The sequence below is a fragment of the Dermacentor albipictus genome, chromosome 2, assembly GCF_038994185.2.
Source record: "Dermacentor albipictus isolate Rhodes 1998 colony chromosome 2, USDA_Dalb.pri_finalv2, whole genome shotgun sequence".
NCBI classification, from domain to species: domain Eukaryota; kingdom Metazoa; phylum Arthropoda; class Arachnida; order Ixodida; family Ixodidae; genus Dermacentor; species Dermacentor albipictus.
The window spans coordinates 105,245,251-105,317,339 of NC_091822.1; the positions used below are offsets into that span (position 1 = coordinate 105,245,251).

Here is a 72,089-nt window from a genome sequence, read left to right on the forward strand (position 1 = left end):
GGCAGCCATTCCACTCTGAAGGTGCATGACCAGGGAAGCTGTACAGATAGTGTAATGTACAACACAGAGATACATAAATGTTTTGGTGTTATTCAGATCTGTAAAACCAGCCATGTAATAATTGTCATATTTTGCTGTTTAAAGGTTGAATCGCATGTCGCACTCCGATATCGTTCTTTCATATATGACGCACTATCTTCGGTTGCAAATGCGAGCAGTGTGAGAAGTCCAGTCTGTCTTTGTAATGTTGCTTCCTATGTGTGAAACCGAGTACTACTATAGTGCTGCACCTATCTTGTGCACTCAAAGAGAGCTGCAGTGCTACTGATTTCAAGATGCAGTGAATACTATAACACTGATATCAAAATTAAGATCCAAGTTTTGATTTCGCTTTGTTTATATAAAACCCACCTCTACAGTAGTCTGGCTGCCAAGTACAACACACAGAAACATTTTTTTTTATTGTGCGTATAAAGTTGTTTATTACTCGTGAATGAAAGTGCACTCGTTGCCCTGAAGCGGGCAGCCCTGCGGATGGTTCCGGTGGAACCAACAATGTTTCCGTTTTCCCCGTGGCTTTGTGGTGGAGTTCTTTTTTGAAGACCCCTCAAGCTCGGCTGCCGACTTGGGAACATTGAGGGATACCAGGCCCTTGTCAACTGAAATTATTCAAACCATCTTTCCTGTGCAACAACACCGACAGACATCAACTTTAAATTGCTCAAACGGAATATACGGTCCTGCTCAAATGGGTGACACTTTGCAATTCAACCCCTGTCGTATGGGCAGATTAGCATTGCTTCAAGCATGGGCAACAACAAACCAAACATTAAGAGGAAGCTTAAGCATGGGGGCTTCTATGTAAAGGTGAATTCGGCAAATAGCCCCGCTGTACACTAGGGTGCCGTTTCATCCAATCATTATGGTAGAAGGGCACGCCAGTGCCTAATGGTGTGATTTGTCGAATTTGTCATAAGTACTACACAGGAATGCAGAAGCCTTTTTACTTGGCAACCACTGCACCAAGTTTGACGATGTTTAATGCACTTAAAAGAAAAAGTTCAATCCTAGGGACTGTAGGAAGCAGAATCTTTATTTATGCAGTCGAGTTACTTCCATAGAAATTGTTGAGAACTGCAACATCTCGAAAAACCAAGCTGTTAAGTTTACCACTCAGTAACTAGGCAACAAAAACGATATTACAATTATGTGAACTGCACCCAATAGTGCATTTAAAAAGCTGACAAAATTGATGTATTTATTACACATGCCCCTCTGAAATATGTACAGTCACAAGCAAAAGTCTAGAAACCACAAATGCCACGAAAAGTTTTATTTCTTCGCAGCCTATGCACGCAGGCTGAAATCAAGTACAGCCTAGGTGCGACCGTTCTGTCAATGTAAAGCATCGAGATAATTCCACATTGCAAGAATTTTCTATAAAAATTTTTATGCTGCCGTCCTGGTCTCTTCTCCTCAGTTTACATACAGTACATGCTGTAACCACGGCTGCGATAATCTGCTGCACGCACGTAGCCAGGGGGCTCGTCTTTTGTAGCTAACCTTTTAATTATTCAACACTGGCTTTGACCAAGTCATGCTGCCATTATTGCAAGGATCGGACATTTAGCGTGACAAATAAAAAGAGTAGAAATAAAACGAACTGTTGCATATTATGGCCACTGCTGATACTTGCGGCAATCGCATGGCTTATCAACATTCCTTGAATGTGCCAGCGGTGTGCCACTCTCTGCTTAAATGCAAGGCCCGTCACCGGACGACAGCGTAAAGAGATGCTTCTTTAACGTTTCTAAGCATCCACTTGCATATGGCAACAAGCGTTTTACGAAATTGGAGGCCTGCAGCACTCCGCCGGCACACTCAAGAAACACTAAGGCCTGTTACACCGCTACTTGAGCATGCACAATGGTGGTGAAAATGCGTTACTGTTAACAGCTGCATTACAAAAAGCAATCTGCTCATTTTGTAGTCTTTCTCCGATTTATCCCTTCTCCGGTATGCAGCAGGCTTTTACGTCTGGTTACCTAGTGGTTACAAACGGTAACCCCCCTACCCCTTTCCATGGAAGCCAATGTCCACCATGAGGGCAGACTATCCTTACGGCGAAGTAATGGATACAACAAAGTGAAGCTTTTTCTTCAGCTTCACTATAGCAACGCATTATGGATTGAGTGTGTTGCAATACTGAAAATTAGGGGCTTGCGAATACCAAGGAGTGGATTTCGAATCGATCATTGAATCAAATGAAGAAAAATAAAATTGAATTGAACATTAGAAAATTTATCACGTTTAGTGCTCACAAATTTGTGGCATGAAAATGTACTGCTTCACAGAGGCTCGGGAATCTCCTAGCATTTCATAACAGGAATGCAGCAAGCAACCAGCAACTTAGGTGCACTGCTAATCAATTGAAATGTGATGCTCAGACAATATCGCAACTAGCGCTTATTAGCGCAGATCGGTATGAGACCTAATGCAGTCACAATGTGTGTACAAAGGCCCTCACTTTCATTATATAGCAGAACTAATCAGCGTGGTGTCCCGAACATTCCGAGTGTCAAGTTTCATTTGCTGGGCACTGTTTGTAGAAATTAAGGTACGCAGTACGGTTTATTCTTATTAAAGGGAACTACAAATTAGTATGCCAGCAGTGATTACAGTTCAGTTTCAGTATATGGTCTAGAAAATATTTTTTATCAATAGACTCGAAAAAGAACCAAGTGCTTTTCTTTCCCCTCAAGCTAAAGAGCTAGCGATATTATGTTATACTGAATACCAATGAGGTTCTCATTTTAATAGCACACTAGTGTTTTATGGCAATCTTTTACTGCAAAGAAAGTCTTGCTGTCCAGTTTTCCTCGCTAAAATACAGAAGGGCGTTTCCATCCTTATGGCACGTGGGTTATCATAAGGCCAACCTGTACGATAGATGGAAACAGACCGCATCTCTTGTGGCTCGATCACCGCTCTGCGCATAGCCATCATTGGTGCTGTGTGGCTCAACAGCGGTCGGTAATGGCAAACAAAGGAATGCACCTTTTCATTGTCAGGTTCGAAATGATTTGCCACCTGTCAAAGATTCTGAAATCGGGAGAATGGCGGCAAGTTTCGTGCTGTGCCTCCACCCTCTTCTTTGTCATCGTCCATCCGAGCTGATGTTGCAGCCGGGCAGTCAACACACTAGGCACATGACACTTTCGCACCCGCCACATAAATCCAAAGCTTGTCTTGTGATGGGGTGCTTGAAGCTATAAAATGAGACTGATGTGTGTCTACGAACGGAGTCAGGAATGAGAACATGCCATACGGTGTGTTGCAAAGATGGTGGCCATGAACAATTATCCCGCACATGCTGCTTGTGAGGCAGTTTGGCAGCTGTTCGAGTGTTGCGAGGCTGGTGCAAATAGATCTGCATCAATTTGGCACCAAAGCATAACATTAGCCACTGGGCACCCAATGAAGCAGCGCCAGTTAGTCCTAATGGCCGTGGCAAAGGTCTGCTGCTAGGCGTAGAGTTTCCAAGTAAAATTTGCCACTGGCCAATGTGGTAAGAGGCTGCAAGACGTTGCACAATGCTTGCTGCTAATACATTCGTACGGGTGGCTCATCAGTGAGTGGTTCCGAGATGATGCGTACTGGTTAAATTGATGGCTGCTGAAGTGGCATTAAGTTTGTCGCTGCGCATCCAACACAATCTGCATGCCTTCCGGCGGCCAATCGACCTGATGTACGCACGTGCTTTCACATTGCTTCTGTTGCCATTCCTTCTGTCCACATCGCATTATCGTTTCGCTCGGGCCCGTCAACCTGGACAAACCTTGTACTGACAGAGGCGGCCCTGGAAGAAGCGCTCGCAGAGACAAAGTTTGCTACTGTGTCAGTCGTAGTGGCCCGCCCGCGGTGCACTTGGTGTTCCTTTTGCACCCAAAACAGCACAATGGAGCGCTCGCTTGCATGGCATCAAGAACAAAGGGCTCCGCGGCATAGGTGATATGTGGCACTGCGCAGGTCTCTAGACTGAATATTCGAAAAATTAAGTATAGTAGATATTAGATTTGCGAATGAAATTACTATTTGCAATTTCACTATTTGATTTAATTTGGTGGTATTTGAGTATTCGCACACCCCTACTTGGCATGCATATGGCTGTCAAGGCTACTGGCGCTCTTCACACACGGGGCTCCTCGCAGTGCTGTGCTGCTAGCATTCAAACTGTGCAAGTTGTCTGCAGTAAAGGTTTCAGTTGCACGAGGTTACATTTGGAGAAATGTGGAAAGAATGGTAGTTGACCGAGCTGGGCATAGCCTGTCAACAACGGCATGACAGAGACGATGACAATAATGACAACAATCAAAGCCAATAATGGCAGCGAGCACTCCCAAAAAAGTGAAAGCAAAAGACCAGGCTCACAACAGCTCGTACATCACAGAAGCAAGATAGAATTCTTGATGGGCAACAAGCTTAGTTTTTCTTTTCTGGCAGCTTCTGCTAAGGAAACACGATGATGATTAAAAAAAGATGATGCTAGTACCTGCTACAGGCACCACTAAAGTTGGTTAGAGACCACACAGTGCCTGACAGGGTCAGTTCTAAAGTATGTAACACTAAATGAGTGCCACACCCTTGCTTTCACTCAGCGTACTGGTGCTAAGCACTAAATAAAATATGAAAATGCAAGCGCAAGGACTTGGGTCTTTTAGAGACCACAATATTGGCAAAAAAATTAGGGGTGTGCGAATATTCGAAAAGTTCGAATATTATCGAATATTATATTTTTAACATTTGTATTCTATTCAAAATATATATACTATTTGAAAACGCTCGAATATTCGGTTATTACGAACATTCGAATCAAATCGCGTATACTCCTGACTGTGTGAGAGCAAACACCGTTCTTGGCATTTGCTTCTATCTAATCTAAGAATATTGTGGCGATTCTGTGCTGAATTTTGTTATAATTTCGTACCGCGAGCAAATTGTGCCTGTAAAGCACACTTAGCCACTGAACCTGTAAACCTTGCGGGAAAGCCAGCCTCTCGGTAGCACGCGGCATGGGTTGGCGAACAACGAGGGTGCAGTTTTTTTTTTACAGCGAACCTGTATATGGCTAGGGTTCCGTGCATTTTTCGTGTGCGTCAATAAAAACTATCATCATCATCAATGCCTCATATCCCCGTAAGCACTCGCACACCCGTAAGCAAGCAAGTAATGCAATGGCTCATAGCCCTGTAAGGTTCATGGCTACAAAATGCATGTACAATTGTCCACTTGGCTCACAAGAGGGCAATGCCAGCAACAGTGATGATGGATGTCTGTGTCATACAAACAAGAGACGGAATCGTAATATCTACTGTGCATATATCTCCAGGCATACCCCAGTGTGATATTGAGTATTTCATGGCCACGCACTTCACATGGGTTAGCCGTGTTGACAGTAAGTACCCTTGTGATCATCGTTGGAGACTTCAATGTCGCCAATTTGGAACCAGACAAGAAATGGTTCACTCACTTTGTGCTAGAAAAGTTCGGTCTGAAGTGCCACACCGATACAAGTCACTCAACTGCTCAACAACAGTCATGTATAGATTTAACTTTAACCAAGATTCTGTCTTATGTTGTAACTGAACCAATCAGTGTATATCACAGTAATCACAAAGCTATCATCACTGCCATTATCAAATGGTCAAAATATATACATTTACCCTTGCCTAACCTGCTACAGCTTCGATGGTCATCCACCTTCGCAGAGTGGAATGGCTCATTTTCTCTCTCTCTCTCCCCTCCCTCCCTCCCTACCTTTCTCTTTTTTAAACACCACCCCCAATTTGGTGCTTATTGCTTGACAGCAAGTGCGATGAGTGACTGGCACAGGCTGGCAAGGACAGCTAGCAGGAATTACGAAATTTTCTAAAATAAGCCAAATAGACAATGTTTTAGTATAACGGCTTATTAGTCTAGTTTTTTAACGTTGACAATGTAATTGCAATGTTACAAAACAAAATAATTAACCCAACTTGCTAATAAGTGCATGTGCATATTGTTATTCAATATTCCAAGCTAAGTATTCGTATTTGATTCGTATTCGAAAATTTTGATATTCGCACACCTCTAGAAAAAAAAATGTAACATTTCATTAGAAATTTCAATTTAACAACAGCCAGACAACATGGAATAGTGCCAATGCCCTGCACTGATCAAACACCTAAATGTAAGCGGTATCAGTTAATGTCAGACTGGATGCCTTTGTTTACAACTTTTGTTTAGACCTTTGTTTACACTTTAGCTCCTGTTGGTGTGTTAAAAATACACTCTGCAAGCTCAAGGCAACACATTGTGCGCAATGTGCAACATGTGTTTCACCATCTTGCAGAGCATGTACGCTTCACAACGCACACTGAAGGTGAAGCACTCTCGCAATGTCGCACTTCGGCCACCATGCATCAGTGAGACAATGTGTCAATTTACCTCCATCCATGCCGGCCTAATTCTTAGTGTTATCTCTTCACTTGCACCATACCTGTCGCGTAACCGAGGGAAGAGAAGGACTACGTGGTCATAGAACAGATATTATTGAAGTATACAAAAAACCCGCTAGTCATTACAAGGCTGCAAACTAAGCTGGTCATTCAAGAGGTCACGAGCTCATGCCTGACAATGACAGCAATGATAGTGGACACTGCCCTGCTCGTACATCCACGCATGACAATACTTACCCCGAAAAATGTGCTTGTGGTTTCTGATTAGTGTCTGGAGGCCCCCACACTGACTCTTCAACATGTTTAGGTCATCTTTGCTTAGCGATTCCGCAAGCTCACTCAGATGGAGGCTGCCTGCAAAGTACATGTTGAGGAAGAACACGCCACTCGTTACAATAACCAGACCACCCTCTGACAGCAGCATGACAGTGGAACAGGGCGTTTCACATTCTGGGTTCCATGTCACTTCTGGAGCGCAACAATGGCAGAGCTTCTTTGAGTTTGGTGCAGGTGTCCCAATCGTTTACAACTGCATGTATTTCAAATGCCAAAAATTTTGCGCAGAGGCTGCTTTGTATCTGTACTGCCAGAAACAAGGCTTTCCAACGCAGTCCGAAATTTTGCTGCAGTTATTGAAACCATTTCACATCATTGAAGAGAGGACTTAACACTTAAAAAATGTACACTAAGAAAGGGCGAATATTTTTTTTAGTATTAAGTCTTTTCCACAGTTACACAAGACCAACCAGTTCAACAGTTCATTAAGTACATTTCACATCTACTGTGCCCCTCATCAGCTCATGCTGCTTTCTGGATGACAACGGGGACTCCAGTGAAACGCAATGGACTCCAGTAACCCAAAAACAAACAAACAAAAATAAACTGAAGTTCAACTTGCCACCCTTCAGCCAATGGTCTTGTCCTGGAGACTCAGGTGACCCACAGGGCGAGTCAGTACCCATTTGGAGGAGCTTCTGAGCCAAAAGGTCCACCGTGCAGTCCAGAAAATCCCTGTCCAGCTGAGTACAGTTGCGGACAGCCTCCGTCTTGGCTCTTGGCTCGAACTTTTCCGCGTGCGCCTCGTGCTCTTGCTTTAGTCGGGTCTCCTGCTGCAAGTCGATGCGGCTCGGAATGAAGCCCTCTATATCGTCAGCAGCAGCTTGTTGGTCTTTTCGCTCTCCTGGCTTGCATACCAAGCAAATCTGTGGGCAGCCAAGTAGAACGGTTATTATGACAATAAAGCTATAGCTTGTCAATAAGTTATAGCAAAAAATGTTGTACTTGAATTATCGGTTTAGGCAAAATTTCCCCCCCAGTCCCAACACAAACGCATTTACCTTAAACCAGATAACTTTAAGCATACCGACAGGCTGCTCCGCTTAGAGCTAACTAGCAAGGAGGGAGTGCACACTCATGGCGGCACTCAGTACCTCTCGTGCCGAGCAAGTAAATGATCCCCTCCGTCACCAGCTACAACATTGCAATGCCAGAGCACCCTTTTCCTCCATGCTGTGCTCGTGCGTCATTAGTGACAAGTGACCCTCTCCATTACCAGCTACCATCATCGCAATGCTTGCAAACCCTTTTCCACCATGTTGCGCCTGTGCGTTAGCAACGAGCATTGCCGCCATGGTGCCGTCGCAATGTGGAAGAAGTGTGCAACAAAACAGACAGATGTCAGAAGACATCTGTCAGAAACAGACAGAAGAATATTTTGCTCTAAAGTAAGCCACTTTCGTTTGGGGACTGGCAGTGCCGTTTCCAACTGCAGACCACAGAAGCACATGCAAGGCACGCGTACAGAAACAATCCACAAACCACGTGTTCACAAAGCTTGCAGCGAGCGATGCATGAACGCACACAAGCACAGAGGAAGTAGTGTGTCTTGATTCGTGCAGTTGGAGTGACCTTGGGCAACACGGTGCACTCTGGACAGCCTTCCGCATGCCCGGAATGCACCGCGTTGCCCAAGGTCACTCTAACTGCACGAATCAAGGCACACTACTTCCTCTGAATTGTGTGCGTTCACGCATCGCTCGCTGCAAGCTCTGTGAACACGTGGTTTGTGGATTGCTTCTGTACACGTGCCTTGCATGTGCTTCTGTGGTCTGCAGTTGGAAACGACACTGCCAGTCCCGATACAAAAGTGGCTCTGACTTTAGAGCGAAATATTCTTTTGATGCGGGAAATGGAAAGCAGCGACCGGCAGAAATGTGGAATCACAAAGCCCTGCACTAGACAGCCCAAGGTTCCTTGAAATCAATTGTTGGAGAAAGTGCAGCCGTGAACCGTGACACCACGAAGTGACGGTGTGAGCATCGGCTGAGCTCCCTACTTCAGCAACGTGAAGAGCAAGACCTAGACGAGGCTACATTCTACCTGGCAGACCCAGCTGACTGCATTTCTTGCACTGCAATAAAGATTTGCTTCGGTGAATATCCCACACCTTAACTTCCACAGAGTTGTGCTATTTCAGCTATAACTTTTAAAACATTCACAGAGTAGTTGCATTTATCAAATTATCGCTTATATCTATTTTTTCACCTTCCCATTCACTTTGTTACAATGAGGGTTTACTGTGTTACCCTTCGTGGAATATTGACTCCCGCATTCTCAAACGACCCTCGACTCGAAGCTTTTGCTCCGCTCCACCAAATCGAACACAGTGCTGCTCCTCGAATGATGAAGACATTCCACTTCTCAAGAATTGCCGTGGATGATCATGAAGCGCAGTGATTACGGCTACCAAGGGGAAGTACTGCCGTCTGCTTTCTTCAGTCGAGGTGGAAGACTGAGTGGAATAACACTCTAGAATACAAGGGTGAGTTGCCAAAAACGTTTGGGAGAACAGCCATGCTGGTGGTGCCATCTTGGGGCACAATCTCTAACCGGAGAGAACACAGACAGAACACGACAGTCTGCTTAACTGCGGTTGTGAAGCATTGGCAGTATCATGTGATAAACACACATGTGAAACAAATGTTTCAAACACAATGCGGTTGGGAAAAGTATAACAAAATGTCCCTACCAGTGCTGCTACTGCCATCCATGACTCTGATAACCTGGTAGTATTTCGTAAAAGGTACCACGTTTAAGGCAAGCTAAAGCTCTCTAATGTCACAGATGCTTGCTTGGTCATATGCCTCACAGGCTTTGAAATGAATGGCTGTGCACAAATATTCCATCTTCCCACCCCTGCGTGTTGAAGCTCCCTTCTCCACACGTTCATGGTTGCCCATTCTCCTTTTCTTTACAGGTTGCCATTTTGTGTTTAGTAGTCAGCTAAAATACACGAGGCGTTGGCAAATGCACACGCCACCCATTCTCGCGGCACTCCCTCAGTCTGCGGGAAGCGCTTCACGATGCGGTGGCGGGTCAAATCACCATTGGAATTTTTAGCTCGGTCTCGCTTGCGCTGTCACCGTTGCCTATGCAAGGGCTGCTCCGCCCGCACTTTCATCCGCTGTTGTGCGAGTGCTAGCTGCAAAATTATCCAATTCACGTCACACGTCACATGGCTGATCCGTCCACAATAATGCCGGTGTGTGAATCTGGCTTTGTCAGCATCGCCAAAGAATGGAGGAACCAAGCCGCTGGCCGAAGATATGACGTGGACGAGTCGAGCACCAGTAAATGGAGACTGCTTTTGCAACAATCTGAGCGTTTCTTTATGCAGTTAGTTACACGGACTGTATGCACAGATATTTCTTTTCTTTCCGGGCTGTTGTGAATGGAGGTGTGGGTTTTCCATGCAAAAATATGGTATTTCTGCAAAAAATGCACCATAAATGATTGCTGCTATGCATAGCATTCGGCCAGCCACTTTTCAGACTGCTGATTTCATACCATGGTCAACTGGGGTCTCTCCGGCCTCAGATGCCACGTTGTTCATCTCAAACTATTGATGAGCGCGCGCACACAGCAGAGTTTGTACACAGCAGTCAGAGTACACAGCAAAATTTCAAGTTTCCATAAGGAACTTCTGATGATGTTACGATCGTCCACTGGGGCAGTGACCTTCTAGCCTCTCCGGCTCCCCTGCGACAAATCACTTTGTGAAGCTAACAATGCATCCCCCTCGGAGAGACCTGCAGTACTAGCAAGGCAAGACACGCTTGGTGGATTGAGTGTTGTTTGTTGGTTCACTATTGCCATCATGGACCAATGGGAGCAAGAAACTAAAAAGGTGTTCTAAGGCGTTTCCTCATGGACTCCGCAAACCGCCACGGTAATTTGACAGACTCTCCAGCTAACTGCTGGGTCATCCCAGGAACCAAGACGTGCCAGCTTAAGTCAAGCGTGACAATCCCTGTCCACGAAGCTCCCCTCCTTTCTGTGTGTTCAGTGAACAAAGGTGTGGGAGTGATTGTGTGAACTGTTGCCATCAACACGGGTCCTTCGACCACTTTGGACATTCCAAATGGACAGAAGTGGGGCGGCAGATTTCCCTGGCCTAGGGATGTAGGCAGGACAGAGCAGACTTTTTCGCCTCCTCAGAGTGCTTCAATTAGTCATGCTAGAGTGACTCCTCACATAGATATCATATATAAACCCAGTACTCCTCGTTCTTTATGAGAACAGGTTCCTCCCTTCAACATTGTCCTTAGCATAAATGAGTCGGACGACGGCATGGGCCAGCTAGCCCTTTTAACATGCCCGGCCCCAACTCCTACAGCGGTGACACTGTCAACCATAATTCCTCACCCTCTTGGTGGAAGGGATGCGTAGTCTGTCCAAAGTGACATCAAAGCCAAGGTCGTGGCAGAGCCCTTGCAGGAAAAGCAGGTATGACTGGTACTGGCTCATGCCACCATGCTGCCGCTGGTACTTCCCATGAAAGGTGAAAGGGCAGCAGGGCAGCAGGAACACCCGTGCATCTGGTTTTGACCTGTTGACATTGGCAAAAGTATATTTTAGGAAAGCTTTCCTACTGCGCTTATCTTCAATTAGTCTTGCCAGCCTGCCAGCAATGATGTGCCACATTAATGACAGACAAAAGACACAAGCTGTAAAACAAAGGATGTTAACGTTTCATTTCCTCTGCACTTTGTTCCTGCTCAATAGCACAACTCAGATGAAAAAGGGTCGAGGCAACTAGCAACTTTCCTGCTACCACTACAGCATCTTGATGCTACAAAGATGCATACAAAAAATTAATTTGAATGTTTACGTAAGCAACCTGAAAAGCACAGCACCAACACAGTCACATGTTTGCATTGAGAAGGGAGGAAGAGGCAACATGAGGTGAAGACTGCTTAAACAGCTTAAACTGCAGGGATTGTGAAGCTACTCGGACACTTCAACCCGTTAAGCCTGTCACTTCTTTCCTCACACTGCTATATTATCTCATACACAACTTAGCGAAGTTTAAGCTAATAAAGATTGCACTTCATATATTCGTTATCTTAATCTGCAACACATTAGCAGAGTTTATTCAGCCTGGCCTGGCAACACGGCATTAGAACAGACGCTGGGCAGAAAATTTCAAACATTGTCACCTCGAGGCCAAGTACGGTATCCATGGGGTCAGCTCGTCTGAGTGGTTTCCAATCCACCAAGTGTATTCTGGGAAACGTGTTTCAGGCGTGATGGGCTGCTCCTAAAAGAACACCAGCATGGAGTCGATCGTTTTGTACTACTGCTATGCAATAGTTGTACAGGCACGAGATACCTATTACTTTAATTTCAAGTGGTGAACTGCATCAACGAGTTGGTATGTCAAGACTAACACTGACACTTAAAGTACAGGTGCTCACAGAAGTTTTTGGAACAAGGAAGCCACAAAACTTTGACCCCAAGCTATTACAAACGCCTGTCCACTGTGAAGAGAGCCAACCACACTTTTGTGTATTTATCTAAACTAAAATCTGAAACACCAACATAAGAAATGTTTGATAATTTGTATCATGTCTGGGGTTAGGGCAGTGAGTAGTATACAGTTATACTGCCACAGTTCAAGCACTATCTTTTGTTGTTTACTTTCAGTCACAAGACATTTTTGTGACTCACATCTGAAATGTAAAACAATTTTGTGGATGGTGAACATTTCAACCCTTACTCGCACACATCTCTCTTCTCTTCATTAGATGAACCCCAACTGTCAAGCATGCCAGAAAACAAATTTACCGGCCCAAGTAAAATGCATTCTAAAGCAGTGAGAAAATAAGCATAGTCTCACATTATGTTCAGAGCATGGTTCCAAGTATAACATGAGCTACCTTCTCGAGCTGGCAATTGTACAGAATAGAACAAAGGAAAGTGGACTACATGAGCAAGACTTGTAAGCATAGCTTAGTAGGTCAGTCAGGTCAGCAGTAGGAAATACGAGCTGGTATTTCTATTCACGCACTGGCTTCTGACACTATGGAAGGCCATTGTGATATTGGAGGTCCCTCTTGTTTGATCACGCCACCTGTCTCAACAGAGAATGGCACTGCTAGCAGAACCAAGTTTGAGGAAGCAGAAGATGCGGTCACCCCAGGATAACCTTGTCGGCATCAACACCTAACTTACCCTTGGCTCTCGCTTTCGTGTCTGGGAATTCGTGGCTTCAAATAAGCTTTCACTGCAGGTGATCGCTTTTTCATCAGTAATAAATTTTTTTAAATGTCTGATGCTTACTCACCAGTAATTTTGTGCTGCTTCCAAAGAGATCCCAGATTTTCCGTTTTCTCACATCCACACCAACACCATCGTACTGCATCAAAAAATGAATTTGTTTGCTCACCATGGCACCAGCAGCAGTGACAGTCGAATTATATGAGATTCATTACTTCACGCTGTGTTTTAACCGCAAGTTGTCATAGCAAAGAGCTCAAAGGCAGGTTTTCCAATAGCAGCGTTAGGGTATAATTGGCAAAGTGTGACAAAGGCTGCACAAACACTCAGAATCACTTAGCACTGATTGAGACATGGCATGACTTAATTGAAGCAGTGAATAAAACATCTGCATAGTGTTTATTCTTTGGTTACTTACGGAAGAGTTCCTGAAAGTCAAAATGGAAAACAATTACTTTGTAAAAATTCCTAGCAACAAAGCCGTTACAATTCTGCGTTTTTGTAGCTGAACACCGCATTACATCACCTCCAACATAAGCCTTACGGCATATTTATTAGAAAAACCAATTTCAGTGTTCGTTTTAGACAGAATACTACACACAAATGCCACATCCCTGCTCCAAGTGATGCCCCATTACAGATATTCCCAACTGATTCCACACAGGGAGGCCTACCAAAGATACCTTCAAGAAGAATGAAGTTTTTGCACGGTGAAATTCTTGGCATTTATGTAGTTGTATTGGTCAGTCATACAAATCCATCAAGGTAGCATGCACTTAGCATTTACTTTGCACCAAAGCATGCTATGGTGATGTCAAATGCACAAACATGCTTGTCACCACCACGCTAGACCTCAGTAAGACTCACCCCTTCAGCTGCGAGTAGGTAGACAAGGAGCCCATTGCCGCAGCCAACGTCGATGAAGGTGGGCGGCACGTCACAACCGTTTTGCTTCTCCTCATCCCAGACGGCCTGCCAAGGAAGATCATGAAAAGAATGCTGTCATGCCTTTGTTTTTACAGCAAGCGCTGCACAAGTCAAGGAAAGAAGAAGCACATGGTCAAGCGCAAGAAAAGAATAGGGACTGTTGAATACTAACAGGGCTTTACAGCCCAAGTGAGTGTTATTAAAATGGCTTTTGTTTAACCTATCGATGGGATCGAGTTTGTTTGCAACTACTAGTGCAGCCCTCTTGCACACCCTATAATACTAGCTATACATTCAGACATAAAAATTTGTAAAAGAAAGCAGGCTCGTGGTGAACATTCTGTAAAGTGGCAGTCGCACAGAACACACTCCCGACGTAGTACTATTTATTTTCAGGACGGCCGTTTCTGGTGTCAGCGTGTCCATTTTATGACCACAGTTTAACTGCAATCATGTTATATGTACGCGTGAACACCCAAAACGTTTATTTTTATGCAATGAAAGACTTAAAACATATGGAGAACTACATTTACAAGTTTGCTGTAAATGTTTCAACTTTTTACTACAAGCTTGCATGTCCTGAGCAGCGTACAAACAAAAATGTGTTTTTCTGTGATTAACACTACATCAGGCCCCCATTTTCAAGATCATTGCATCAGTAGAGCACTTCTTGAAGTACAGCATAGCCAGGAAATGTAAAATTTATTTCTCGTATGCACTATTTTGTTATGTCTGATAACACTCGGGTTCATGTGTGACATTATGGAATGCATTGTTTGAGTCCAGTTTTGAAGCTTCCACAGATTCACTGGAGGTAAGCATATAAGGATTCAGATTTTTCTTTGTGCTAATGGTACAAAACTTGCTTCCATTGCAGCTGCGGCAACATGCATGCAAGCCATATATAGGAACACTGCAGTAAATGCTTACCAACAGGTAGCTTGCAATGGCAATGTCTTCATACACATACTTAAAGGGATCAGTGGTTTCTGGCCAGATCTGGAGAAAAGTATTACATGTATTAGCAATCACAGGAGCAACTTCATGGAAAAAACTTGCAAAATACACTCTTGTTGAACTGTCTTTTTCCCTATTTTACAATCCTCATCGCCTTGTTTACAACAAGCTACGACTAGTCGACAAAATTTGCTAGCACATTCGTAACAGCATCCCTAACTTACAAGTTAAGACAAAAGGCACAGTTAAAATGGGCCTCTATAGCTGAGTACTAAAGTGGGATGCTGTTGGCTATAAGGCAATAAGCATAATATGGGGTTTTATTTTGTAATGGTCCAATTCATTTTCAACACAGCATTTATTACCCATCATGCCAATTAGCGAATCCTGATGACAACAGCAGAGCAATGTCCTTGTCAGTGACAAAAGGTAAAAAAATTACATGCAAGAAAAATAAAATAGATCACCATAAAAGATTGCCCCTCAATAGAAATTGGTTGCCAAGGTGCACACCCTTCCCGTCCTCTACCTGTCTGCAGTGTGTTATTGCAAATGGCAGCAAACATTGTTACGTCAGTGAAATAAAAAGTTAAAGGTGCCAAGGGGTCTTCGGTAACTTCTGATTTGCCGGTAAACTGAAATTGTTTCCCTGAGTAAGCTCTTACTTTGTTGTAGCAATTCCTGAAGTTCTTCTTGCACTTATTTCAGTGACATGTAGTGAGTGATCTTCAGACAAAATTGGTAGCATTGAAAAACATCAATGCAAGGCACATTTAAAGGCTGCACAATAGAAGGAAGTAGCATTAAATACCCATGTTTATTTTAATCAAAGCCAGTTCATTGTTACAAAATAGACACAAAACTCAGCGGTTGACTTAGGATGATGCTATTCAAAGATCTTACAATCTGCACGCATTGATGCTGCCTTTAGAAATCATTTAACGACTGTTGCTACGGTAGCAGCATCAGCATCGAGGAGGATGAGCAGAACTACGGCTGGCGAGGCACAGGCCATTGCCTAAAAAGCGAAGCGGGCGCGTGGCTCAGATCGCGTGCGACCGGCGCAAAGCCCCTTGGAGATTGATCTGCCGAGGCACATGACCGTCGGCTAGGATCTTATGTTCAGTAAAAATATACTCCTGTTTATTGTGGCTCATCGTCATCACTGATTTTGCACGCCACAAGATTGCCGACTATGGACAGCGGACATGGCTGACAACAGCCCCAATGCTTCCAATGATCAGCGCCGAACCACCATCACGGATGGGAGCGATCGAACAACCCCTACACCGCAGTAAGACGTGGCCACTCTTTTGCTGAGGTTACCCCAGTACTGGCCAGCGGACCCCCAACTCTAGGTCACTCAAGCAAACAAACAGCCAGTTCGTCATAGCACGAGTCACATCGCAGACTCAAAAATTCAATCATCTCCTGTTCTCATTGCCACCGAGCTTCCCTACCTGATCCTTCAACCCCTGGTAACAGACCCTTTCAACATCCTTACATACCAACAGCCCAATGGGGGTAGACTACTACACAGTTACACTAACTGTGCATGTATGCTGGGCCTGTATAATGCAAGGACCCCTTTTGCTCAATTCTATTCCTCTTTTCCTTTTTACAGTCTATCATTCATGACCAGACAATCCCCGCGATAATGTAGGTGGGGTGCTGCTTTGACCACTGACAAAGCAAGAAAAGGAATGTAATCGTTAGGTTATCTCGCCCCTGAATTTTAGAAACAAACACAGCTTCACTTGGTGCCTTGCTTACAAGGAGTATGCAACTCTAGACGCAGTAGTCACATTTCCTATTGTCCTTGGTTCAGGCTGCTCTCCTAACACTGGGATTTGTTGCAGCACCAATTAACATATTTGGTCCCCCGCCCACCATTCTTAGGCAGTGTTGAAAGTTGGCACCCCTTACAAGTCTGCAAAACCAAGCTTTACTGAGAACAAATCACTTACCTTGCAAAGATGTTTGCCGTATTTCTTCTTCAAGTTGAAGTACATTGTGTTGTACTTTTCAATGGGCACCTGGCTCAGTGAGGGCACCACCAGTTGCTTACCCTTTGGCATCGGTTCGCTGCAAGCCCACTTAGTGACTTTGGGCAGAACGTGGTCCTTGAGCCACGACGCCCCCGACACTTCATCTTCGCACTTGAACTTGAAGAATTCCAAATGAATTCTAGAACGAAATCAATGAACTGCATCTAATCAACTTCGAATAAGTTTAAACTTTTAATAATGCGTTCTACTTTTCGAGATCGTGATACAGTAGCACTTCCTCACTTCCTAGCTCACTGTGGCAGTACTGTAACAGATACAGAATGTGCCGTAACTCACCACCTAATTGATATCATTAACTTGCTGCTGCTCAATTAGTGATGCCATTTCTACAAATGTGACGACATTGGTGCTACGAGATATGAAGAAATTAAAAAACTGCGCACTTGCAATTTACCAAGCTTTGCACAGTTTGTTTGCGGGCAGTCATGACAGATCATGGGTCAACAACGCTACATAGCGTTGCCTAGCATTACCTCGAGTCATCACTCAGGCGTAGTCTGTAGGTGATGCTGGGAGTGACTGCGGATGTTTTGGAGGCATTGTAAAACACAGCACTGTCACTGAGCACTATCACCACCTCCCTAACGGAAGAAAACCGGTCAATTTGCTTCGGCACCAGGTCTCTTTCCAGGACATAGCCAACGATTTCAGAAGCATCCTTCCATGAGCATTCGGGATGATCGGTCAGGGGCTCCAGCACACTGCCAAGTCCATCTACGTCCACACTGCTCAGTTGTTCGGTGAGAGCGTTAAGCAAATCATCGGACTCCAGTACAGCTGCCTTGATCAGACGCTCACGGAGAGGTTTGACACCTGTCAATCGCCTGTTGATAGTGTGTGGTTTGTCGATCCAAACTCTCAAAGCAGTTTGGAAGGAATCCTTGCCTGGCACTTCCGCAGAACAGTCCGCGTTAAACCACATCTCAACGACTCTTTAGCAACATGTCAGTTGACAATCACGGCGCAGTCGTCCACGCTGACTTTAAACGAGAAGGCGTTGCTTTAAAACGCAGATCACCAACACAAATCGCACGTGCCAAACCAATGCAAATGCAACCCAGGCAAACGACGCCATACGACGCCATTGATTACGATGGCAATTTGTATTCCCCAGTTAGAGCGGAAATTCCTAAAGCCCTTCAGGAAGCCAAGGCAATGCGAGCGACGCCAGCGCCTCCACCCCTGTCGTGGTAACGCTCTTGTACGCCCATTTGGCCCGTGTAGACGTCGTTTATGAAATTGTTTTCCAATCTCCCACGCCTGAATCCTAGGAATGGCTAGAGAATACGACCATTTATTCAAATTACTAATAATCGGAGACAGCGGTAAGTAGCCTTTTCAAGTATGCTGTTGCCGTGACTGTCGCCGTTCCCAAGGCGAACAAAGTTCATGCCGATTTGTTCTCATGCTTGCAATGAGCGAAAGAAAAAGTGCACTTCTCTTTCGGTCTGCCCCAATTGAAGCACATCAGTGCTTCCTTAAACGTCACGGCCAAGTTCACTGATCTTTCGTGATCGTGCGGCACGCTGCCGAAAGGTTCGAGTAGTAATCGTACGTCTACTGGCCGCTCAGCGACATGAAAGCACTCTATCTGAATATTTTTATCTCCGTTGATGGAGTTCCTTCTGAATCATTAGACGCCACCGTGTTGCTCAGCTTCAGTGTCTAAAACAAGAATTTTCCTAGTGTCGTTTGTCATCTAACATTTGAACTGTCGTGAGCTGCTAAAGCGGTTGTTTCGCCGCGGTGGACTTGGGTCACCGTAGCGATTACGGACTGCGATCTGCCATCCTTCGAGCATGCAGCAACGCCGAGACACCTGCGTTTAGGGGGTGTTGCGTCTACTGCCGCGCTTTCATTGCCTGAAATCCGATCGCATACGATGACCGCGCGCATCATTTGGCATTCTGCACGCTCAATTAAGCATAGTGACTGGCGAAATTGGCGGTGTTGCGGGAGCGCCAAGCAAAAAGCGCGCTTGCGGAACGCGCGTGCCGTCGCATCTGTAGAAGAAAATAAAACAGCTCTCTGGTGGCCAGTTTTTGTGGTCGCTTGTTTCATCGGGTTGCCAGAAAAGCAAAGTTATGCGCCGCAGAGTTTGTTTGGGTAGCCGAGGTTAGTGGCCGCGGCCTGGCCTGCTGGGCGTGATCCACATGGGAGCGTGAACGCCTTGCACCGAGCCTCTGGCAGGTTCACTCTCCGCCCGTGCCGTGTGCCTGCTGCTTTCTGTGTGCCGCGCTGACGTCGTTTCAGAAAAGCACTGCACACGTACGATGAGCCGTCGTTGGGCGCCGTTAACCGAATTCGATCGGTCGTAGTCGTACTACCGCGGAGTCGGGTTGAGCTACCGGTTTAAAAACAGCAGCGTCGCTCAGCACATGACGCCTGTGTTGCACGAGATGGTTCGTTCGCATGAAGCGGTGAGGAAAGACGTCATTTTGGCCGCGGCGTGATGCAAGTGCGTGCATTTGCGGCACGCTTCCTTTCTCAGGGGACATGTGACTCAGAGCGGTTGTGCTGTGAACTCGGAAGTCGTAGCTATCGCGTAGCGCGCCGAGAACGCGTCAACAGACTTTTGCTCGACAGGGGCCAGGTTCGTACTGCCCACGTCTGCGTAACTAAACTCGCGCGCCCTCGGTTTCCCGGAATCACTCGAGCGTCCGGCGATGACAGCGGCGCCGCTTTTTTTTTTTTTTTTCGCCTTTTTAGAGGCGTGTTTAGTTTCTTTTTTTCTTTTTTAGCGTAAATTTATTCCGGGCCGCCGGCATTCTTCAGCGACGCGTTTCGTGCGTTCGACGTGCCCCACTTTCTATTGTGTGTGGTCCTGCGCACTTGGACAAGACAGGAATTCTTTGCCCGACGCAGCGTGCGAGTGCCGATGACACGCACTGAAAGAGACAAACCGTTTGCTTATGGAATCGTTCCCGTGCAGCTTGTTGCGCGCTCGTTAAGTTTACCTGATCGTGGTTTCAAGTCCTATTGTTGAAAGTGCAACAGGCCTCCAGCTACGCTTAGAGCTTTCATGCAATCCTTATCACTTTAACAAATGACCGGAAGGCATATATGCTCTATGTTGATATTCGTAGTAGTACACTAGGCATTCGAACAGAGCTAAAAGGGGTGATGTGACTATGGATAAAATTTGTAGTTTCTGCTGGTTCACTTGAGCAGGGCGCATTGAGATTCTGCAGCACTTAGATGCTTTTGCATGTTTGCTGTGCAATGATCTACTGCAAGGAATTAGCTCCGAGGAGAAGAAATGTTTCATAAAATGTTTTAGAACACCTCAATCTTTCTGTACTTCCCAAAACTGCTTCTTGAGATGATGCATTCGAAACATATTTCACTTCAAACGACTGCTGGTTGCATCTGACATTTACACAGAGTGGTGAGCCCTTAGACAAAGACACTAAAGACAAAAAAATAGTTGAGCTGCATTAATAAATTAGCTATCCATAATACCAAAAGAAGCCACTGTTGCCATGGCAGAAGGCTTGATAAGCGAGTAGGAACGAGGCAGGTGACACCACCACATTGGAAGTTTCCACTCCACCTAACAGACACATCATGGGTTATGATGGCATCTGGGGGGGGGGGGGGCGATTCTATAATTGTCCACCTAGTGGACATGTCCATTTCGTCTGCTGCTGAAGTGCTGATTAGCTGGAGGCACCTGTCTCCTTTTGACGCATACCCCAGCCCAGCCAATCGGAAGTCCATCAGCAGGCGAAATGGACATGTGCACTTGTAGAATAACCCCCCTACACACGCCTAGTTAATCCATAACATACCGTAGCTGTCATTCCCACATGAAAGATTTTTTTTTTAATTGAACGTTTGCCGTTATTTTCTCTTTTAATAAATGGCCTACTGTCACAAAATTAATGAAAATGAAGTTTTCAAAGAATACTTCATTGTTCTCAATTCTTAGTAGTTTTTTATCTTCAGTGTCCCTTTAATGCCATCCGTGCTGGTCTCATTTTGGAAGCAATGAAACCAATGCTGAACTACAATAAATTAGTTTTGTTTCTGTAGGTTAACCATACCAAAGGTTTCTTTTTTTTTTAATTCCATACCATAGCTTGCCATTGTTTTTACAAAGATCTCCCTTGCACCGCAAAGTGCAAGGGAGATCTTAGAATATATGATATTTCTATTAGTGGGCTTGAATGAAAAGCCAGCTGAATGGCACAGTTCTGCAGTGTTTACCAATGTGAAGTGCTGTGTAGCTTCATTGCTAATGTTGCTGTTGTTCAGAAACAGTTGGAAGTTTTGCACTTCATGGGGGATCTAAAGAGCATGCCATATTAGGAAATTGAGCCTATTTTCACTTATGCCAGCAGCCTCTTTTCAGGCTCTGTGCTTATGCTATGCAAGTCAAATCCTTCTGCTCACTACTGTTGTACAAGATAAGCCTTTAAACCTAAGGCCAATGACACACCTGCATTCTTTGTTGGTTCATATCAGTCGTAAGGGCACTCTGCTCTGGGCCTGTTATTACAGGGGACATATATCATTCACCGAAATATGTCTGATACCAAATATGTCAAACTGGCCATTTTTATTACTCTTGCAGTGTATAGGCACACATTGATTAGATTAATGTTGTAAGCCATCTTTTCTCATGAAAGCCTCATTTCATGTGTTCTGTGTCCAGTGTCTCATTTCCTTGTGAAATATTGCTCTGGCTCAGTTTGAGTGCTATAAATTTTTAAAAATTTAGAAAATTAAGCCACTTATCATGTGTAGCACTGTAAATCTCCTTTTTGCAACTTTCGTACAATTACAATGTGAAGCCAATAGGCTCTAAAGGCTGCGGAAAGCATGAGGGAAATGAGTCATTTCTTTTATTATTAACCTATCGAATTAAATATAAATTGCAGTTTGATCTGTCACTTTATGTTAAACTTCATATTCGAAATAACTGTTTGCCAATTGTTTGCAGTTGAACGGATGTCTGACATCCACAGCTGTAGCCACAGGTGGTGCTCGCTGACACTCCCAGTACTAGGCTTGAAATACATATACATTATCACACAAGAATGTTAATCAAAGTGCAGTCATTGCTGTAGCAGAGCACTCATTGTATGCATCATGTAAAGCTTTCTTGTTTCACTCTGACTCGTGGCAAAAGTTATACTTACTTACACTTTTATGTCCGTTTGTTAAGGCTATTAAACTTATTACATAATTTAACTCTAATCTGTATTTATTTTTATCATTGACAAAAAGAGAGCAGATAATTTCCCCTGGGCTTTCTTTGGCTTCATTATCTGTTGACTTTATTTGATTGGTTCCCCTGATTGTTTTTGCTCATTTCACATAAACACACCACTCGGAAATCGGCCAAAATGTTATGCCATCTTACAGTTCTCTTCTATGATTTGTTCCTCTTGACAACTCATTTAAAGCCTTTATGTTATAGTAAACACATTTCTTCAAACACTTCGCACCAGTTTAAGAGCTTAGCACCATGAAACATTTAAGATTTTCTATTTACATGTTTATGACAGGGCTGCCAAAGTACGTTTCATTCTGGCTCCTCAGTTTATAAGCTGAGTAGGATCGCATTATTGTATGCATTGTAGCTGGCAACACCTTGGCACTGACAGAAGTGATAAAGGGACGTGTTGCTGTTTGGTTCGTCCGATGTCTGTGCAGACGGTTGCATAAGGAAGCAGCAAGTGCAAGGGTCACATTATGTGCTCCTAATATACATATACATATAGCATAAATCATGGTGTACAGCATACTATGTTTCGACTGAGAGCATAAAATGGTGCACTGGGTGCGCCGGTTGCAGGAGCATGTCACTCAGCTCATTCAGTGGTAAACAGGTTCAGATCAGCAACATTTTCCATTAGTAATGACATCATATTTTGTGACATAAAAATACAAGACCTAATGTTACATGAAGTTACTTGGCTGACACCTTCATATTTCTTTCATGTGTGACGCACTATTTTCCGATCGTGAATGTGGGGAGCAGTGAACAAGTCGCCCTGGACTAGGGGCTCCGCCCACTCGCTTTCTGCATTTTTTTTTCTTTTAAATAAACGTTTTGATATATATATCTCTAGCATTCATAGCGTTACCTGTTATGTATGAAATGGTGTATGGTGTTTAGGTCCTTTTTATTTCCCTTGCTTATTAGCTTATTATGTAGTATGTGTAACCTGCCCTTGTTCTCCTTGCTTGAGATTTTTTATTTATTTTGAAATACTGTCAATCCCTCCCAGGGATAATTACAGGGGTGAGAGTGAATACATACAACAGACAACCAGAGGAAAAGCCAGTCAGCGACATGAGAAGCACCTGTGACATACGACGTCTTCCACGAATTCAATAAACAATTCTAGCATTGGCTGACCAACAATTAATTCATCCAAGAAATTCCAGTCTCTAAAGGCTTGTGGAAGAAAAGAGAAGCGAAACACTTTATTAGTACAATTAAATTTCTCTAGGGTAAATTTATGTTTGTTGCGTGTTTGCCTGAAAGCGTTGTGTGTAATGCATGACTTGGGATTTAGCTTGAAACTATGGTTTAGCAATAAATACAAGAATTTTAACCTGTGCACTTTGGCTCACCTAGACAAAGTTGAGAGGCCAGCGAGTCGCAGCATTTCAGTTGGGAAATCCGTTCGCCTGTAACGATTAAAAATAAATTGCACGGCTTTCCCTTGTACCCTTTCAGGCATGACAATGTTGTGCTTAGCGTACGGGAACCACGCAACGCTAGCATATTCCAGTATTGGTCAGGTGTTCAATTTGCTGGTACCGTCTCAATGCAGAACTGATCAGCTCCTGCCTGGTAGTGCACTCCCCTTAGTAAACTCATAAAAGGTTCGAGCCTTTGTCTCTCATCCCACCCCATTTGTCATTTCAGGAGTTGGAAAGAGCAGCTTATTGCTGAGGTTTGCTGACAACACTTTTACAGGTGCGTCCCAGTTGCGTAACATTTTCTGACACTCGGTTTAACTTGCCTCTTCTTTTCTTTCTTTTTCTCTTTCTTTCTTTTTTTCTTTTTCTTTTTGCTTACTAGCACATTTGGTGCAACATCAGTAAGTACTCAGTACCAGCTACATCTTTCGTACTTTTATTATGTCGTACCTGTTTAGCCACAGTTTCCATATTATAAAAGGGTTTCTTTCTGTTAAAGGCTGCATTACTTACTTCGTAATGGAGCCTTTTCAATACCAAACTCACTGTATTAGAAATGCTTACTTTGATGATTCTTCTCTACCATCATAGCACATATATTTGTCAAAATGTGAGCGATTTACCAACCCTGTTTTACTGGCTTAGTTGTAACAGTGTTTTAGATGTTTAGCTCTGAATGCTGAAAGACTGATAGATCCAACTCATCAAGCTTGGTATACCCTAACTCACTCCAAGCTTTGCTAGTCCATAGCATTTTGTTTAGACTGAGAGCTGTTGTTTGGTTCTTTAAAGCTTATATACCTTTTTTTTTTACATACTGGCATTGAGCAGTTTTGTTTGTGTTAGGTTTATTGTTTCGGCTAGTTAATTATTTAATTGCATTACAGGTTTTGATGGCACACTTTTTTTTTTATTTAGATAGCATTTGATCAATAAATTGCAACGTAGATAGCGTAGCTAGCATTGAACTATCCATATCAGCTATAATATTATTGTTTTGAACTTGTAGTATAAGCTTGCGATAATGTGTAATTTAAGAAGGCATGCAAGTCTTGGAACGAATGGTTCAGAAGGTTTGCAGTGTGAACATATGTGGAACAGCCCATTTAACATAGCAATAGTGTTGTCGCCTTTGCTATGTAAGCTTAACTTGCATGATCTTGTTTTTCAGCAAAGGCTGACATGGAATACAGTGCTGTCTTCTCTTACCTTTCTAGAAGCAGCATGCCTTTTGCTTTTGAACATGGATGGAAAGTTCGTCAGAGACTTATCAGTGGAGGTTTCTGGACTTAAAAACTAAAAACATTCTATAAAGCTGACAAGCGATGCAGAGATTTGGCCGAATTTGTAGCTGTCATTTGCATTCAGCAGGTGTGATGGCTGCACTTTCAGTTCAGCTGATAGATCTCATCATTGATTTTTCAGCAGAGCACGACCGTAACTTACGCTTACTTTCATTTACTTATTCCTCTTTACTCTTGCTTGGCAACTCCTCCACACTGTGTACATAGGCTGAAACCCCTCATGCGAGCCTTGACAAAGCTCTCCTGCAGTGCTAGCATGAAAGGGAGCTGTCAATCACTGAAAGTGCCCCTTTGTCGTATGTATGGAGTCGTGTGCAGGCTCGACCACATTGCATACTGTTCCCTTGGCTTGTTTCGCGACAGAAAACCCATCAATTTTAAGGTCGTTACATGCATTTTGTCTTACCAATAAAGTTCCGTCATGAAGGTATTCTTAGTGCCATGGTGATATATATTTTTGCCCACTTACAGTATATTTAGCAGCCGTACACACTACGGAGACCAAGGACACATGTTTTTATAAAAGTCAGTAAAACAAAATATAGAATTTTGAAAGTGTATAAAACAATAGATTAATGACACATGGGAGCAGATGTGATTAATGCAGATAAATGAACAGCCTAGAAAAAGACAGCTGCATGGCTGGATGCTTTGTGTGCCCAGTACACATTTCTTACTCAGTGTAGATCTGCAGGCATGTTGTATCACATGGCAACAACCAATTTGTCGATCACCATTGGCAGGCAAGGACAGTTTATGTGCTACTTCTGCAAAATCGCTATAATACGTTCATATTTGGACTCCATATGGATGGGTTTCATCATGGTCAATGGGAATGTGAATGGGACAGCTCAATTTCAGAAAGGCACGTCCCCCGCTCAGTTGCAACTTTGACATATAAAGCTGTGATGTTTGTATGTGAAAATGAATGACACCATTATTTCAACAGCTTCAAACAAAATGTTCCTGATTATTGGCCGGTAGTCAAACTGTTCCATTCATAATCCATTTATTTGCAGTAGCAGGCTTTCTTGTGTAAGAAAGTGTGAGCCGGCATTTGAACGGTTGAGTAATTGTGCTTGCTAAATTACTGTCAGGCAACTACATCACAACCATCGGGGTAGACTTCAAGATCCGCACACTCGAAGTGGATGGTGAGCGAGTCAAGCTGCAGATCTGGGACACAGCTGGTCAGGAGCGGTTTCGCACCATCACATCGACGTAAGTCCCGTCTGGCGCTTTGCTTGTATTCCGCGCTTTCACTGAGTTCAGACCTCTCGTGGGATTGTTTGGTGCAGTGAAACATAACCCATGCTTGATCGAATAGTGGTTGCAAGTTATATTGTAACTCAAACTTTTGCAGACTTCTTTCTCTACTCGGCAGTGCAGAAAACTGTAAAAACTAGTGTCATCACAGGACCAAAAGTTTATTTTAATACTAGCATAGCCCTTTCAACTACAATTTAATTCTTAATTTCGAGAATATAATTTTAAAATATTTACTATGCTTTCAGCATCATTAAATATAGATGGTTGTAGAAAAGATTTAAAGTTGTAAATTTTTCCGGCAACTGCATTTGGTGCCTAATGTCTTGTGCCCATTTATCAATATTGAATTGCTTATTCATGCAGTGAAAGTGTTTCCTTAAGAAACAGCAATAGCTAAGCAATTGCAAGAAGCCCCTGAGCAGCCACCTCAAAAGAGTGTAATAGCCCTGTGCACTGTTACAGAAATTATTCAAGTGGAATTTGTTTCTGTGGAAAGTAGATGCAGCTAAGGTCTTCATGTGAGAGCTCTTAATTACATATGTCATAAACATTTTCGTTTGTACCCAGGTATTACCGAGGTACCCATGGTGTGGTCGTGGTCTATGATGTCACAAATGGGGAGTCCTTTGCCAATGTCAAACGCTGGCTTCACGAGATTGAGCAGAACTGCGATGTCGTCAATAGGATCTTAGGTATGTGCTGTTGAATCACAACCAGGCTATTGGTTCTTTACAGTGTTGTCTGTCAGCAACTGTACATTTCATTCATTTGCACCTGGGCTGCTTGATCTGAATGTCTACTTGATAATCTCCCCCCCCCCCCTGCCCCTTTTACCTCATTTTATGGGGGGGGGGGGGGGATTCACATGCTTATCACCTCTTTTTCAATATAATCCATTGTTTAGTTTTTTTTTACATCGGTTAGTGACCTGCTATGTTAATGACAGCCTTCCTTTTTTGTTTCATCATTTGTTTTAGTGTCTTATCAGCTTCCTACTACCTCATTGCATCTTTTTTTGCTGTTGCTGGGCTTTTTCTCTTGTCCTTCTGTCTCTATAATCGCAGCTTATACCAGTGTTTCTCGAGACTACACTCTACAGAGCCCGTGGTCTAGTTGAAAGTTCAAGGGTGTGCAGAAGGTTGTGGGGTAATGCATCTGTGACAAGTGTCTCCCGTAGTCGAACGTGCCAGGGAGCCACTGCCATTGACTTGCAAGAAGTCCTGATGACAAGATCTGGAATTTTGTACTTTTCATTGATAATGAAAAAAAAAAGAGCACATTGGCTAACCTGGCAGCTGCAAATGTATTGCTTAGTCGCACTAACTTCAACCTGACACACATTTTTCTCCCACACCTTTGCATGAAGTACAGCGGGCTAGATAAGTCCTCGAATTACCTGCGAGTCTATCAAATCGTCTGTGGCATTTATAGGTTTGCGAACCACTGCGTTTGATAACTCGAGTGAACTAGTAGAGTGGGTAGGCATTGGTTCTTCACCATCTAGGCCATTGTTTGCCTAACATTTAGCTGTTATAGACCACTCATCCTGCTGAAAGAAAGATAGAAAAGCAAAGGAAGGACAGGGAGGTTGACGAGAGAATGTCTTTAGTTTGCTACTGTGTGTTGAGAAAGAGGAAAAAGGGTATGAATTCTGCTGAATGTTATTAGAGCCTGTCCTGGATGTAAAGTCCTGCAATTCCAGAAATTGAGCAGTGTACATAGTTTGTGCGCAGGCAAATACTAGTGCTGGCTGTACCAAGTGAAAAGGAACATTGGGTGTGCAGGTCACTGGTCCAAGGTGATCTGGAGCAGTAAAGGAAAGATGCAGTTTTGATGACAATGCAGTTGATCACTTTGTCTGCCTGTAGCTTTTACTATTACAGTATTTTTCCCAGCAAAGTTATTGTCAGAGGAATGCTTTCAAACCATGCCTTAGAACTGCAAGTTAAAAGCTAAATTTCCTGCTAGGTATGATTATTTTCACAATCTCTAAGGATTGACAAATAGTGTTGTTCACTGCATCATGCACTCCTTGTAGTGATCTGCTGCAGCATCTTGGCAACTATGGTGTTGTGCTGAGCACAAGGTTGCAGGATCAAATGCCAGCCGCAACAGCCGCGTTTCGATGGGGGTGAAATGCAAAAACGCCAATGTCCAATGTATTGAAGACATGTTAAAAGATCCCCAGATGGTCAAAATTTATTCGGAGTCCTCCACTATGGCATGCTTCCTAATCAAATCGTGGTTCTGGCACATAAAACCCCAGAATTGAATTCTATTCAATTCACGTTCTAGGGAACAGTGGTAACTTTTATTGCAGTTTTACATTTAGTCTGCAGTACTGTGAAGCGAGCCACGTGTAAGAGTAAAAAGTAGTTTGTAACTAGCTTAGTTATGCAATCACTTTACTTTTGTGACCTTTCAGTGGGCAACAAGAATGATGACCCAAGTAGGAAAGTAGTGCTAACAGAGGACGCACAGCGTTTTGCTGACCAGATGGGCATACAGCTATTTGAGACAAGCGCCAAGGAGAACATCAATGTCGAAGAGGTAAGCATTGTGACTTTCAGCATTTGGAGCAAGTCTGCCCTTGACATCTTATTTACTGTATTTACCCAAATCTAATCTGCAGCTTTTTCTGAAAAAGATGGGTCCGAAAATTGCCTGCACAATACAATCGGATACGAAATCAAAACCGCATCTGCGGCATTGGCAACAGCCTACCGTCAGAGCTGTCAGACAAGTCATCAACATATCCATTTTGTGATGGTGATAGATAGCCTCTTTGGTCTGGCCACCAAGATTGAGGCAACTCTTACTACTGGTACAGCCACCATCACAGCATGATTTTGAGAAGGCTGCTGGCAGTTTATATTGCTGTCAACTTTTTGGCCAATAACTTTCAGGGACGCTATCACTTGCACAAGATTTTGAGTGACTCGGCACTGTGCTGAGTTCGCTATCTGCACACAGGGCCAGGAACACTGTCGTACGCATACTTTGACAGTTGATGATGATAAACTGGTTTTAACGGTGCAAGAGCCAGTTCAGGCCAAAGAGCGCCAGACACAGGGTGCAGTGAGTTAACAATGGTACATCAAGACCAGGAATGTAACATGGCTGTAAAGGGGCCTAAAATCAGTCGCCTTATACATGCAAAAAATATATATGTACTTAAAGTACAACAATGACAATTGATGTGTGCTATGATCATAAAGTATACAGGGGGAAGTTATCATAAGATAAAAAATGTAAGAATATGCAAGTAGCACTAATTCCTCATCTGGGCCCTTGAGCACAAGGGCCGGGAAGCACACGCTTTAAGTACTACTATCGCAGCAGCAACCTCTGATAAGTGGATATACTACAAACCGCTTGGGTGTATAACATATGGTGCACCAACATTGTTTAAGATTGCTAGGACTAATTTACTGTTGAAAAGCGGGGCATTGCCTGTGAACATCGCTGAATGTAGTGGAACTTGTTGATGAGGTGGCAAACGAAAGTGTTTCTTTCTGTGAGCCTCTAGTTCATGACATCCCAGCAACACGTGAAGGACAGTCAATGTTGCGCCACGTTGACCTCAGATAGGTGGCAGATGACCAATCAGCAGGTACAAGTGTGGGCCATTGTGTGACCGATTCTAAGTCGACAGATGATGACCTCATGATACTATATATACAGCTGTATACAAGCCTTATATGGTCATGCTTGGATTATGGCGCTTTTAAGGATGCTTGATCCTGTTCACCACTTAGGAATCTGCCTGGCCACAGGTGCATTCAGGACAAGTCCTGTAGAAAGCTTCCATGTAGAATCATATGAGAGGTCACTCCAAATACAGAGGTCATCTTCCAGCCTCACATATTTCTTTGAGTACATTCGTACCCTGAACATCCTTGTTACACTACCGTAAATGACATGACGCATGCCACACTGTTTCGTAATCAACAGTTCCGATGCCGAGCCTTGCAAAAGTGATAGTACTATCTCTAAAATCAATCGCTCGAGAATACCTCCCTTGTCCGCTTGTGTCTGTAGCCAGTGAAGTGCAATGGCAGCGACGTGCCGCTTCATTATGAAAGCTTATTAAAAAGAAATTTTTAAATCCCATCTGCGCAGGTTAATTTTTCACGTCTCGTCTTTTCCGATCGCGAATGTGGGGTGCACGTTATACAGTCAAGCCCACATATAAGGCACCCAGATATATCATTCTATCGGTTATAACGACCGCATTTCAGTGCACTTTCGATATTCCAACACTCCCCTTCGAAACTGCTTCTAGATATAACGAACGCTTTGAACCCAGTCACGATTAAAAAAAAGGGGGCACATGCGAAGTGCCAAAGAACAGAAGCGCGACCAAACTGGGCGCACGTCAGCGTGTGCCCCCACTTCAGTCAAACTGCTTTGATGATATGGTCTTCCAGGTGAGCGAGCGACAGCCTCGCATGAATTTGGGAAGCCGCGCAGATGGTCACGTGTCTTCAAGGCACGTCCCCAGGCGCGTTCTGCACAAACAGCATGGCATGGGGAACATGCGCCAGTGCAATTGTATCCGATGCAACGATGGCGTCACTTTCGTTCTTATGCAATTGTCCCTGCAGCACCATGTGCATTACACTTGTTTCAATGATTTGGAATGACCATCTATGTCTTTTCACCATGGGAACAACGGCTGCTCAAGTATTCCTCGACTTGGCTCGACGCGGCCCGAGTCAGTGAGAACGCTGCATCATTCATTACCGCCACGCAATGTTGCAAAGGGTCAGCAATTACTGCACAGTTATCAGGAGATCATGGTTTGGCTGCACTTCGTTTACACATTTGCCGATTGCTGAGAACAGTTCGCGAGGACATTTTACCTTTTGAACTTTTTTTTTTTTTCTCTTGAAGCGACATAGATAACACAATTTTATGGCTCTTGTATGGCTGACACGCAGTCATAATACCGAGGCCACAATGTCTAAGAGATTCACAGAATGGTACATGCCACAGTAGTCTCCAAAGCTTATGCTTCTGGCCAACTAGAACGCTTCGCTCTTGTTTGCAGAATACAGTCATGTCCCGCTCATAGTAAAATGTGTCACAAGCTCTGAAATAAAATAAAATGGCGATTGCATTTGCAGTTTTGAAATGACAGGTGATCTGAACCGGCTGCCATTTTGAAAGAACTACACGACGCCACATTTCGTTCTTAAGATAGACGTTTCTAACAGAACTTTGCAGCTAGGTGCGGGAACACACCAGGAACAAAAATTACATTGACAATCTGGTTTTCCGACCAAAGTGCTGCCGAATTTTAACTGCTGATGCCAGCTTCAGTGCAGTTAATTTATGAGTATTTTAAGGGTGTGTCCATATACCAGGCCCACGCAGCGGCCATCAGGTACTTCCTGTCGGTCCCTGCGTAGGAGACGCCCGCTGACGCGCATCCTGCAAAACCTTTAATAAAGTTTATCCAATCCAAATCCATATACTATCACGAACTACTGATATAACGACTACTTTTATTAGAACTATTGATAAACGAATTTGATGGATTTATCTTTTAAGAATCGGCAGTGTGTTACATTCTGGTGCACTTCTATTTTCTTATTTTGAGCCCAAAAGTTGGTGCATGTTAGATTGAGGGGCACATTAGAATCAGATAAATCCAGTACTTTGCATTTGATGCCCTCTCGACTGGTTATTTAAGCATATCCTTCACATAGATAGAGATGTTTGTTTTATCGTGATATCACAATTGCACTTAAAACCTGCTACAGCTGTTGAGAACCCACAATGGCAACTTTTTTCAGGGGTGCCCTGCTCTGTAAAAATATCTTGGGGCACTTAAATAGTATCGAAAGGTGAGCTGGGTTTTCTCACTACATTTAAGTCGCAGAGCAAAACTGGTTTCTCTGAGTGAACTTCATGTTTTCTGAGCCTCCACATTCTTGAGCCACCATTTTACCTCACCTAGCCTTGCTCTGGCATCTCATCTTCAGAAATGCATCTGAAAGGGAAGAGGCAGGTGGTCTCTAGACCAGTTCTTCCATCTTGGGTATTTAAAGAATGCCAGGACACATACAGGAGAAAGCTTTCGCAGCAGTGACTGCTGCCTCATCTAGCTGTGTAAGATGGACACACTTTCCCAATAGACGAGAAGAAAGGGGGTTAGCCGAGGGGCCCGATGTTTATTAATCATATCATAAGAAGCCAACAAACAAAGACACCAAGGACAACACAGGGGGAAATTACTTGTACTTACTAATTGAAATAAAGAAAATATAAATTAATGGAATTGAAAATGGATGAAGAAACAACTTGCCGCAGTTGGGAACGATCCCACGTCTTTGCATTACGCGTGTGATGCTTTACCAATTGAGCTACCACGGCACCGTCTCCCCATCCACTTGGCAGGGTATTTATGTGTTACTTCTAGAACTAAACCTGGGGATGTTAGCCAGTGCCACCACTCACAAACCTTTATTCTTAAACCTTGGTGGCAGATGGGGAACATCCTTTCTCCCACAGGCATCACAAGTACGTGATCTTTAGGGGGGTAGGCATCTGGTGAATAAACACACACGTGCTACCTGAAGGCATCAATATGTCTGAATTCTGCGCTCGTGTTGTGTACTTCCTTTCGTCCTTCGTCCGGGTTGCGCTGCCCACCCACAGGAACATGTTCAATCACCAATTCGCCCAGCTTGCCGTCTTAATTTCTGAATTCGATACACTCGTTACGTAATGAACGAGAAGAGGGGTTAACCGAGGGGCCCTTACTTACCAATAGGTGTTTCTAAATGTGCAAATGGTTTATACAGTAGTGTAAATAATCACCCCTTCTTCATCCTCCATTACCTCTCTCTGGATCTTGAACATCCTCTGTCCTTTGTAAACAAATTGACAAAGCTTTCTTTAATGTGTTTTCTGCGCACGATCCAAGTAAAATTTGCTCTGCAAGGCACCACTATACACTAGTCCCAGCAATACCTGTTGTGTTATCAGGGAATCGTAGCTAATGAACTCCTCATACTTAGAACAGAGAGACTTCTGACGATCGCTGTTCCAAGAGCAGCTTGGTAGTCGCATAATTACGCAGAATAAATTCTGTTGCTACTAGGAATGGCACTTTGTTTGTTCATGCTGAAAGATTGAATGGGTCCTTCGGTACGTGCATTACAGGAACACCAGTACATTTGCTGTTTACTTAACCCACAATAAAGCAGGCTTCAGTTTGTCAGTAATTGCAACTCAGTGAAATGGAATGGCCTGACCTGTGCTGCGAATGTACTAAAATCGACTGTCAGTCACTTCCCATGACAGAGCCAAGGGGAGAGCTGCTTAAAGCACTATCACAAACATATGATAGCAAAGGTAAAAAGAGGTCTGGCGCTAAACAAGCAGTCAAGTCACTGGGCATCTCCTCCCTCCTGGATCTGATTTTGGATTAGTGTTGGAGCAGGGGACTGTTCTTTCAAGACCTGTACCCATGTGTGTCATCTGCTTGCTCCTGCGTGCAGATGTTCAATGCCATTACACGGATGGTGCTCAAGAGCAAGAAGGAGCAGAAGGAGCGGCAGCAGGTGCCCGAGGACAAGCTGCGGTTAAAGCCCGGTGGCCACAAGAAGAAGAAGCAGTGCTGCTGATTGACGGCGGCCCTTCCCCCACCACCACCAGCACCCTTCCGTGCAGCTCTGGTTGCCGGTGAGCGAAGAGGGCAGCTTTACCTTTGAACTTGCAACACCGAAAGTTGATTAAAGGGGCACGTAAAGGGAAAAAAGGAATGATTTCAATGGTATAGTGGAACCCCGGTTACGCATCCCTCAATTTTGTGATGTCCTGTTTTTTATGACGGGCTAGTGCATTCTCGCCAAATTCGCAATAGAGACGATGCGTTAAATTCCTCGATTATATCACACACAATTACACATGTCCTGTCTGCCTTCTGGCACTGTACCAATAGACAGTCGCATACAGTGAAACCTCATTAAACCGTACCCGCCTAAACAGTAGTTTCTTTTTAAAAGTAGTAACGTCAAATCCCCGACTCAGTGGCCATGGAACATAATGCATTTTGTAGCCGCATAAACCGTACCAGCTTATTGCGCACACATTGGTTAACAATTAGCGTTTGCACTTTTCGTAATGCAATCATGGCGGTAGGACAGCCAGCCAGAAGAACAAGCCTCAGAGATTATAATGGCCTCAGTTTATTGGCGGGCGTGAATTCGGGGCAGCCACTGACAAGCCATTTGATGTAGAGCGCCCGAATTGCATCTTTCACTGGCTTGTTCAAACAAACTTCAAGCGGCTGAAGCTGCGATGTCATGCTGCCGGGTATCACGACAAGGTCGGTGTTGCATGCAGCCAGCTTGTCCTTGATGCGCTGGTCAAAGTGGCACCTGAACGCGTCGAGCACAAGCATCCCACGCAGACCCAAACCGCCGCCGGGCCTCTACCGCCAAACGTTATCAATCCAGTCAGCGACCAAGTCTGTGGTCATCCAACCTTTTTCATTTGCGTGCACAATCACACCGCTCGGAAACACGATTCCTTTCAGGAGCATTTTCCATCTGAAGATAAGACACGGGGGCAGCTTGTGCCTATCTGCAGTGCAACAAAGCATTGTGGTGACTCCAGTTTTTTTCGTGGCTGAAAGACAAAACGCGCATTAATTCGCCCCCTTCTTTTCAACGGTTGTGGTGGCAAGCATGTCAAAGTAGAGTGGTGTCTGATTAGCATTTCCAATCTGTCCTTCAAAACAAACTGCTGAAAAGTGTGTAATTTCTCATCATATTCTTCAGGCAATTTTTGGCATATCCCTGTTCGCCTTCAAAGAGAAAAGCCTTTTCTTTTCATAAAGTTTGATAGCCAGCACCTGCTCGCTTTAAAGTCACTCCGCATAGCCCTTTCTGTAGAGCTAACTGCATCGCCTGTACTTTGAGCAAATCGGTCGTCACAGGCCGCTGTGCCACTCACTGCTCTTGCACATATTCCGCGAGTAGCTCTTCTATTTCGGTGAAGCAGCTCTGCTTCGGTCCACTGAAACTTTTCCTTGTTGCTTTGCTGGTGAAAATATTCTTCATCTGTTTGCGCGAGTCCTGCACGCAAGTTTCGGGAACTCCGAACGCCGTGATGCGGCCCGATTTCCGTCCGTCTCCGCGCACATAACTTTTCTTTTAATTGCGGCATCATGGTGGACTCCGTGCGTCTTCACATTCAGTACTTCTATGCTGATTGAATAAATGCGGAAAACAGGAGAAACAGGCAGTGGACTAGGTTACACCAGCGCCTGGTTACACGTACAACATGGAGGTATGCACATGGAGGAAGCTACGGCAGCTAGGCTAGAAGCGCATACGATGCGGCCATTCCGAATGCCGATGGCGATATGGTAACGCGGATTTAGGGTCGCACTCGATTCTAATGCACATGCAATTTTTGGACCTGTTTTATCGGAAGAAAGGTGCGCATTAGATTTGAGTAAATACAGTACAGCGTAGGGCGCCCTTGGACTTTATACGGGAAGTCCAGGGGCGCCTTTGGACTTTATGCGGAACCTCCTGGTAGCGCCGACGCCCACACCGATGGCAGAAATGCACTTGGAATCTCCATATTATTGCTACCGCAATAAATAAATAACACGCAGTGCTGTCTTGAGAAAGGGAGAGAACCGACCTCCAACAGACGGCCACAGATGGAAAGAGCAAAGCTGCACGGCGATGATCGTCGCCAATGTGCTCCCGTGCACTAGCGTTCTTCCCATCCTCGATGACGCGAACTTAGAATCATCGGTGGCAGTAGGGATTTGAGTGTGAATTAGCGGGATGCATTACATATTGCTTTCAATACATTGTTGGACGGACTGCAGCGGCTATTTCGAATTAAAAAGTTGTTGATTAATGAGCTTTTACTGTAAATGGTTTCGACTGTATCTCAAAGTAATCATCTGAGAAAACTGCCCCAGTATTCATTTCATACATACGTTTTTTGGCTGTTTTGGTTTCCGAGTCCTACAGACTATTAGCCTATAGTTTAAATTTGAGCCCTTTGCCACTCTGTTGCCCAAAACAGCGTACCGTAGAACGCCAACGATGCGTTCCTCATTCATATGCTTTCCCTAGTGTAACGTCATTAAAGCCCAATCCTGGCAAGAGGCTCATGGGCACTTATGTATTAGAAGCCTCTTTGTTACATTGTCGTTCTCACAACATTCCCGCTTAATACATTGCGAGTTTGCTGCATAATTATGAGAAAACATCAATTGTGCATTCTGTAAAATAAAAATTCTAAAAGCAAATCGTCAACCTGCTGTCGGCCGTGCTAGATACCCTGTAACCGCGCACTTCTGACCACCACCACTGCGCGCTTCTAAAGGGCCCCTCACCAGGCCACACAGCAAACTTCTGTTATATGCTGGAAGTTGTTACGTGTCCTCTAGGGAGTGGTCTGTCACAAAATTTTTTCAAATCAGTGCATTAGTAGCCGAGATAGAAATATTTCAGTGCCATGAACCCATTATTTCAGGAGGTGTGCTCAGCTGCCGAGCGAGACACTCTTTCCGTCTTGCCTCCACAAGCAAAATTCCTTCCCTGCATTCTCCCACACCGGACCTCGAGGATCATGTGACTCCTAAGGTCACGGGCCCCCGCCTTAATTTTTTATTTGTCCTCGCTTCTTTTGTGGTGCAGTGCACTTCGCTGATGGCATCGCATGCGAGCTTTTCTGATTGTCTCGTTTCATACGGCACATGATTTTGTACACTGTGCACGAGGACACCTGACTAGGGGTATAAGTCATTACTACACGAATACTGAAGCAGACACAAGCGCATCACAAAGCATAATCCCACACTGGAACACGGTAGAAAATGACATATTTTCAGTGTCTACGCGCGTGATTGCACGACGTGGGAACAATCAGACGAAACAGAAGTACATCTCTCTTGCTGCGGTGCTAAATAAACAAAAACATGCAGCCATTCAGTTTATGTGTTTAATTATTTCTCTAAGCTTTAATTCGTTGTTGTTTATTCAAGCAACATATTACACAAATAACAGATGTTGCGTTGAATAATTCTCAAAGTCATGTGTCCCCACCAGCAATGTCGCAGCACAAGCATGTATACATAGGCGCACTAGCACGTGTATGTGATCCTCCGGCTTAGAGCACGGTGGCTGCGAGGACAGGGAGAACGGTGTTCGGTTTAAAATTTCAGATCTTTCTGCGGTGCATAGCAACGTAATACTTCTCAGACACTATCATTATCACGCATTGTGTGCTCTGCACTCGTCAGCTCAAAATGGGCAGACCTGGTGAGGGGTCCTTTAACGCACGGCAGTCCTGGAAGGTCTGGCTCTGGCAGAAACTTCAGAAGTTTGTGACACCTCACAGCGCACCGCCTGATATTAAAACGCCGCCTGCATGACGTCGTGGCAATGTGGCCACAGGAACAAGAAAAAGCAGGCTATATTTTAATTTCAATGCGTTACTTATTCCTCCTCAAAATGGAAACTAGCATAGCTTAGTCGATCTAATAATCGTTGGACCGAAATTGCAGGACAAGCCAAGCTGAGCCGCCTGGTCTTGAAAGGTTGCACTGACTGCATTTGCTGTTTGTCGTGCGAGTTCCACGTGTCCAGCATTTTTCATTTGCATTTTAAATAGTGAAACAATCCCAAGCAGCTCCTTCAAGTAGTTTCAAGTGGCTGCAACTCCACCCTCAATGTCAGCACTGACAAGGGCAGCGATTACACGACAGAACTGCCAGACATTCAGCTGTCGCAATTCAGTTGACTTCAGTTATGTTGGTATGAGCTGAAGATTTGGTGCATGCATTGACGGTGCTTTTGTCCATCTGTAACGACAGCGTGACAGTGGTTGGAGTGCAGAGTAACCAGGTCACAGGCAAGCGTATGTGCACGCAGCAACGTGTTGACAAACTTGGGTTGTATTCTTGCATGATCACTTTCGAAGATACCGTATTTACTCCCATAATTGTCGCACTTTTTGGTCAAAAAAATTGACGCAAATTCAGGGGTGCGATCATTACACAGGTTAAATTTCCCGCGAAAACAAATATTTTTTTTTTTCATCCCGCATTTGCTACGGGATGACAACAGGTCAACAAGCAGGCGGCTGCCACTGTAACAGTGCGGGACACCAAAACAAAAATGGCGGCCGGCGGAGCAAGCCGAACTAGATCTTTTTTCTTCTCATGCGTACATTACGCGCATTGAAACTTCTTCTGTATCAGTAATGAATAATATCGTTAATATCGGCAAGTTTGCAGCTATGACATAGCCATGTTCACTTTGAGGGGACAGAAACAGAGATGGGCGGGCTGAGCTCTGTTAATCTGTTTACTTTGCGGCAGCGAATCTACTTTGGAATTGTCATCGGGCACTGAAGATGATGGAAGCGGGTGAATGCAGCTATACGGCTACCCATGGAAACGAATGCCACTGATATTGCTCATGCGACAAGATTGGGTCACATGTGATTGCCATCTCCTGATGACAGGGAGGAGGAGGAATAAACTTTTATTGTAAAACCAGCACTTTGCCCTCTTTTTTTTTTTTTTTTTCGGGTGCACGGGCATGCAGGTACAGCTAAATGACGTAGGTTGCCGTGGCAACAGGATTGCATTGGGCACCAGCGCTTCCTTGTCGGCTCCACTGGGGATCACGCAATGGCTTGGTGCAAACTGCTTTCTGCACAGCTGTAGGCGATACAAACAACCAACTGAAATCTAACACGTTGGAAGCTATGAACTTGGACCTAGGACTTGAGAAAATTTTGTTTCTCAAAATTCAAATCGGACATAATTGAATCACCAAGACTCTAGTATATGTTTGTGCAACATATGCCTGACGTTGTTGAACAAGTTATATTTTGTAAAACAACTAATGTGTTTAGTGTGCATTACAAAACATGTTTTCCCATTGCAGTTTAACCTCGACATAACGAAGTAGATAAAATCATCAATTTGCTTCACCATACCAAAATTTCGTTGTATTGAAATTCGACCTTTTATGCAAATAAGTACAGTCACAATTTTTCTTACATGGAAAGGGGCCGCAGAACTTTCCTAATTATCAGCCGACCGAAAAAAAACAAAAAATTTGAATGAGAAAGCAACTAATTTTGATTAATTTAGGAGTCTGCAACGAATGATACAGTTTCATGCCAGGTCGACAATATTTTCACGGCGGTACGAATTAAGTGAAGCCAGCCACGCTTTCGCGTGCACTCCAACCCCACGGCTGATAGGGTCGCAGGCACTGGGATGGTGCTGTCATGAAAAGTGCCGGCAACGGGGAGTGAATGCTTCGTCTGCCTCTCGCACCAACGGGTCACCAAAACTCGAGATTGCGCAACCTTCAATACTAAATGCGTGAGGAGACAGCTTACATGGTGCCGGGCCCTCTCGGCACGCCCGCTCATTGCACACGTGGCAGATTACCTCTAAAGCAGAGTGTGCGGCTGCATATGCTCTCAGCCGCGCTTACAGGCACGCGCAGCCACGACTGCGAGGCGCGCCAACGTAACCCCGATCCTGATTCACAAGCCATTCATCCGACTTCCACAGATTGCAACATTTTCTTCTAACTGCATCGCACAACTGCTTGGGCACGTCAGCGTAAAACACTGCTTGACTGTCTGACCTTGCAAGGCGTACTTAAAATAAACTTTTTTGATATCAAAATAACTTCGCAAGATCGGACAAAACTTGATGAACACATGTCGTTCTTAGATGTCGACCAATTGCAAAACCTATGCAGATTGTGGCAGACTCGAAGAAAGCAATGCTGTGAGGAGACGACACATTACACAAGGACGCTGCTTGGCCAACTGACATAGATGATAGCGTAGTACAGGCACCTAGGGGCGTGTGTCTTCTGCCTCAGTAAAAGAAATAAAAGAAACTTGTTACTTTTGGGTCCCCCTTCAGTACTTGCCTAGTGCTCCACTTTGATCTAGACTGTCACGGCTGGGGCTGAGGGTGCATCAAAGTTCAGTAGCATTGGAACTCATTGAAGCACCCCTCTATTCGAAATCAAGCGTAATAAAAAGGACGAATAGAACAAAAGAACATTGAGGCATGAAAATATTCAAAGGGAAAAGAACAAAAATTTTCAAATGTGGCAAGTCTGTGGAGTCGAGTAAACTTTAGGCAAAGCGGGAACATTTTTACATGTATGTCTGTTCTTGTGCCATAAGAAAGACGTGTACTTATTTTTGATGACGTCTCGTTTCAAAAGCTGTCAAATGGAGTGCTGCTTTTAGCCTCTGAAAATGGTTTGCTAGAACTTTTGAAGTTATTTAAAAACCCTTGAAGCTTTCCCGCAGGAAGTGCTACAGAATCTGTCTACAGCATTCCTCCAGTGCTCTCTTTGACTCCGGATGTTTGCTGCCCCCCCCCCTCCCTGGCATCTCGCATTTTCCAGGAAGACCTGTACATTTGAATGGGATCGGGAGGAAGAGGACATGGCTCATTCCCTCTGGGTAGGGGTGTGCAGCATCTGCCAAGAGCTGCCAGTGCGAAGAAACTCTCGTCGCCGCCATTCGCTTTTGCCCTCTTTCTTCGTTCCTTCCTCCTCCGTGTGCTCGTCCTCTGTCTATGCCCATTGCTCACCGCATCGCGGTACTTCGAGGCATCGCCAGTGTTGAAGAGGTGGGGACTGCAGTGTGCACCATGCAGCGAATTTTCTCTTTTTTTTACGTTTGCCCGTCTAGCCTCGCTAGTGTAGTGATCTGTACGACAGCGTGCACCTTGCCCATTAGTCCTGGTTTTTGCTGCTGCTGTCACTGCGAGCGTTGCTCGAGCCATGACCTGTCTGTGCGAATGTTTTTTTATAAGTGTGGCAGCGAACGGCGCCCTCTGAGCTAACGCCACAAGCAGACCAGTGCTGTCTGCAGAAGGACGTGCAGCTTGGTTCACTGTAAATATGATGAAGAGGGAAGTGCAGCCAGGCTATCGCAGGCAACCATACACATCTCAAAGGAGCGTGTAGGTGTGGGCCTGGTGGTGGATATTTGTGAGCAGATTGGGGCGTGCTTCACTGTGATGCAGTGTTGAGCAAGTGTTTGTACGCGGAAGATGTGCCGGGGTGTTAGGTCTGCACTGGTGAAATGTGGTAACACGGTTGGACAGCACGGCTGCTCAGTGGAGTGCGCGATGCCATGTCTGTCGCTCGTCCTTTTTATGTCTTTGCAAAAGCCTGTGCACTTGCATCTCCGCCTGGTCAGTCAGGTGGGAAAGCAAGCATGCAATTCTCATGTCTCTGCCCTGTCCTGTCAATATATATATATACATATATGTATTTTTTTTTTAAACTTCACTCGATAGCAATCTTGCTCCGTTATCTTTGTTGCCCTTTATTATGCCGGTGTGCTCATTGCAGCTATTTAAAAATTAGTGCTGCAGGTCAAAATGTAGTGAATTAAGGGAGAGATTTCCAGGTAGGCATTGTAGCAGACAGCTTAAAGCTGCGGGGCCAGCAGGGAAGAGACTATCACCATTTTTGTTCGGATCAGTCTTAGTCACCGAATTTTCGCATGCATAGCATGCGCCTTTCTTTCCCGCACATGGGACTCTTGTTTTTGAAGTGCAGAATGTGTCATCTTTCTTGCTCTTTTTCTTCCTCCACTGTGCTTTATCACAACCATCACTTGCATCATATATTGTTGTTAGTATCACTGGATGTAAATTGCCTTTCAAATACTGCTGTGTTGCTGCAGAAGCATATATATTGTTTATTGGTTATATAAATACAGATCGCTGTGGTATATTTTGCATTGCTTGAGCACTTGTCGATGCAGAGTTTTAATTGTGTCATGCTGCCAGAGAAATATCACCATCCTATGTGCTGCTCTGCAAGGCACACGGCTCCCTACAGAGCAGTGTACACTGTATACTCTCCCCCCCCTTGTTTCTCTTCTTCTCTTTTTGCGGGCAGAGTAATCTTCTGATGAGTATTTCTTATGTCTCTGCTGTGTCTCCTGGTTCATGCAGGTCACACTGGTCACTTGAGCTGCATAGCACATTTGCGTGGCATTTCACTGTGCTAGCAAGGTGCAGCAGGATGTACCATAAAACTAGTTTGTAACGAGTGTGTTCTCATTGTGATTTTTTTTTTAGCGTGTTGTTTTCTTAGTTCCAGCCGGTTCACTTGGGATATGATGGACAGAGGCCACAGGCCTGTTGTACGCGCAGTTTTACTCATCTTTGCACGGCCTCTCATGTAAGGAAGGTACCTGAGTTGTGCCTGGGTTTGGTCAAATTTATAATCGTAAGCATTTTTTTAATTTTTTTTTTCCCTGCAATTGGTTATGACCCAAAGGAGCTTGCACCACGATTGTGACTGTGTTTGTTGTTGAACTTGTGGGTTATGGTAAATACTTCTGGGTCATCGTGTGAAGCGAAAACACAAGAATATGTGCCCACACTGCATTTTATAATGTGTGTAGTCTGCCCTTTTTTTTTTTTTGTGGACAAGAGGAAGGAAAAGAAAAAGGTGGTATTGCTCTGGGCACTTTACAAAGTGCTGTGTGCATCCCGGCAAAAGAGTGTGCGCACCGCTGCGCGAAGAACATTGAAAGTAAAAAAAATAAAGAAAACAATGCATACATTGAATTTTACAGTGAAAAATAAACATATTGAATGATACACGCATTTCAATTGTGACTTTATTTTCTGCTGCGAGGTTGAATGGTTGCCGCCAAATTGTCACAAGTGTGTGGGAGTTGTGGAGAAATGGCCTGAGTGTGATTGTAGTGTATGGTGCCATCATCTTGAAAGTTGCAGTGCATGTGCTGTCAGGCTGTGTTTAGCTCATATACACCTTGTTCATTAACAAAATTTTCTGTTGGTAAACAATATTTTACAATGTAGTGAGAGAGGCTTAGTAAATGTGGAAAATGAAAGGGACAACATGTTTTCAAAGTAAGGTATGCAGTGGTCACCATATTTATGCATTGTGCTGAAGTTGTTCCCTAAGCTCCCTGTGGAGCATTGCCGAGGTTTTTATATTGTTGAACTGAGAGCAACATTGAAACTCCTGCACGCTCAGTTCTCTTGATCAGTCTTTCCCGCCTATTTGACAGCACCTTGACATTCGGGCACAGGAGATGATCTGTAGTCGTTAAGCTAGTAGAAAAGGTTCTTACCACAGGTTGCAAATCAAGCTAGAACTAGGTGGTTAAGGCTGTCTGGAATTAGGAGTAGTAACCACTAGTTAACTTTCTTTGCTACATATTTTCACTCCCTTGAAATGCCATCAGGGGCATTATTCTAATGCAGGCCCACTGTACAGATCATGGGACGCCTTCCAATGGGCAGGGTATGTCGTTGGATTCCCCTGGCTGTGGCCGTGCTAACAGGGGAAAAGATTTAGAGGAAAGTTTCCAAACAGGAGTAGCGCTGTGATGGGGCGCGGCGAAGGTTGACGTCACCGTTGGAGCCATTGCTTGTGGGATTTGAAGCACTCTGTGTAATTAGTTTTAATTACAAAGGCGGTGATGGCTGAAAAGCTCTCTCCCCATCACCGCACGAGACCTAGTCATCTTCGTCATGTTGAAAGCATTCAAATCACGAGCCCTGTCTGCTTTTTTACATTTGGAATAAAGGAGCGCTGCCAGCACATGGGACGCTCGACTCTCTCGCGTTCCTTGAGATTGTTTTCGCCGCATGGCTCGTGTCCCTCGGAATGCGGCCTCGCTTTCGGTGCCGGTAGTCTGTGTAGTTGCGGGGTAGTAGTAACTACCATAGTAGTGGAAGTGTTGGACGAAACGGTCATTTCAGGAATTGCCGAGAGTGGGCGCTGGTGTTATGATGCGAGCGCCATCTGACGGTGTGTATACTATTTTCCTCTTTGGCTGCGGGAAGGCGGCACGCGCAGCCTGACTATGCGTAGATTTACTGTATATTGTCATATTGCGTGCTCGTCCTGGCACTCCGATAGGACCTTCGCAAACGTTCGAAAGCGTCTCCGTTCGCGAGACGTACTTGCGAACGTATTCGCTCGGTATTATCGCGATAGCAGTTATATAGACGCTCCAGGCGCATTTCTGCCGTCGCCGTGAGGTTCCGTATGAGTGAAAGCTTGTGAGGGGGAGCTGGAGCACGCGGTTCTGTCTCGCGAGCGAGGATCACGGCCCGGATGCGTGCCCTCTCCTGTAGCGCGCGAGGCAAGGAGGGTCAGTCGAGCAAGAATTATTGAGGGACTTCACAGGCGAGGGAGTAGGGGCGTTCTCTGGCGGCTGGCTGCCAGAGAATCCATTCAGCTCGCGCTGAATGGACAGAGCTTCAGAGCAGGTGATGACAATTGGCGCCCGCGCTACTGGCTCCGAGCTCTATCCAATCGGCGTGCGCTGAAATGCACCGTCCACTTAGTAAACACTTACGGAATAATACCGAACACAAAATAGAACAGCTGCACGTTGCGTCCGCTATGACGTAAACCACGCATACACCGTAAAAAAGTGCTGCAGTAAATGATGGGAACTATCTGTGCAGCTCTGTTTACAAGAATTTGACCATCAAAATAACGATAGGCCTTCATTTTGAAGGTGTACAGTACGGCGTGCTATACACGGCAGTCATTCGAATCACGTTATTATCAGGAGCAGTCCTTCTCATCCGTTCCTTCTGAATTCTTGACAAGGGGTTGCTTTGACAGTGTGAGACGTTTTATGACGGCGCACGACTGTTGTCCTGAAGGTCATTTGACAGCATTAATTACCCTGGTCAAGCTTACAGCCACGCTGTGCCTGTGGCGCTGTGGCATTTAAGGAGCCACCAATAGAATTTGCCACACAACAGAGATGGGCTCATGTATTGTGAATTCACAGTGCTGTGCAGGACTGTAGTGCCATTCAGGCAATTGGAGAGCAGATCAGCACAAAGCAAACCGTTGGTACCGTCTCACAGATTACTCCCAGTGGATCTCAGCACGTGCAAACATATAAGAAATGTGTTTAATTTAAATTTTATTCTAGTGCACACACAGCTTCAAAAGAAAAACGCATGAGAGGAGGAATGCATGCATTAATCCAGGACGGTGACTGCATGTTCACTTAACACGTGACTGGTAGTGTTTGGCACATGATTACTAAGCATTTATTATGTGCAGCAGCAGGATATCATTCTGCCGTCTTGATTTCCTCGCTGTCATTGGACAGTTTGCCTGTGCTGTTGTGAAAGTGGGCTCTGCATCCTTTCCACCTGTCTCAGATGCTTTTTGTAAGTGATAACGCAAGTGATTTTAGCTTTGCGTCATACGCTAACTAACATCATTAATTGTCTCCCAGTACATGCATCAGGGAGGTCAACTTGCTAGTACTGCTGTCACCTTTGAGCATTGTCGAAGAGCGCGACCTTGCATCGAAGGTGAAAAACATTTCCCCATCCTTTGCTCTTCAACACAGTTCAAAGGTTGGTGTCCGGTAAATTGTGTCAGTTCAGTCGATTCCATTTGCATACTAAATACAAACTTATTTCCTAGCTCTTTTTATTCACTTCGAGTTTTTTTTTTTTCCCTGTACATGTACTTACCCCAGCCAACCATCTTTTCATATTACTCATTCGTTTGTCGAAGCAGATTTTGCTCAGAATACCCATACTTCAAAGCAGTGCTGGCTTATCTCACGATAGTGTTTCATTTGTAATTTTCATATGCTGCAAATTATGCTAATCTTACATCATCCCTGTGATTAATCACCAGTCCTAGTTGCACTTTAAAAGGCCAAGTGTTCGGGTAAACTTCTCGCACGTCTTACACTGCCTCTTAGCTGTCATTTCACTGCAAGCCTATGTTACATTTTGATAATGCTTCAGTTACCTTTTAATTAGACTGCATGCATGTCCATGCAATCACAAATAACAATTACTATGTTTCACCAATACTTCTAGGTATGTGTGTCTAACTAACATTTCTCTGTCAGCGCTCGTCCCGCGGTTCCTCTTTTTCTGTGTCGTATAGATTGCCCCATTTTTTAAGACGCAAAACATACAACTAGCCCAGTCTTTATTTTTGCTATCTCATTGCCTTGTGTAGGGAGTGCCAGATCACTGGTATCATTAGGCACCAGGAAGTCCACTTTCTTCTAACTAAAATCCTAGAGCTCCCTAAAGAAGGCTTATCTTGACCTACCCTATGTTTGCAATGACTGCAGCATAAGTGTTCGAACAGCGTCACATTGAAAAGCAGCACAGCGCACTTGTCCGAGAAAGAATTGATGGACCTTGCGAGACCTCGCGCTCATTCAGTCATAATCGGCAATGAGGATGACCTACTGCAATCTTTAAGAAGCTAGCTATCTCAAGAATTCTAAAATTGTTGCCCTTCAGTGACTGCAGCAGGAAAGCTATTTCAGATTTATGCTGATGTCCTCAGCCTCAGCATAAATCTGGAATAGCTTTCCTGTTGGTCATTCAAACGCACTGCCGCATGACCCAGTGTATTTATGGCCAAGCTGTCTAGAGCATTGGCGTGAAAGCTGTTTATAGCAAAGTGGCAAATATCCTGTGCATTTGTGCGGCAGTCTAGTAATGCGTAGGATTGCTTTCCTTAAAGATCCCATGCGAAATTGGTTCAATTCCGTTCAGCATCGTTCGCCATTGCGGACCGACACATTCCCTGTGGCACATACATACTTAACCAGGTTGGCGTCAAGGACGTTCACTGAAGAGCGGAACGCACCCCTTAGCGTTTACTCAGTGACTAACGTTGCCATCAAAGATGCTCACTGCATGGCAGCGCAGACCGAATGACACCTACCCAGCACGCCAAGTCGGCGTGAACTAGTTTTTTCAAACAGCGGTTCCAACCCAGTCCCGCGTTAACAGTGACCCGTGTCGTCCTGGAAGAGGTTCGTTGAAGCGCGGCCCGCATGTACACATTCGCACCTATACTCAGTGACGCAAGTTGATCCGATGGTTGTTCTTGCGAACCCTCTTACTTTCGCGCTACTGCACGAAACTAAGAGCTGTCCATGCCACTGCTGACAACCCACTGACACAGTAGGCGTGATAGCGGTTAGAAACAAGCATACACAGATACCTAGATAGCTGCCTTAAAGTGCTTTATGTGCGCACTGAAATGAATCAACAGCAAAAGAAAAAAAGTGGCACCGATTCGAACCCACCCAACGAATAATTTCAACCTCATGGGCGATGTGTAAAGGCTTTAGTGCACTGTGCCACCTGCCTGACGGCAAAAGGAGCATGCCGCATTGGTTGCTCACCATTCGAAACCTAATCACATTTGTCAAGCCCACATGAGGAAGTGCTGAACCGGCAAGCGCCCTTATTTACCCATTGCCGCACCGTAGCTCGCCGCCATAGCCGGTTCGCTACGGGGACCCTTTCCCTGCACCTTGCGCCTGACCGTCTGTGCTGACCATATACATATGGAGCAGGTCAAGCCAGGCGCACCGGTTCATTCCCTGACCTTACACGGACAACCTGGGATACACAACCTCACCTGTGCATTCAACACTTGCTAGCGTGAAGCACATGCCATTGCCGCGCCGAAGGTGCTCGATGACGGCCCTGGTATTGATACTCAACTCACACGGCATCTATGTACCTGGTCCTCGCACAGTGTTTAATAGAGCCCACATAAAAAGCTGACAGTCACATTAGCATAGGCTAAAGAGGATGAAGGCGAGAGTCTGTGCGCTCAGGAGACACTCATTAAATTAGTTGACTTTCTCATTCGAATGCGTTGTTATACTTCCTGTTGCATGTTTTCTCCCACCAGATGTCATGGGTTAGAGTGCACTAATTGGCTCTTTCATAATTACATGTACTTAATTTGCCTTAACTTCAACCAAAGGTCGTGGGCTCGACTCCCACAAATGGTTGGAGGTTCGACCATCAATGGTGGCGCATCAATTTTGGTGCCATTGAAATTTGGTCCTACCAAAGGTCGAGCGTTCGACTCCCGCTAAAGGTCGTTGGTTCGAGAAGCTCAGTGAAGCATCGAGCGTCATCGAACAAGGACAGCAACAAGAGCGAGAAAGGCCACAAAAATGACGGGAGCATGTGGCGAAAAGCCTGGAGCGCGAGATTGAGCTCCGTAAGTAGGAACTTGAGTAACAAAATCTATGGGCACTTCGCTGAGCTAAACTGCGATAGGCGAAAGCCTATCTATGACTGCCTCTGTTGCTGTTGTCTGAACTGTTCTGCGAACGGACGCCGCCGTGGCCGCAAGCATGGGATTCAATCACAGCCATATGGCTGCAAGGTTCATCGCCGATATGCGCGCACCCGCGCGCGCATGTCCGCGCTCCCCAACGCGACCACTCGAACAGCGCTACTGGCATGGAGCCTCTAGAGTGCCTCGAAGTAGCGCGGATCGAGGCACCCTAGGAGCCTCCTCTCCTTGCTCGCCTCGCCGGTGATCACCGCTTTCCTGCGTCGTCACGGACTGCGCCCGGACACTCATGCGCCACTAAAGGCTTACGCCTTATAATAGGTTGGGCAATTGTCTCCATCAAGTGGTACCTCTTCTCAACTACAAGGCAGAGTTCAAAATGCCTAGGTACATGCAGCCATATCTGGTATCAGGGTATATCGGTCGTGCCTGGCAAATTTTGAACGAATGTGCGAGAAACTGTCATTTGAGCGAGACATATTGATGGTTCTACCCTGCGAGGCAGCAGAAGATGTTGCGCGGCTCAACAAGGACGACGCGGACAGCTACGAGAAGGTCAAGGCTTGCCTTCTGAGAAAGTACAGACCTAGCACAGAAGCGTTTAAACAGAAATTTCGGGGTGCCAAGAAGTCGAGGCACATGAGCTATCCCGAGTTTTTGTATATTTTAAGAGTAAACTTAACCGAATTGTTAAAAGGCATTGAGTCCTACGGTGATAGCGACGCTGTAGGATCCTCTTAGATCAATTTTAGAACTGTCTCCCAGAGCGGGAAAGGAATTGGTTACAGGACCAAGGCGACGCACCCTCTGCAACGAAAGCGACAGAACACGTCGAGGAGTACGGATCGCGGCGACATCTCAGCAACAGTCTTGAAGTTGATAGGGCCTACAATTCCAAAAGAAGTGCGAATAACCGTTAGGTGAAGCATCCTTCGAGCCCTCAGTTACGATAACGGGTAAGAAGGCCCCTTCAGGTAAAAAAAGAAAGGACTACAGAGATCCGAGCTGAAAAGTGACCAACGCACAATAGACAAAGAACACTTGTGAGACAAGGAAGCCGCTCATTTGCTAAAAATGCAAATCGCCAGGTCACGTAGCGGTAAAGTGCACAAAGGGTAGCATTTTCGTACGTCAATGGCTGCGAAGAAAACATCACGTTGTTGGAGCCTTGCATGCCTGACCAGCAGAAAACAGGAAATCGTACAAAGCACTGCACGACTCGGCGGCAACAGTGGATGTCGTCCATTCATCGTATATGTCACTATCCGACTACTCAGGCCAATGTGCATAAATTCGCCCGGTGATGGAAGAATAGAATGTGTGCTTGCAAATAACTATGTCATCGAGGGTCCTTTCGGTAAACTAACAACCGAAGCTACCGCTTGAGGAAAGCTCTCTAAATGTTGTTCGTATTTTTTCTCAAACCAGTTATGTTATCCAGTTAGTTATATAACCAGCTATGTTATGATCAGTTATGTTATTGCGAGAGAGTGGCATTAATTTCGGTGACCGGGTTGTACAAGCATGAACCCACTCAAAGGCGTGAGAACTGGCAGCTCAACTGACTTCCGAGAGTTACACTATGGAGCAGACACCAGATAAGGCTGGCGGTAACGGATGAACGCAGTCTAGACAATCGCGATAACGAGACACAGAGACTGGTCAGCCGGATAATCAGTGTCGCGAGACGCAGGACGAGGATTTCCTTGAGAATGCGTTATTGCTGCCAGTGTCAAGTGGTTTCGCTACACACCTACGTGGGAATAGAGAGGAGTTGGCTACTGAGCAGGTGGAGGACCCACCATTCAAGAGATCAGAGAGCGCCAGAGAACTAGTACTTCAGCAAAGATGAATATTTCTTTCCAGCTGAGAAGCGTTGCGTTGTACCGCTTATACAAGGATAAGCGCAGAGTGGAACGAAAATTGTTACTTGAGTTTTATTCGTTTGTGAGATTGTGTCTGTAGATACGTAACCTAACACGTCTGGTTTATCAGCATAAGCGAGTCCCATGAGTTTTGAGTGTGTGCATTTCGCAAACTACTGAAGAAAGATTGATTGCCGTCCATGCTTCGACATGGCTTGCTCAGAGGGGGCTGAGTGCTTGCTTGCGCACCTGTTTGAGCTTGAGACACAGTTCAAAGAATTTGGTCGGTGGCATGCCCGACAATCTGGCAGTCGACGGCGAGTTTCTTGCATTCATCTGCCGAAAATGAAGTCGTCTGTCCGCACAGCAACGATGAATGCTACCCTCCGTGAGTATTTTGTCTGTTAATGACTGCAGTAGACACGCGCAAGAGTAGAATGCGAGAACAACAATCGGAAGATAGTCGAAGGACAGTTGCCATACGATACTGGGCGCTGCAAATTTTCCCGTAGCAAGCTCCCCTCGTCAAAGAAGAAGCGCCAAAAAAAGGAAGAGTTGCAGCACCGAGGGAGGCAGAGACGACCCGAAGGACTCATGGACACTTCCCGGAAGGAAGCCGCCACGAACTCGTGGCTGCCCCATATTGAGAAACAGAGAAGATCAGTTGGGAGGAAAAAAATCTCCTCTCCCATTGCCGCTGTCAGAGCTCTCTCAGCCTTTGCGCCCTCTTGAACTTGGTAGGGGCGCCGGTGCGATATTCCATCTGTGACAATTTTGTTTGTGCTTCTTGATTGGCTGTCATCCTGGTGGGTTGTGGCCTGTGAGTCATTGGTTACCACCAGGATGGAGGGTTTGAACAGAGGTGCTATAATGACGGTGCAAAGAGAAGAGAGGCCGCCGAAACGAGGGTCATTTATATGCTCGTTGCTAAGCGCTTGACCTTTTTCTGTTTTTCCTATTCAACGATGTAAATGAGCTTTGGTCAAGGGCCAGTAAACCTGTTGGCCTTTCGATTTCCCAAAGTTCGAGCATCCATCAGGCACTTCCAAGTGCCTGATGAGTAGGAGCTTGGCGTCAGACAGTTGGTGTTCCGTCATCTCAAATGTGGTCACGGCTCCAAGAAACGGGAAGTTGCGTCCATCTTCCACAGGAGCAGATTCGACCGGTGTATGTGACAAGCAGTCAGCGTCACTGTGCTTGTGACCAGACTTGTACAAGACCGTTATGTCGTATTCCTGCAGCCCCAGACTCCATCTAGCAAGCCTCCCGGAACGATCCTTCAGGTTTGCAAGCCAGCACAACGAGTGATGGTCGCTGATTGCTGGGAAGGTCTACCGTAAAGTGTGATCGGAAATTTCCTATAGCCCATATTACTGCGAAGCATTCTTTTTTTGTTGCTGAATAGTTCGTTTCAGCGCTCGAAAGAGTGCGGCTAGTGCATGCAATCACTCTTTCCTCTCCGTTTTGCCACTGAACGAGGACAGCATCAAGTCCTAAATTGCTGGCGTCCGTGTGGCTGTCTGTTTCCGCTTCGTCATCAAAGTGCGCAAGAACCGGGTGGTTTTGCAGTCGCCGTCGTAGCTCAATGTAATGCACTTTCTTGTTCAATTAGCCAGATGAAACGTACATGTACATCTTCTTTCGTCAATCGCGTTAACGGCTCGGCAATCTTCGAAAAGCTTTTCACGAAAAACGTTTGTAATAGGCACAAACTCCTAAGAATACCCTAATGGCCTTTTTATCAGTTGGTCTAGGAAAGTTTTCTAGTGACGTAGTTTTCTTGCTTATTTGTTATGGCTGCCTCCAATGCTTTTATCAGCGTTTCCTTGCTTCTTGGACCCAGTGACAGAGACAGTGACAAGAACTTTATTAGAGTGTACTGAGAAACTTGATTGGGGAAACCGAAGGCTCCCCAATCAAGTTGGTGGCTCCGTCCACGACGGGACAGGGAGGTGGTGACTCTCCGCGACGTCGCAGGCCCTCTTGGACGGCCTGTAGTTGGTTCGTGAAATCCGAGCTCTTCAGCAAAGCGTCCAACTTGGACTTGTATTGAAGGTCGAGGCCCGCGTTGTACGGGCACAGCCAGAGCATGTGGTCGAAGGAGCAGCATGCGTGACCGCATTTGGAGAACGACTGCGGGAAGTCGGGTCTATCCAATTAAATGCTCTGGGGGTGAGGTAGGACCTGGTCTGTAAGAGCCTGAAAGTAACGGCCTGAGCCGTGTTCAGTTTCGGGCTGGGGGGAGGGAATTTCCTCCTGCTGTGTCTGTAATGCGACGTAATTTCGTGAAAGGTGGTAAGATGATCTTTGAAGGGGCAATCCTGTGGGAGAGCCGGACCGTTAGCTCGGGCGCGGTTCGTGAATTCACGCGCCAGGCAGTTGGCCCGCTCGTTAGGGTTGCAACCCGCTTGGTTAGTTAGATCGTTCACGTGGGCCGGGAACCACGCTATGGTGTGAACTCCAGTTTCTTCTCCCGTACTAATACGAAAGGATCTGTTGACGATGCCGGCTGCGTGTTTAGAAACTAGAGCGGACGAGAAAGCCCTGACCGCCGTGCGCGAGTCGGAGAAAATGGTCGTCGGGCCTTTTGTGGTTTGAAGAGCCAAGGCTATCGCGGTTTCCTTCGCCTCCTTCGTTTGTTTAGTGTAGATTGACGCGGCGCTGATAAGTGTTCCGCGCGCGTCAACGACCGAGATTGCAAACAGACTGGGAAGCATAGCGCAAAAAATGACACAGAAAATGAAGCATCTGTCTTCAGAAGAGCAGAGGGCGGGTGACCTCCGCAAAATTGTGCATGAAGCGGAAGAAGTACGAGAACAGGCCCACTAAGCTCCGGACATCTGTAGCACATGTTGGCACGGGAAACTTCTGTACTGCACGAGCTTCTCCCGAGTCTGGGCGCACACTAGATGAATGAATAAGATGACCGAGGATAGTAATTTAGCGGTGTCCGAAGTGACATTTAGACGAATTAAGATGAAGACCAGCATTGGCAAAAGCAGAATGAATGAGCGGGAGGCATTCCGGGTGCGTGGCAAATGTAGCAGCAAAAACGACGGCGTAATCTAAGTAACAAATACAGATGGATCACTTGAGATTATGAAGGAGTGTGTCCATCATGCATTCAAAAGTAGATGGAGCATTACATAAGCCGAGTGGTATAAATTTGAACTTGTATAGGCCATCGGGTGTTATAAAGGCGGTTTTCTCTCGGTCCATGTCGTCAACGCAGTCTGCCAGTAACCGGAACCAAGGTCGATGGAAGAAAAGTACTTCGCACCGTGGAGGCAATCGAGGGCGTCATCAAGGCGTGGTAGAGGATAAACGTCTTTCTTGGTGATCATGTTGAGGTGCCGGTAATCCACGCAGAAGCACCAGCTCGCGCTCTTTTTAACTAGAACGACAGGGGACGCCCAAGGACTGGATGGTGGTTCTGCGATTCATCGCGACAGAATCTTCTCGACCTCCGTTTGAATGACTTGTCATTCGTGCAAGGACGGATGGTATGGTCGCCTGTGAATAGGGTGTGCGTCACCCATATCAGTATGGTGTGTCGTGAAAGAAGTCTGACCTAAATGGCGACCAAGGTCAAAAATGTCGCTGAACGCGGAGAGCAGCTGGCATAAATAGTCGGCGTTTTGAGGCGGAAGTTCGCGAGCAATAACGTTTGTGAGCTGAGGAAGGACAGCGGCAAAAAAGAAGAGTCAGCAGGAGACGACGTAATATAAGCAGCCGAGGCTGAAAACAGGCAAACTTGGGAAAGCATATTTAGCGCCAGCAAACAAGGACGGAAGGGACACGACAACACAATGAGCTATTGCGGGAACATTGCCAAACTGTGAAAAATAAGCAATACGGTCATCTGTCAACCCACTGTCAAGAATGCGGCTGTGCGCCGGTCTATGAATCCTGTCGGGTTCTTGCGAAGCACAAAGATAAAGACGTGCGAGAGATCATTGAAGCGCAGGATATCTGGCGGAATAGAGACACGTGTGTTAGTGCCCCTTCAATCGACCTGTTAGATAAGGAGACGGCTTTTTTGGATGGATAAGATTTGGATAAGGTGGCGCCACTGTGCATGATTTATATAGGTGTACTTCCTGAAAATCAAGTTGTTGAAGTTAGCGCATTGTGTTGTCGTCTCCGTTCCGTCCTTGTTTGCTGGCGCTAAATATGCTTTCAATTTACCAACACGCCCAACAAATGGCAATGCAAAACTTGGGAAGACAGTGTACCTAAGGCTATGCCTTGTGGTAGGATGTGGTCACTGATTTCGAAGTTGACGAGCTGAAGGGTGGTAGAATTGTCGGTGATACTGACGACGGTTCGCGGAAGAGCAACGTGATGAGCAAGGAGGACTTCCGCGGGAGGAGACACAACACAGTCACCATCAGGCACAGGTGGAGCTGTATAAAACAGGACGCTGGTCATAGCTTGGGGGGCCAGTCGAATGTGCTCAGCGAAGCCGAGCCTGCTGGGAGCTTCTTCAGGAGGGTCAGGACAAAGTGAATCAAGGGGAAAAAGTCCAGCGGAGTAGTAGATAAGGGCGGAGTGAGCGGATAGGAAACCAAGGCCTAGAATAACGTCATGGAGACACTTTTAAGACCAGTAAACAAAACAGATGTTTGGCAGCCAGAGACACCAACACGAGCGCCACACATTCCTATGGTGGCCAGTGTTCTTACGCTAGCGACTCGCACAAGGCAGGACGCCGCAGGTGTCAAGACGTAAGTGAGCTGTCTACAGAGCTGGTCGCTCATCACATAGATGCGCGCGCCTGTAACAAGCAGAGCAGCGACAGGGACACCATCTACGTCACATCAAGTAAATTCCTTTCTGTCTGTAAGTTCAGTGGAGCAACTGAAATCCCGGTGGTTCTAGCAGCGTCACCTCTCGAAGCTGCACCAGTCAGTTTCCCGTAGAGTGCAAGTACATAGGGTACGCAGAACGGCAAATAGTGGGTGCGCGAGACAGGGGTAGTCGTGGTGAGGGCGAACGACTCTGCCGTGTAAATGAGGACGCTTGCGTAGAGTTGTGTGACTCTGTGGAATCTTGTGGTGATAGACAAGTACCTAGCGAGTGGCGGTAAGTTTGGAGCGCAGACTGATATTGGCATGACGTCCAGGTATTGCGGCAGTGGCGGGAAATGTGGCCAACGCGCCGGCACTTCATACATATCGACCGGTCATCGGATGTTCGCTTGGCCGACAGGGGTAGTGGCCTCGCGAAGTAGAGATCATAGGAAAATGTAGGTGTCCGCTCGGATGACTGATTAGAGAGACTGAATTGCAAGGTTCGCCAACTCGTCGCGCACAACAGACTGCACAAGGGAAATCGTCAGTCGATAATAGTTCGAAGAGGTCTGGAAGCCAACCGGCGTAGCGGCTCCGAACTTCCAGCGAATGATACCGACGAGGCTTTCAGGCGCTGAAGGCAGATGCGCAGAGCGAAAGTCCTCGCACGAAGACGTAGCAGCCGTATTTCGAAGACGGATCAAATGGTGTGCGATGCGACGACTTTTTGCTTCTTCGAGGCGTCGACATTCATGAATGACGTTGGCTATGGTGGAAAACATCTTATGCATGAAAAGATGACAAGCGTCGTCTGCTATGCCCTTCAGTACGTGGTTGACTTTGTCTTCTTCTGACATGCTCTCGTGAACCTTGCGGCAAAGGGCGAGAACTTCCTGGATGTACGTCACATGATTCGGTCGGCACCTCTAAGCGGGACCCAAGTTCCCTTTGCACAGCTCGCTGACGGCCAACAGGTTTCCTGAACAACTTGTGGAGCTTTTGCTTACATTGCTTCCGGATGGTCAGCTCTTCCTTGTGGTTTCGAAACAAGAGCCATGACATTCCTTTCAGGTAGAAAATTATGTGAGCCAGCATAACACTTCTGTACCACCTGTTGTAGGCGCTGATGCTCTTGTACATTTGGAGCCGCTCATCGACATCAAGATTGTACGTCCCGCAAAACGTTCGGGCGTTCGGGGGTCGCGGGACGAGATGAGTGTCGGCGTTGCAACCCCTTCTAACAATATATGCGCTTGTGGCACTTAGTAGGAACATCGGTGGTGCGTTAAAGCAGTGTTTTGCTCAAGGATCGGCGGTGAAGGGACAATTCACTTCAGGAGCAAATTGTTTTCCACCCTCCCGGCAGAGGGAAAATTGGGGCTATTTCTTTTAACCTTCACTTCGTCCAGGCTCGTGTGGACGAGTGTAGTGCTGGGCAGAGGTTATGACGTCGTGTGCTTCACTTGGCTCGCTGGGCTTTAGCCAATCACAGCAGGCTGCGCGTCGTCTTCTGCATCAGCAGACGAAAAGCACCTGACTTCACACTTACCGGCTGCACATTTCTGTGTTAGCGGCGACAACACCCAAGGGAGCGTGGCATCGAGCTTTACTTGTAGCCGCTTGCCATCGCCCCTTGCAAGCAGCAGAGATCGCCGTCACACACGCTGGTATCGCGGACTGACGACCACACGGACGGACCGTAGCATTACCCGCATCACGCTACCCTGAAACTAAACTCCAGTGTACGACTTTTCTTTCGTCAACAAATCTATACAAACTGCAGTTAAATACTTGGAGAATACACAGCACACGAAGTCAGCGCGCAGTCTGAAACAGCCTGCACCATCCATAAGTAAGATAACTTTACCCTCTTGGAAGATTAGCTCACCTTTCACTGTGACACATGGTCACGCAAGCACTTCATTACAGTCTTTGCAGCGAGTATTTACTATCGTCGCTTTGTCACTAATATTGTTTGACGTCCGTTGCCTGCATTTTTCGAAAGCGCAGTGTAGCAAGTGTAGTTTTCATGATGCACTACAGCTATAAAAAATGACCTATTTTGGGTAGGCGGAGCTAAACTATTCTACGCCAAGTAAAAAAATGGTGACTTCCTACACTAACTACACTCTTGTAGCCAGTGTAGATAAAAACATAGCCCTATTGACTTCAAGAAGCACAAAATTTAAGCCGTAAGGCGACCTATTAGAGCTGGCGTTGGAACTGTAATTGGACAGCAAGTGTGATTCAATCTGCACGCAATAGCGTCTTGAGAGGCAGCAGGGAGGAAATCCCACGAATACATGTAAAGTGCCTCGAGCGGCCAGTCGCGCGGCAATTTCGCGCGTATTTAGCAAGAGAAAGCTGTATTGGAAGTTTTCATGTTGCTATACAATTTTCTCATTGACACTTTACACCTGATTATAATATTCGAAAAGTTGATTAAGGCTAATTATCTAATTAATCCGAACGAAAAATTATTAATCTGAGTATATCCAAGCGATGGCAAACAACATTACCTTGAGTCTGTTCAGCTTCGTTGCATTTGCATATTTTTAATGTTTGGCTCAAGTTGCGTGGGACACCCTGTGTACACGCATAGGTTTGACTATGCGTATGACTTGCTGTTGAATTGACACCATGTAATTATTCGTCTTTTCATTAAAGATCATAATTCCCGACTTCTCTGTGCTAAGCTTAAGGCCTAGGTTTGTCGCTGCGTTGCTAAAAATATTCGCAAGTGTCTAAATCACATGCATTGTTCGCTAGTGGCAGAATGCCATCATGCATCAATCCGGGCCCCTTCTGTTGCGCGATTTCTCAATTAGCATGCAAGATAAATCGGACCCTAATTCACTGTTTTCCAGTCGCCCTCTTTGCTTCACTGTGTTCCCGTGATGCCAACCGTCGTTGTTCGATGGCCTCGCTGAATTGCTTATTCCCCCAACTTCGTGGCTTCCTCTTTCCTCTCCAGCGGTTTACTCCTCTAACTTCTTTTATTTTTGTACTGATGAGTAGTTCTAACTGATTATAATCCCACTTTTCCATGGGATGTTTCTCTATTGCTTCCTCTATGCCAGCCGCTATTTGCGCTATTTGTTCGTCATTTAATTTTGCGTACTCTTTTTGACTTCCCTGCATTTCTCTTTTGAGCAAGGCTCCCAGCTGTAGGCTAATACGCTTATGATCACTTCCGAGACTGTACTACCCCTCTTCGTCTATTTCCGTTATTGCGAGCTTGCTATACATCCCCTGCGACATGAAGCAGCAGTCAATGGTCGTCTGCCTGTTACGGGATTCCCACGTGATTTGTCCCTCACACTTAGTTTCTCTATTTACTATAACTAGGTTGTGTCGCTCACAGAAATCTAGCATCAACTTCCCGCTACAATTTGTGTATCCTTCCAGATCCTCGATGTGGCCATTCATGTCACCCAGCAGAATAATATAGGCACCTTCTCCAAACTGCTTTATATCGTCATCGAGACACTTCACTAGATCCTTGTTCTCTTGCCTGCATTCGTCCGCCGTCCCTAAATAAACTACTCCTAGCCATGTCTCTTTACCGGCAATTGTACCTGATACCCAGACATGTTCTTTGCAAGTTGACTTTATTCTTTGCCAATTTGTTCATTGATGTATCAGCATACCTACTCCTACTCCCTTCCTCTCGGTTGTTGCTCCGTTGCTCCCTTCCTAGACGTAGCACTCAATAAACGGTGGGTCTTCTAGATCCCTGAAATGTGTTTCGCATAGCGCGTATACACCTACTTCTTCGTCCTTTAACTGCTGTTCTATCTCTAACAACTTCGCTCTCTTTCTACCACCTTGCATGTTTATGTACCTGATCGTGGTGTTTAATTTCTTTTTTGTAGTTTTCTTCCTGGACCTCCTAGTGGCCATTTTATTGGCGTCAGCCTCTATTGTTGCACTTTCTACATTGTTGCTACCTACCCCTACGCCCTGAGCCGCAGTGGACCCCCTAAAAAGGCTATTGGCTGGCCTGCCAGGCGCCAGCCGATCTCGGCTCCTAGCCTTCCATTAAAGTGGATGCCATCTCGTGTAGAGCCTCCGCCAAAGCCTGCTCTGTGCACTTCTCTATTTATATCTGCCACTTCAAAGCCTTTCTCCTGGCTTAGCTTTCTTATATCCCGATTAACAGCCACAACGTCCTTGGTAATTTATCCGTTCCGTCCTTGCACCTCCGGCACTGTGCATACCACGATCTGGACTTGCTGTAAAATCAACTCCCTCCGCTAATCTTTCCCCTGCTTTTGCGGCTTCACCATTCAGGACACCATTTAGCCCCGCCGCTACCACTACCGAATTGCGCTCTGCAACATTCTTAGAAAGTTCGCTTTTTGTCTCTCTCGGTACTGCGTCCATTGTCCTGTCTGGGAACGCCCCGACTGCTCCCGCTTATCACCCTTTGCGCGCTCCATTATAGTTATTTTGCAGCTACCCATATTTTAGCCACCACCGATAAGCAATATGGTATTCCCTTCCTCCCTCCTAACTTCCAGATTATGCTGCCTCTTATCATTGACTGTGACCTCATTCCTTGGTTCTAGCCTGCTCCCCTCCTCTGCATCGCCTCCTGACTTCCTAGTTGCCACGTGTGCGTAGCTATTCCGGTCTGAACCTACCTGACCTACCTCTCCAGACCTGCCTGACCTACCTACCTGACCTACCTCTCTACCAACCTACCTACCTGAACCTACCTCTCCAGCGCCAGCCACGTGGATGGCGCTGGGCCATACCCATACCAATCATACCCTGCCTCTTTTATCTTCACCTCTTCACAACGAACCTCTGATGCTGAGACATCAGAGGTTCGTTGAAGAGCGGCCCTCACGTACACATTCGCACCTACACAGTGTCCCAAGTTGATCCGATGGTTGGTTTCGAAAACCCTCTTCCGCGCAACAGCCCGTTACTGTCCATCCCACCGCTGACAACTCATTGACGTAGGTGTGAAATCATTCACAGATACCTCGATAGCTGCCGGAAAGTGCTGTGCGCGTTGAATCCAAGAAGAAAAGACAAAAATAAAGAAAGAATGATACACATTCGAACCCACGCCCAACGAACAATTTCAACCACATAACCGCTGTGTAAACGCTTTAGTGTACTCTGCCACCTGCATGGCGGTAAAAGGAGCATGCGCTATGCGCCCTGGTTGCTCACCACTTGAAACCTAATTACATTTGTCAAGCCGACGTGAGGTTGTGCCAAGCCGGCAAGCGCCCTTATTTACCCGTCTCCGCACCGTAGCCCTCGCAGCTACGGGGACCCTTTCCCTGCACCTTGCTCCTGGCCGTCTGTGCTGACCATATGTGTACGGTCAGCGCAAACCATACACATATGGACCTGCTGCCTGGCCAGCAGGTCAAACCAGGAGCACCGGTTTCAGCCCTGACCACACAGGGACAACCTGGGCTATACACGACCTCACCTGTGCTTTCACACTTGCTAGCATCAAGCACATACCATTGCCGAGCCTAAGATGTTCGGTCACGGTCCTGGTATTATTGCTCAACCCTCACGGCGATTATGTACCTGCTTCTTGCACAGTGTATGATAGAACCCAGATAAAAAGGTGGCAGTCACTTAGCATAGGCTTTTCTCATTCGAATACGGTGTTACTTCCAGTTGCACGATTTGTCCCACCAGATGTCGCGGGTTCGAGTGCATCAGTTAGCTCTATCATAATTACATGTACCTTAAGAACTTTCGTCTTAATTACCGCCAAAGTTCGCGCGTTCGAATCCCACCAGTGGGCGGAGGTTCGACCATCAATGGTGGCACCATTGATTTTGGTGCCATCGAAATTCGGTCCTAGCATAGGTCGAGCGCTGGACTCCCACCAAGGGTCCTGGGTTCCAGTGCCTAATTAACTTTGCCTTCTAACACCAAAAGCCGGAACAATTCTCAGCGTTTGCAGGCACTGCCGCGCCACTGCACTCGTTTCGGAGTCCACGCGCGGACTTATCGGCAGTGCAGCTAGTCGGTGCACCTGGTCCGAAAAGAAGCGCGAGAGAGGAGCCCCGCTGCAGCGTGAAACGTTTCTCAGCTTTCGCACGCTGTGGTACGCCACGCTTTTCGGTTTGCATCCCAGGCTTCGTGGCGGCGGCGCCAGATGGTGCCGTGTGTTCTTTGAAAAGCGCGAAGTAGGTGTCCCGCTGCAGTACACGCCTTTAATGATAACTCGTATCGACAGCAGCAATAGGTTGCGTGGCTAAATAGATTCAGTTTTACCGCATTACCGTCGACAGACATCATGAAATGGCCTGTGCCGCAATTTTTACCTCTTTGGGCAACAATCTAGAGTTCTTCGCTTCGATATACTTCCATTGATTCCACCCTTGGTCACTGGATAATTGGGAATAGGTGTGTGCCGCTCTTCAATAAACGCCCTCGACACCAACTTGGGTAACTAGGTATGTAACACAGGCGATGTGCCGGTTGTTATGACTGCGATGGACAACATGCTTTTTGTCGCGCGCAAGAGTAGAATGCGAGAACTACGCTGGGAAGATATTCGGAGGACGCTTTCCGCGCGATGCTAGGCCCTGCTAATGTTCCCGTAATGTGCTCTCCTGGTCAGAGAAGAAGCGTCACAAAGGCAAAAAAAAAAAAAAGATTTGCCAGTCCAGCGAAGGCAGAGACGATGCGAAGAGCTCCTGGAAGATTCCCGGAAGAAAGCCGCCTCGGACTGGTGCCTGTCCAGTTTAGACTGGGAAGCAGCGTAGAAGATCAGTTAGGAGTATAAAAGATCTCCGCTTCCATTCCCATGGTCAGAGCCTCTCTCCGCTTTTGCGTCCGCTGGAACTTCGCGGGGGCGCCGGTTCGATATTCCGCCTGCGACAGTGCTGTTTCCGCTTATTGATTGGCTGTCGTCCTGGTGGGTTGTGACCAGTGTGTGATTGGCTATGGCCAGGAGGGAGGGTTTGAACAGAGTTGTTATAATTATGGTGCAGAGAGAAAAGCGGTACACTGCATATCTCTGGAATTACAAAAAAAAGTCATCCGTTGCATCCACTGGCCTCAAGCAACTTACCCTGTTTCTTATTTCTGCAGAGTACGGAGATATTGTACACGTGTATACCGATGGCTCTGTCGCACCATATGCCTCCACTGCAGCCTTCGTCATCCCTCATATGATCATCGCTCGGTGGTTTAAACTAGACCATAGATCAACATCAACTGCCGCAGAGCTTGTTGCTATCCGGGAGACACTTCGATTTCTCTCCGAGGAGCCTCCTCACGCATGGACGATATTCTGCGATTCCAAGCTAGCTCTTCAAACGATTGACTGTGTCCTCAGACGGGGCCCGTATTATTCAGTGGCTATAGACATTACAGAGCATCTCGACCACGCAACTAGAAATGGCCACAATGTCACCTTTCAGTGGATACCTTCGCACTGTGGCGTTCGGGGATGAACAGGCAGACGCTGAAGCGAAAACTGCTTTAGATCATGCTTCTCAAGTACGCATTCCGTTCTCACGAACAGACACAAACGCCCTACTTCGTCGCGTAAAACACAACTCTACGTTGGAACACTGGACCCTACCAGATCGACGCCACGAGCGAATACACAAATGGGACCAAGAAATGAAATTTCTTATGCCTAACAAGTTCAAAAGAAGCCACACGAGCATGGTGCAGCAGATTCGCCTTGGTGTCCCATTCACCAACCATTATAGACATATGATAGGTGCCAGTGATACTAGCCCAAACTGTGCATACTGTAAGGTACCAGAAACACTTGATCCTATATTTTGGGTCTGTCCCCGCGTACGCGCAAGAATGACAGCAACTGGTCTCTTCCATTGCAAAGATCCATAAGCGGCCGCTATCAGACGAGTTTCCTTTAGGTCCTTGGCCTAATGCAAACAGCGCAACCCTGGTAACAAGTGCCGCTATCGCTTTTCTCCAAGCCCCTGGGATGCACGCACGGCTTTAGAGATGGGACAACGCTGTGAACTTGTATATACGCCTCTCTTCTAATACGATCACCATCATTCATCAGCCCTTTTCCTCTACGTGCAAGTTATAGCTCAGGCCGACCTCTCCGCCTTTCTGTATATATATATATATATATATATATATATATATATATATATATATATATATATATATATATATATATATATATATATGGTGTTTATGGCACGGCACCGCAAGCGTACTCAGCTACTGCTATTGCAGGTGACCGTCGTCACTTGGGCCGTTTGCTCAGCACTTCCCGGCACGTGCAGACTGCGCACCGATGACGCGACACCACCTCGGCTTGCCTTGGTAATCACGGCGCCGAATCCAGACCAGACCTTCGCGCACATCTGGCAACGGCGATTGGGGACTACAACGGACACCACCGGAAGAGGACTTAAAAGCCAGCCAGCAAGCGTCCACTTCGGGCACGGCACCGCATCGAGTATGCAGCGTACTCAGCTACTTCTATTGCAGGTTAGTTACGTACGGTGTGCTTCATGCATTAAGAGTAACAACTGCTGTTTGATCGCGGTGTCGTGCCCACTTGAGTGGATTGATGTCTTAAAGCGTTCTAATTTACTCCTGTGTTCGCTCTACTCTGCTATGTTTGAGTTGCTCCTCTTGCTTTCTGGCGACGTTGAGACGAACCCAGGTCCAATGTCAAAAGCTGAGGCAGATGCGTTTACCTCGGCTCTTGAGTCGATACAGAAACTAGAGGCCGCACAAGAGGCGCTCTTGGCGGAATTAAAAAGCGCAAAGGACAAACAAGCTGCCACTTATAATGAACTAATCATTCTAACAGCCAAGGTTGTGGCGCTTGAATTGGCCACTTCCTCAGAAAGCGCTGCAAACTCGAGCGTGAAGGAAAAAGGAAGCAGAACTTTACGTGATGTCTCAGATCAGCTGCAAACAATAACTTCAAGATGTGAGGACGCAGAAAACAGGCTCAGACGAAGCAATTTGCTGTTTTTCGGGATAGAAGATGACACTAAAGAGGACAGGGTGACCCCTGAAAAGAAAGTATTAAAATTCTGCTCTGAAAAACTGCAAACTGCAACAATCAGTTCGCAATTCGAACGCGTACATAGGCTTGGGAAATACCAAGAAGGAAAGAACAGACCTATAATAGCTAAACTAACTTTTTTCAAAGACAAGCAACGCATCTTGTCATCTGCACACAAATTAAAAGGCTTAAAATATTCAATCGGTGAAGATTTCTCGCCAGCTACGCGACAAGCTAGAAGGAAGCTGCTTGACTTCGCCAAACCTCAAAAAGTTCCTTTTAAACTGTCAGTAGATCGGCTGCTTATAAGTAACCAGACTTACACGTACGACAAAAACACTGATACCGTTGTCATGTCGCAAAGATAGCTAGACATAAGCACTTGCCCACGGGCTCTTCCACAGTCAAAGCTACCTATCAATGGGTCTTTGTTAACACTATCTTACGCAAACATACGAAGCATCATGCCCAAGCGCGAATTAGTTTGCTCTCTGCTTGACGATAACGAATCTAATATTCTTGTTCTTACCGAAACATGGCTAAATCCTGACATTACAGACGACGAAATCCTTCCTGATAACCATTCTTACAATATTTACCGCAAAGATCGAACTAGCAAGAGAGGCGGGGGCGTTCTTCTTGGTGTTAAAAAATCATTATCTTCACTTATTATCGACCCGAACTCATCTCTTGAGATTGTGTGGGTTGAAGTAATAATAAATACGACCAAACTACTGGTAGGTGCCTGTTACCGTCCACCTGACTACAGCATTTCTTTCGTTACTGAACTACGCAATAGCATAACCACGGCCCTCCAGCTCTGTCCTGCGCATTCTGTTTACTTATTCGGTGATTTTAACTTTCCGCTAATAAATTGGCGTAATTTATCATCATCTTGTCGAACATCTGTGGATTTTCTTAACTTCACTTTAGATCTTAACCTGTTCCAGGTCGTTAACAAACCAACCCGTGGTACTAACATTCTAGACCTTATACTCACCAACACTCCCGAAACGATTGAAACCGTAATTCATCTAAACGGCTTTAGCGATCATGATCTACTTCAGGTAACAATCAGTGTTCCACTACCCTTTTCAGGGATCTCAAAGAAAATAATACGTGATTATAACAAAGCAAACTACTCTAAAATAAACGATGAACTTGAAGTATTTTTCAACCGCGCGCTACTTCCTTCTTTTTATAATCGCTCGGTGGAAGATAACTGGGTATGTTTCAAGAATAAAATGTCTGCTCTAATTAACAAATATATCCCGTTGATCTCGATAACAAATGACAAAACAAATCCTTGGTTTACTAATGCCCTACGTAAGCTCAGAAATAAAAAGAAACGTCTGTACAATACCGCTAAACGCGTCAATACTGCTCCTTCGTGGGAAAGGTACAGCCTTTGCTTAAAAACGTACTGTTCTGCCTTAGCTGCAGCTAAAGATAAATACTTCTCCACAGATTTACCTTCTCTCTTAAATTCGAATCCGAAAAAGTTTTGGCGAGTTATATCACCTGACCGTGACTCTAACCGGATAGCCTTGAATAGCGATACAAATACTCCCCTTCCTGACAATGAGTGCCCCTCTGCGTTTAATACGTTTTTTTCATCGATTTTCAGTCGCGAGGATCATACCAATGTACCTGATGTTGCTGATTATGACTGGCAATTCATGGAAAGTATTGAAATGTCGGTGGGGGGAATTGCATGTCTTATTAATAATTTGAAGTTTTCTACTTCATCTGGTATTGACAATATTAGTTCCAAGATATTAAAAAATACCATTTCTATATCCAGTAACATTCTGTACCATATATTCAAGCAGTCTTTGCCATCGGGACAGCTGCCCAATGACTGGAAAATGGCCAAAATCATACCCATATTTAAAACTGGGAATAAACACTCCCCGGAAAATTACCGCCCAATTTCATTGACCTGCATTTGCTGCAAGATGCTCGAACATATAATTGCTTCTCATATTTATAATCACCTAGAGTCCAATAATTTCTTTTTTCGCCATCAACATGGATTCAGGAAAGGATTATCATGTGAGACACAGTTACTCGAATTCACGACTGACCTGCACCTTAACATGAACAATAACCAGCAGACCGATTGCATTTTCCTTGACTTTTCCAAAGCATTTGATCGTGTAGCTCATTGTCGCCTTATTGCTAAATTAACTGCACTTCGAATTGACTCCTTCACTTTAACATGGCTTCGTAATTTTCTTTCGAATCGTCAACAATTCACAGTAGTTAATAATATTGCTTCGTCTCCTACTTACGTTACTTCTGGTGTGCCTCAGGGCAGCGTTTTGGGCCCTTTACTCTTCCTAATTTACATAAATGATTTGCCACTTAATGTTTCTTCTCGCTTACGTATTTTCGCTGACGACTGCATTATTTACAGATCAATTAACAGTACTGATGACCACCTGACCCTTCAAAATGACCTTAGCCTAATTCATAATTGGTGTAACACCTGGTTAATGGCTTTAAATGTATCAAAATGTCAGGTAATTTCTTTTAGTCGTAAGCGTGACAACTCAATTTTTTATACAACGTCAATAATAAAGAATTGTTACATACAGTATTGTATAAATATTTGGGTGTTCACCTAACCGAAAACCTCTCCTGGACAGACCATATTGCAGCCGTTTGCGCAAAAGCTTCAAGGACATTAGGTTACCTACGTCGTAATCTGGGTAATTCACCTTCAAACATCCGCAAATTGGCCTATCAGACATTTGTTCGTCCACAGCTCGAGTATGCATCATCCATTTGGTCCCCACATCCTACATACTTAATCGACATGCTTGAATCAGTCCAGAACCGAGCTGCCCGTTTCATTTCACGTAATTATAGCCATCACTCCAGCGTAACGCAAATGAAACTCGATCATTCTACAGCCTTTAGTTCTTCGCCGTAATATCGCTTTGTTATCCTTGTTTCACAAATATGTTTATAATGCCACACAATCCACACTGCATATCCAGACCGCCTCGAGCACGTCTCGTCGATTAAATAACCACTTAAGTTTTGCGCGCATGTACGGTACGACACATGCTTTTAACTTTTCCGCACTCCCTACGGCCATTCGCTTGTGGAACAATCTGCCTGATCACATTGCTTCCGAGTCAGATCAAGAAAGATTTCGTCATCTCCTGCACGAGCATTTTTCATAACAGCACTTACAAATCACTTTATCTTGTTTCTAACACATGGCAATCTGCTTCGAACTTCATGTGATAATTTTTTTTTGATGCATTGCTATCTCGCTCTTGTGAATTGCTATGTTATGCTGTGTCGTGTGTTCACTTGTATGCCCTGTATATATTATTGCTTTTTTTGCGTCTTTTTCCCTGAATATCACTTCAAGAATTGTACTCCCTGATATGTTCATTTTTTGTGTATTTGACTTTCTAGTATTAATGCCTTACGTTAAGTTTTACTCAAGTTATTTCCTTAAGTGTACCTTTGTGGTCTTTCATTACTTCAGTTGTTTCTGTTTCATGTTTCAATCTTGATAGTAATGTTGGTGAGTCCTGTATTGAGGTGTATCTTTTGTATACCACTTTAGAAGGCTGCTTACTCTGTAACCCCCCTTACACAATGCCCCCACGGGGCCTGTAAGGTATTTTAAATATATATATATATATATATATATATATATATATATATATATATATATATATATATATATATATATATCACCTATATATATATATATAGGTGATATAGGTCATCATATATATCATCACCTCTGTTGTGCGTGATGTATCTCCAAGGATTAGAGGCCAAATTAGAGAGAAGTGGACTAGGCTTCAACCTTTCTTTTTTCAAGCAAGGAGCATGGATTAAACAGTCGTTACCAGTACGCGGATGACATTGTACTTATTGCCGACAATAAGGAAGATTTCCAGGAATTGATGAAGATGTGCGGCAAAGAGTGAGATATGTTGACAGTTTAGTAACGAAAAAATCAGCAGTCATGATTTTTGATGATAATCAGGGTGGCGAGCATAGGATACAGGAGGCTATGCTGGAGGCAGTGGATAAGTGCAAATATCTTGGCGTGTGGATAAACAATGGGTCTGAGTACCTATTGGAATATGAAAAATGTGTAAGGACTAAAGGTAGCAGGAATGCAAGTGCGATGAAAAATAGGACACTCTGGAAGTACAATAGGTACGAAGTGGTTAAAAGGATTTGGAAAGCGGTCACGGTCCCTAGTCTGACTTTCGGCAATCGGGTAGTGAGCATGGGATCAGAGGTTCGAGCAAGGTTGGAAATTAAGCAACGAGGGGTAGGTCGGCTTGCTTTGGGAGCACACCTAAATACACCAAATTAGGGGTACAGGGTGACATGGGATGGACATCATTCGAGGGCAAGGAAGCCAGCAGCAAGATAGAATTTGAGGAACGATTGAGTGAAATAACGGGAAAGTTGTTGGCAAGGAAAGTTTTCAGTTACTTGTACATGAGAAATGTTGACAGAAAATGGAGGAATGGAACCAGATTATTGTCAAGTAAACATTTTATCAGCAGCATGAAGGCAAACCAAGAGACAATCGTTCAGGAAAAGGTTAAAGAAACAGAGAGGGGTGTGTGGGAAACACGGATGCAGACAAAATAAGCATTGGGAACATGCAGAACTTTCAAGCAGGAAATTTCCAAGGAAGATATCTAGGATAATTCTAGGGGAAGCACTTTGTTGTTTCAAGCCAGAGCGGGAGTATTGCGGACTAAGACGCAACGAGTCAAGTACCAAAAAATAGACACGCTATGCGGTGCGTCTGGAGAGCAAGACGAAACGGGTGAACACCTGAAAAGTTTCTGTAAAGGGCTTAAACCTACAGCTCAAAGCAACGGGGCAGACTTTTTCAGAGCATGGTGGTTTGGGGACATGCAGTGGAGGAAAAATAAACTTTAAGCGGGTAGAAATAACCAAACGAGGGTTATCTGATTGGTGACTAAAATCAAGCAAGTACAAACTCCACCAAGTACACTCCACTAATTACAAGCACTAAGTACACTAAGTACAAACTATATTACTAGGCACGGTTAGGTGGCGTGTTCCATCTCCCAATTTCAAGGATTCACCCTCATCCGTCCGTCCGTCCGTCCGTCCGTCCGTCCGTCCGTCCGTCCGTCCGTCCGTCCGTCCGTCCGTCCGTCCGTCCGTCCGTCCGTCCGTCCGTCCGTCCGTCCGTCCGTCCGTCCGTCCGTCCGTCCGTCCGTCCGTCCGTCCGTCCGTCCGTCCGTCCGTCCGTCCGTCCGTCCGTCCGTCCGTCCGTCCGTCCGTCCGTCCGTCCGTCCGTCCGTCCGTCCGTCCGTCCGTCCGTCCGTCCGTCCGTCCGTCCGTCCGTCCGTCCGTCCGTCCGTCCGTCCGTCCGTCCGTCCGTCCGTCCGTCCGTCCGTCCGTCCGTCCATCCATCCATCCATCCATCCATCCATCCATCCATCCATCCATCCATCCATCCATCCATCCATCCATCCATCCATCCATCCATCCATCCATCCATCCATCCATCCATCCATCCATCCATCCATCCATCCATCCATCCATCCATCCATCCATCCATCCATCCATCCATCCATCCATCCATCCATCCATCCATCCATCCATCCATCCATCCATCCATCCATCCATCCATCCATCCATCCATCCATCCATCCATCCATCCATCCATCCATCCATCCATCCATCCATCCATCCATCCATCCATCCATCCATCCATCCATCCATCCATCCATCCATCCATCCATCCATCCATCCATCCATCCATCCATCCATCCATCCATCCATCCATCCATCCATCCATCCATCCATCCATCCATCCATCCATCCATCCATCCATCCATCCATCCATCCATCCATCCATCCATCCATCCATCCATCCATCCATCCATCCATCCATCCATCCATCCATCCATCCATCCATCCATCCATCCATCCATCCATCCATCCATCCATCCATCCATCCATCCATCCATCCATCCATCCATCCATCCATCCATCCATCCATCCATCCATCCATCCATCCATCCATCCATCCATCCATCCATCCATCCATCCATCCATCCATCCATCCATCCATCCATCCATCCATCCATCCATCCATCCAGTTTAGTGAGAAGTAGTGTCCCCGCATATGCTCCCAAAGGGAACAGAGTTGTGAATATTTCCGCCATTCTGTTCCAACACTATGCGGTAAAGTCACTCGTCGGGCACGCAGGAGCCGAACTTCGAACATCGTTGAAACGCGCAACGGGACAATGGCGCAGCCGCGCGATGAGACACGATGGCATCTCTCATGAGTGTTCTTGCAGTCAGCGCATAGCGAAGCATTCCGCGGGCCTAAGTCACAGCTTCTACGTACGTTGTTGGATGCCCGAGAAATTGGTTTAACTGTCCAGTGGGAACAATTTTTTTTTTTCGTAACTCGACGCGACCGTGCCACCGTGAGCTGCGAAAGCGATGGATAAGCAATGTGCGTCGCGTGAATTGAGTGTTTGTTGACAGCGTAGCGCCTGCCGTGCGCGTGCCTCTAAAACGTGCTTACTATATTTGCTTAATTGCATTACAGCGCTAAAGGAACTGAATGGAAGCGAACGACATGTACGAAAATTTGTAGCGTGCCGCTGGCGATGAGACGTCGATGAACCCCGAGTCTCCATCGGAGGAGCCGACCATTTTCCCGCTGCCGCAAGGTGAATACTGCCGCCGGGGACACAAAGTCGCACAAACAACACACGCGCCACTTAAGTCAACGGTACACGCGAAAAGAGATTTCTATCTCGCTTTTAACACCCTATAGAGTATCATTGTGACAACGTCTTGGGCACTTTTCGAGAAAAAAAAAGGGTAGTTAAATTTTCAGTCCATGTGCAACACGAACAATTTGCTGAGCCTGTACAATCTTTTTCATGCATGTCATGTCATGAACACATGTCATAGATGTCATTCATATCATGCATGTATTCGTGATGAATGCATGTCATTCGTGTCATGCATGTCAGTCTTGTCACGACGTGCCATGTCATGTGTTTGTCATTCATATCATGACCTGAATGACATGTCACGCATGCTATGCCATTCATGTTAAGAATGTCATGTCACGCGTGCATGCCAAACACGTCATGCATGCGCAATGTCATGTCAGGCACGTCATTAATGCCATGACATGCTATACGTGCGTGGCATTCACGTCAGGTGACGCGTGTTACCGAAGCGGCGGTGCTGATGGCATCAAAGTTATAAAAAAAAAAAAAAAGACGACGTCGCGTCCGGGAAGTTGGCTTCTCTGCAGCGCGGCCGAACATCGCCGCCATTTCAGCCACGTGACGGTGCTAGGGGAGTAGCGGCGAAAGGTGACCAGGCGATTTCGAGACGAGCGAGTTCGGCGAGCCGAATGCACCGTTAGCAAGCCTTCGACATGTCTCCCGTGCTAGGCAGAATCGAACCCATTTCGCACGGTATCCTCAAGGACAGCAGCCCGTCGCTCCAGCAAGCTCTGTCGCAAATACAACGGGTATAGCTGCCGCTTTTCAGTGAACGTCTTTCAGGCCAACGCTTTTAGCGAGCTGCGCCGTGGATGCGCTGGGTATGTGGCGCTCTTCGATGAACGCGATGAATGCGAGCAAATATCATCCAGGAATACGTCAGCCAACGGGGACTACAATGCTCCCCCGAGAAATCTGAGCTCCTACGAGTCTGGCGAGGCCGGGGTAACCACACAGTCCCCACAGACCCAACAGGAAGACTCGAGGTACGCCTCAACGGGGGCCTCATACCAGAGAAGCCATTGCTGAGGGTGCTGGGCATGTGGCTGCAATCTAACCAGCGGGCCACACACACCCTTACACTCCTCAAAACCAGTGTCAAGGCGATATCACGCATGATCTCCCGCGTAACATCCAAGAACAGAGGCATGAAGGAAAGCGACACCCTGCGACTGGTCAGTAGCCTGGTGGTGAGCAGAATCACATACAGCCTGCCTTACTACCACCTCACACAGTCCGAG

The 72,089-nt window shown here is 45.7% G+C and overlaps 2 protein-coding genes across 2 annotated transcripts; one reads left to right on the forward strand and one right to left on the reverse strand.

Annotated features, from left to right (window-relative positions):
• Positions 1-439: 439 nt before the first annotated feature.
• Positions 440-18,079, reverse strand: LOC135919509 (probable tRNA (uracil-O(2)-)-methyltransferase). Its single transcript, XM_065453382.1, has 10 exons — positions 17,482-18,079; positions 16,907-17,126; positions 14,913-14,981; positions 13,923-14,027; positions 13,123-13,194; positions 11,996-12,096; positions 11,202-11,385; positions 7,392-7,699; positions 6,735-6,847; positions 440-659 (listed from the first exon to the last, which is right to left on the reverse strand). The coding sequence occupies exons 1-10, from the start codon at positions 17,928-17,930 to the stop codon at positions 484-486; spliced, it is 1,797 nt and encodes a 598-aa protein (XP_065309454.1). The 5' UTR covers positions 17,931-18,079; the 3' UTR covers positions 440-483.
• Positions 18,080-18,167: 88 nt separating this feature from the next.
• Rab35 (RAS oncogene family member Rab35) lies at positions 18,168-42,904 on the forward strand. The gene is made up of 7 exons (XM_065453383.1): positions 18,168-18,333; positions 23,895-23,945; positions 26,070-26,193; positions 26,809-26,933; positions 28,667-28,791; positions 33,753-33,936; positions 40,683-42,904. Exons 1-6 carry the CDS (start codon positions 18,282-18,284, stop codon positions 33,876-33,878), a joined length of 603 nt encoding a protein of 200 aa, XP_065309455.1. The 5' UTR covers positions 18,168-18,281; the 3' UTR covers positions 33,879-33,936; positions 40,683-42,904.
• Positions 42,905-72,089: the final 29,185 nt, after the last annotated feature.

Bases quoted from the DNA above. Each gene is read 5' to 3' on its own strand.
- LOC135919509 (XM_065453382.1), bottom strand. From the start codon at position 17,930: ATGTGGTTTAACGCGGACTGTTCTGCGGAAGTGCCAGGCAAGGATTCC. The intron at 17,127-17,481 runs GTAATGCTAGGC...ATTTCGTTCTAG, and splicing joins CGCCTGAGTGATGACTCGAG to AATTCATTTGGAATTCTTCA. The intron at 14,028-14,912 runs GTAAGCATTTAC...CTTCCTTGGCAG, and splicing joins CCATTGCAAGCTACCTGTTG to GCCGTCTGGGATGAGGAGAA.
- Rab35 (XM_065453383.1), top strand. From the start codon at position 18,282: ATGGCTAGAGAATACGACCATTTATTCAAATTACTAATAATCGGAGAC. The intron at 23,946-26,069 runs GTGCGTCCCAGT...AATTACTGTCAG, and splicing joins TGCTGACAACACTTTTACAG to GCAACTACATCACAACCATC. The intron at 26,934-28,666 runs GTATGTGCTGTT...GTGACCTTTCAG, and splicing joins TGTCGTCAATAGGATCTTAG to TGGGCAACAAGAATGATGAC.